Here is a 72,089-nt window from a genome sequence, read left to right as displayed (position 1 = left end):
AAATAAATAAGAATGTGTTGCTTTTCCTCTCAGCCATCATCGACTGCACCCTGACCCAACACCAGCCCTGAAAACACAAATGATTCCAATTTGCAGGGCCAGCCTGGAGCAATGTTGTCTGTTTTGCAAGCTAACCGAGGCCACACCGCTGCGTCTAATTATGAGCCCGTTTTGACAAGAGAAGACTTTAGTTTATGACGTTGTCACCTCATCCAGGGAGCCTGCGACCACAAGACATTTAAATTGTTATGGTGCTGCCGTATTTATTTATTAAATTATTTATTTTCAGATATGATTATAAAGTATGCCTGTGATTCTGCTGAGATTAGCCATCTGGCTGTGGGATGCAGGGAGGGAATCTCTGCTTGTTAGTGACTGGCTTTCACAGCTCTCCCTCTGCTGAGTGACACCGCTGCCCACTCACACAGACAAAAATACCCCGCTAACGGGATGGCACATGCGAGACGCTCACCACAGGGTACAGCTCTGTGTGTTTCTCTGTGTGTCCAACAGCAATACATTCTGTGGGTGAAGGCAAGACAGAGACGGGAGAAAGGAAAAACCAGGCAGGACGGCGGTGTAATTCTTTTTTTTCCTTCTCTTTCCGTGCTCAGATGCATTGTCAGTTGGGGTGCAGAGGGAGAATTAACTTACATGTGCAGGAAAGTTGGCTGATGCTTTGAGAGATAAATTTAACCCACATATAAAAGAGCAGAACACCTTCCCCTCTGAGGTTTGTGTGGGAAAGTTTGAACGTGTGTGTAAACACGGCGCTGAAAGCCATCAGCTCATGTGGGAAAGGTGGGATGAAATATGTCGCAGAAATTGGACTTTGTCAGTTTTGTCCATTAAACTGCACAGATGCTCTAACTGAGCTTGACGTGGTTTTACTGCTGGGGCTTCCCATACTCATGTTATAGTCATTGCTTTGTTTCATTGTCCTGCTGCGCTGATAAAGAAAGCAAACACTTAATAAGGCTTTCATTGTGAGTGATGCAGTGGTACTTCTATGATCAAACATAAATGGTCTTTGAGCTGGAAAGTGAGAAGAGATGCTGGAAGGTGTGAAATCTCCACAAATACACTGAAAGGCAACTCAATGCCGCAGTTGGAATCCGTTTTGGTCCCAGGTTGCCTCTTGTTTAGAAACTATCCCCGCCACTCAGAAATGATAACTCAGGGACCATGGTATTATCACATTAGCCCGGCTGATTCACATGTGACCTGCCCTGGGATTATTCTCTCTAACTGCTCACTGTGGGTAGGAAACTATTGGCCCGTTTCCAGCAGCACCCAGCAGCGCAGCTCGACTCTCTGCAGTTGGGATGGTTTTCATCAGAAGGTGTTTGACCCCCGAGTCTGAAAAGTAGGGTGATGTGATCTGTATGTCACTTAAACGCATCACAACAGTGGAGACATGGAGGCTATGTTGAACTTTCTGCTCAGTCTGTGACTTTTTGTGAGTAGCTGCACATTTAGACCTTTCAGAGCTATTGTCTTTCATTACTTTTCGGGTTTGAGTTAAAAGGCCATTTTCAAGCCTTTCCCCACTTTGATTGTCTCTTCATCTTGTTTTATGTTCTTGCATTTTTAAGCAATTCCTACTTAGTTTCAGGGTTTTGTTGTCTCGGCTCTGTGGGCTTGGATCTCTAATAAGGACAAAATGGAGCAATGGCAAAATGGTTCCATGTTGGAGGCTTGTTCCATTACCAAGCTTAATTAATCTGACTATCTGTCAAAAATCACATTGATCTTCATAAGAGTGGCACTTCAAAACTGTCAGCACCTAACCGTCTACAAGTAGCTGAATCAGAGGAAAAGTTCCCACCAGCTAACTGTCAATGTGCAGCTCTGCTACTTTATGCCAGAGAAAACCTCAGGCTCTCTGCAACTTCCAAAGACTTTAAACCACCAGAACTTTCTGATGAAACAGTTTTTGGTTCTGAAATGGTGAAAACTAAATCAGCAGACCAATATGAATAACAACCACCCCGAAAACCTTTATACCCATCAATAAAAGATAGTGTCACATAAATCACAATCTCAGCACTGCATCAAAAAGGAAGCAACCTATCAACAGGGGGCGCCATGCTGTAAATCCTACTTTACAGGACAGGAAAGCAAGAAGATGCTTTCCAAAGCAGCTCTGTATTTATGCTCTTGGAGACACACTCAGAACAGCTCAACCCCCACCACACACACACACACACACACACACACACATACCCAGACAGCACACTCAGTGCCTGCTAAGAGTTAAAAACAAGTCACCTCTCTGACATTTGCGCAGGGCTGCTGCCTCTTTTCAAGCGCGCTGTGGGATATGACAATACCCGCGGCAGGAGAGACATTGAAAAGAGTTGTGGGGAGACAGGAAACCTCCAGTAGCAGGCTGCACCTGGACTGCCTGGACAAAAAAACACCCACTTGATTGAGTGAATGTTGCAGGACAATGAGCACAATAAAATAAATGGAGTGGTGAAACAACGCCAGCTGATGTCACCTGGCAGTGAACTGGACCCCCGCCAGCCGTGGCTTGGTTGGGTTTCTCTCCTGTCTGCTGTACGTCACTTCAAACACACCTCAATTATGCTTCAATTTCCTCGACTTTGGATCAACGTTTGCCAATTCTGGTTCCCGCCTCACACCCTCCTCCTGCTGAAGAGATACAGTGAGTGAATATTCGCTCATTCTCGCTGCTTGGATGGCTTACCTATGCAATTTTTCAAAACACACTTCACATATACTACTGGTGCCATCAAAGACCCCCAGAGGAACATTAGCATACAGGAGTGTTTATGCTCTGCATTGATAGTCCATTTACTCTGGCAAACATCAAAGAGCAGAATAGCAGCTTTGTTGAATGTCATTTACTTTGGCATGAGATGTTTTGATGAAACAAAGTGAATGAGGTTATCTACAGGCCTGGTCTGCACTAAGAGGTAGCTGTGGAGAAATTAGAAAGGTTTGGAGCCACAAATCAATTTCACCAAATAAGTCTAAAGGAGGCAGTGCATCTTTTTTTGTTTTTTCTTTTTTTTGTCATGTTTCAGATCATCAAACAATGTTAAAATCAAACGAAAATGATCCAAGTAGACACAGAAAGCAGTTCTCAATTATTGAGGGCAAAATAGCAGTCGACAAATCACAAGAAGCAAAACATTATGTCCTGATTCAGAGGGTGAGCCCCTCTGAATCAGGGCTGGGTGAACCTGTGGGCGTCGTATTTGCCCAGAAGCCTTAAGTGGCGATGGTGGATCAGTGGGTGTAGGTTCAACATCCACATGTTGATGTGTGTGTGTTTTTGCATGAGTGAATGTGACTCTAGTGTAAAGAGCTTTAAGTGGTCAATATGACTGAAAATGTGCTGTAGAAATTCAGTTAATTTACCATTTATGATCCCAGAGACTTTTAGGAAAATATTTTCCAATATGACTGGAGTGAAACTTAACGGAAAGTGCATGTTTCACTACATCTGGCTAAAAACAGGACATCCTCTCAACAGTCAAACACGGTAGTGGTAGTGTGATGATCTGGGACTGATTTGCAAAATGATGTCTGACCATCAGTTTGTGACCTTTTGGATTCGGCATGGCCTAGTTAAAGTTAAAACATAAAGACCAAAGTCCTTCAGTGATGTCGTAAATAGGCAGTTATCTTCTTCAGGTGTTAAATTAAATTATTAAATGAAATCCTTATTTGTTAATTGATTGTTTTGTATGTACTCTGGTTATATTTGTCTGATTTTGACATTTATTTGATGATCTAAAACAAGCAGAAGAAATCAGTGAGGGATTTCTACAGCACTGGAGAGGTTCTAACCTCAGAGCTCAGGATGTTTTCCTCTCAAATAAAAGCCAGATTGCGAAGCTGACCAACAACATCCTCGCACCGCCAACATGCGCTCGTATATGCCAGTCGCATACTGGTAAACCTTATGCAGCTGCTAATCACTGCAGCCACATTCTCAGCACTTTGCTGTGCTACGCCCAGGTTGGCTGATTTGATGAGCACCAGATAGACTGGGGCCGGGCTTCCTGTGTTGCCTCTCCATTTGGTTCCCATTTAACCTGTCTCACAGCCAATAAAAGACCTAGTCAATTACGACAAACGTGGAACTTCATATGCAGGAAATAGGCCAATTACATTAAACCCAGCGAGCTCTTGCAGCCAGAGAGCGAGGGGTTAAAGGGGAAAGAGGAAAAAAAAAACATATGTAAAGAGGCAAGCAGGAATGGCAGCAGTTTTGGGTTTCAATCTGCCAGTTAATCTTCAAACAGCAAGCTGGCAGTGTGCTGGTCACTGATAAAGGCCTGGTCTGTCATCACATAGCCTCACCTCCAGTCACTCAGCCCTCCTGTCAGGATGTCATCTGGAATCTGCAAAACGGCTGAGGGCAAGGAGAGAAATGCTGCAGAGACAGCGGGCGGGCAGGGAAGATGTTTGCTTTTGGGTTCATCTGTCTCCTCAGCTCTCCAGTCTGTGAGCCTGAACATAAAAACACCTTGTATTTGTAAGAACATAGACAATCACACAACCCCTGCTGCTCTCCTTTCTCTTGTCTATACCCCTGCATGCATGCAACTCTCATATACATACACACAGCTCCAGTCTTAAAAGCAAACGTTGATTGTGTGATCAGGGTAATTGTGTGAAGAGAGGCCATAAAATGGAAAAAGAGGCTGTATTAGTGTTTTGTGGTTGTGTTTTATGGGAAGGTGCGCTTTTCCGTCTGGGGATGTCTGTGCTGAAAGGTGAGGAGGGGCGGTATCAAAGAGCTGACTTTGTTGTTTAAAGACAGTCCCCCCGAGGTAGACTGCTGCTGAAAGACAATGTTTACTGCCTGCTGATTGACACTGTAAAGGCACCCATATGGCACTGAAGAACTAATTGGTTACGGAAGAAAGAGTCACTCGTCTTCATGTCTGAAAAACTTTATCATTATTTTTGACACAAAATAATTCAAGTTTTCCATTTCCTGTTTTTAGAACCTCATTTATTTAGTAAGGTTGGTTTAACCTGAACAGCTGATGTTTTTAGGAGAGAAATACATTCATACAGGCCAAGTTTTCTAAAGTAATGCTGCAAAAAAATATTTTCACCCTCAAAGATTTCTACTGCTTTTACTTCTTGTCACTTTCAGATCATTGAACAAATGTTATCAGACGAACACACCCAGAGAAAATACAGACTGGCATGATGGGGAAAAAATAAATGCTCCCCGAAGCTAATGACAACAAGAGTCCATGATAATTTACAGCTCTAAACACCACTGTTAAGAACTTTTAATAATTTGTCAGTATTTATTTAATTCTGACAAATTAGTCAGAATTAACGTGTTAAATTTATTGAGATCTCACAGAGCACTAGCAAATCCCTGCGATCTCCTACTGTCCAAACAAGACAGACCCAGGGTCTATTTTCGTCAGAATTACACATGTAATGTCACGAGAGAGGAGAGGATGGACCAACTGAAGACCGACCAAGATGTGAACATCCACCCAACGTGACAGGCTGGGAAAGCAGAGGAAAAACAAACATGGAAGATACAAAACTGGGGACAGAGAAACTACGTAAAGATGATGGGAAGATATGTGGAGTTAAACAGGTCAGATATGGAAGAAAACATGTTGGAGGCTGCAGAAGACTTGAGACTGAGGTGAGGTTCACCTTCCAGTAGAACAACCCTAAGCATACAATGGAAAGGTTTAAATCAGAGCAGAGCATGGCCTAGACAAAGTAAGGATCTAAATCTAACTAAGAATCTGTAGGACTTGAAAATTGAATTTCACATTTCTATCCAATCCTTTTTTTTGTCCATTATTGCTAAGAAGAAACATTTCTGAAAGTAACGTCTCTGAAAGACAAAACTCAACAGACCTGCAGCTTCTATTGTTATCCAGGTTTTTGGGCTTCAGACTGTAAAAAAATAATAATTGAAACCAATTATCCTTTCCCTTCCACTTCAGAATTATTCATGACTTTGTGTTTATTTATAACATCGTACTTCATAATAACTTCAAACACTGCATCTAGTGACACGTCTACATCGTTGAACCTTGAGGTAAACAAATCTCCGGTGCTCTTCAGTCCAGTTCTCTTCATGGTCCTGCATCCACACAGTGCTGTTAAAAGTGTCATTTCCATTATATGACTACCAGATCATATCCAAGACTTAAATCCACTGGTATTTTGTGCAGCATGTGCACACATTGGCATACCAAGGTGAGCCAGTCAATCTTTCATTAGGCTCAGGGTTAGCTGGGTCAGACGCCACTCCTTCACAGCTTAAGACAAGCAGCCCATCTGCCACAGGGTTGATGCTTGGAATGATAATGCCACATTCTCCTCCGATTCCTGCCCTTCTTCCCTTCCTCGTCTTCCATCCTCCTTTCTTTTCTCTCTGTCTGTCACAATCTTTCTATCTCCCCCTCTCATCAGGAGGCTTCTGCAGAACAGGGCAGCAGCATTGTGTTAGAGGTGATTATGTGAGATCTGCCGACTCAGGCTTGACCTTTTCCACGTTATCCCCTACACTGAAACCAACACTGCGTTACTCATGTCCTCCTATGTTTTCCGCTCTGGTCAAATTACATTTTTCTCGTTGAATTACAAATGCACAGATCCTGGAACTGAGGGAACCCATGCTGTAAAACTCTACGGCAGAATGCTTAGCTTAAAAATCTACAGCTCTTATTACAAGTTTCAGTTTTGACTATACGCTCAATAACTAATTGCAATTTGCAAACTTATGTAATTGGAATCCAGATGGACTTAACATCTGGATAAGTGTTGCTTTATGAATGTAGGTTTATGTAAAAAGTTAACTCTGCACTGTTGAAATTAAATGAAGCAGCTGGTTTATGTTTATGGCTTATGTTTTATTATTTACAAGGCAAAGTCATTCAGATCTTGAGTTGTTAGTATAATGAGGCAGTCCGTTCAGTTTAACTGCATTTTAAGTGCATTGTTCTTTGTTCAGAACCAACATTCAAACCAAATGAGACCAAGTCGTGTGCAATTTACTCTGTTGTCATGTAGAAACGGGGAGCACACCTCTCTCCCTCTCTCTATGAGCTTTGCTGTCGCAGCAGTTGCTGTCAGTTTGAGCGCTGCCTGCCCCCAAATATAATAGGGTTTTCTTGACTGCCTCCCCAGGGATTGACTGGCAGTGAAGAATTCACCATGCCTCATTTGGAGCAGCGCAGAGACTGGCCTCATAAAACTAGCTTCTCCATGTCTCCAGGCAGGTTTGTGGCATTCCAAAGAAGGTGTTAGTTTCACTGATAATAGTCTCATGGAAAGACAGCACATAGCTTTTACTGTGTCGTCTGTTGTCTCAGACTCTGTTCGCGGCGCATGTCACAAGGCCCAGGAAGGAAACAAGAGGTGCGCCGAGGTGCTTCTGCAATGAATGTACCTCAGACATGCAGGTTACTCCTGGTTCCATTAAATAGTTTCCACTTTTTAGGACTTATTATGAATCTCATCTCATCAGAGAGAAACAGGAATTATTTCAACTGTAGACTTTTTCTAAACGTAAAACTTAAACACAGCTGTCATGCTAAATGTACGCTGAAAAAGCTAATGATGGGTGTAATATTCTTCTGGTTCTTAGTGACCATAAAAAAGGTTTATGATTGAAATAATGGATTCAGGAGTAATGCTGGATCACTTAATCTGTTTTGAATGTTTTTGGCAGGAAAATGTATCATGGATGCAACAATTTGGTTTGTGTGATTTTTCAATGTTACTAATTAGCATAAACAACAATCAGTGTTTAACCGACGTATTATTATATATGTGTAAGATTTTTCAAATTGTACAGAAGACTAAACTTTCAGGCTCCGTCACGCTGCTGTTGGCCAACCAATGGGGGAGAGTAAAGGATTAGCATTAGCTTACCTTCATCATCGCTAAGCAGGAGCGTAGCATTAAGTTCTTTAACTTTGCAGTTTTGTTGAAGGTAAGCAGAATTAAAGAATGTAGCATTACATTTTCTTTCAATTTGTATTAATGAACCTAAATTTAATTTCATTCTTTGCATCTCTGTTGTGATCATTACCAGTTTGGGTCTTCATTTTTAAAGATTCAACCAGACATTTCCCTGATAATAGAATGATGTTACATTCATATAGTTTTCTTTATTCACAAGTATCTGTTGTTAAAAAGTGAAACAAGTCAGCACTTTCATAAATTTCAGATTGTGGCCTTCGAAGGGAACCAAAAAGGCACATAGCAAACGGGAACATCTTGCTGTGCTGTTTTAGTTGTTTTTTTTCTTACTACTTCTGTCTAAAGGATTAGCTTTGCACATGAGGGAATAGATTTCTAAGGTTATGAATTTCAATGAAAACAAGAAATATTGATACTTAAATTTTGGGTTGGATTCAGAACTTATAAAGTGCCAAAGCACGTTTCAGCAGAGCATGTGGAGCTCCAGAGATCCAGAAGGTGATACTTTCAAACAGGATTGAGAGGCTTAAGAAAAGCACAGTGGGCTACAAGAAGCCATGGTTCTCGACTGGAAAAAGGTGGACTCCTCCCACTGGGTTGGACGTCAGTATTTGCCTCATGTGGAGGACTTTAAGTATCTCAGTGTCTTGTTCACAAGAGATAGCCGGATGGAACAGGATATGGACAAATGGATTGGAGATTTGTCTTCACTATTGTGAATGTGGTAAAGAGAGCGGAGTCAAAACTCAAAGCTCTTGATTTACTGACCATCTACGTTGCAAGCCTCTCTGCATCAAAAGGAGTCAGCTCAACTGGTTCGGGCAGCTGACCAGGATGTCCCCTGGCTGCTTCAATTTGGAGGTTTTCTGGGCATGTCCCTCTAGGAAGAGACCCCAAGGAAGACCCAGAACTTCCTTCCTATATATCCCATCCGACCTGGGAAAGCCTTGGGATGCCCCAGAATGAGCTGGAGGATGCCGCTGGAGAGAGGGTTACCCCGCGCCTCGATCTCAGATAAGGGGAAGACAATGGCTGCATTTAATTTGATGTCCTTCCAAAGTCCATCTATCACTTCAGACATGATAATTTACAGTATTTCTAAAGTTTTATTCAAGAATTTGCTTCTGAGCTTTTGAAATTTGACTTGACTCACCTGTTATGATAGTCACTGTTCAACCTTCACAAATTTAAACCCACATGTTTAGTCACACAGAATGAACCACATGCACTTTCATACTCACCCTTCTTAACCACAGGGCTGTGGTATGAGGGGGTTCTTGTTGCTAGACAGCTGCATGCCTCAGTCTCTTTGCAGCAGTCGAATGAACTCCAAGGAGCTTGACAAAGAGGCTTAAAGTCCTCCCTAAGTATCTCGCCCCTAGGTTGTCTGCATACCCTGAGCCCAGCTTGGAAAAAGGCCTGAATGCAAGTTTAGCAGCTATGGTTACACCCCGGTAGGTCCTTGCTACTCCGTTCACTTGCATTACCATTTTTTTCCCTGGGCTTCTTTGGTCTTATAGCCCAGCAACAGGTTCCTCTGGTGTTCTTGTCTTGTTTTATTACACATTGAAAGGACTGACAGACACAGTGCTGCTACTGAAGAAGAAGCACAAGTGCAGCAGATCTGTGTTCAGTTCACCGTCTCAGATGGGCTCCTTTCAGACTGTGGTACAGTCGTGCTTTGACAGATTTGGCTTCACATTGTCTGCTGTTTGCGTTTTCTTTTGTACTGCAGAGGGTTTTCTCTGGCTTGATTGAAGAACCACACATTGCAACATGATTTGATTCCACAGAGCCTCTGTGATGAAGCAGCTGTTATGGATCTAAACAATTATCAGCTAAAGGAAAACAAAGGGCAGAAAGTGGACTATGTAGATAAGGCTGCATGTTTAGGCCAAACAAGCAAAAATATAGAAGATTTTAAAACAAATGACTGCAGGCATTTTAAATGATTGTCCACTTAATTAAGAACACTTTGCAAGTACCAAGTTTGACTTTGTCCAGAGATCTTAGCCCATGGATTCATGTCCATGAAGAGAATCTCCTGTTCCACCTCATCCCAAAGGTGCTCTGTTGGTTTGAGATTTAATGACTCCTGGCCACTGGAGTACAGTGAAGCCATAAGGTGAGATGATTTGAGCTTTGTGACATGGTGCATCATCCTGCTGGAACTAGCCATCAGAAGTTGGACACACTGTAGATGATACCAAGTGTACCAAGAACCCTCCTACCAGCCTAAACTCTTGACATTTTGCTTTCAGGATATTTATGGCAACTTCTTGCCTGGCTATTTGTCCCCACATGTTGTTGCTGAGAGCAAGACTCATTGAACCAGGCAATGTTTTTACAACCTATTGTTAAGTGTTGATCAGTTTGTATGAAATCTAATGTCTGTTTTTTGTTCAAGGCGGAATTCTTTATGGCACACGGCAAGATTTATATGCCAGTTTTTGCAAAGATTTTCCCATTCCAACAATCTTAAGGGTGTCCAGATTATTGGGATGACCATTAGTTATTCCTGCCATGTGCGAACGGACGTTGGGATGGCTCCAACTTAAAATCAGGAATATTCAACATGTTAGATTGTCCTGGGTTGGTTCCACAGTGTGGGGAGGACAAACGAAAACATAGCCTGTTGAACGTGACGAGGTCAGGAAAACTGAGGAGAATCGAAAATACACACAAGACAAAACAACTGCCATGACGCACCAGATAATCCGGTGCAGATAATCCAGATAATCCGATATTGTTTGTTCTCTGTTACATTTAGTCTACAAATTATCGGCGTTGGTTCTTCCCAGTCAGTCGTGTTTGCTTACTCTGAACTCACGTTTGGAAACTTCCTGTCTGACACCTGAATGTTGGTGAGTGAAATCGGTTTGTGTTTGGTGTATTTCTCCTGCTGTTTACTCGACACCACACACTGTAGGACCAAACCTTTTATACTGAGGACGTTTTTAGTCATATGGAGTCTCTCAAATGACAATCAGCCAACAATTTTAAAAGCTTACGGTGTGAACCAGGCATTAGCAGAGACGGTTCTCTGCTTCTTTGGCCTATCTGCTTCAAGGTTCTGCTTCTCTTGCTTCAGAGATTGTATTCGCCTTACTTCGGTTGTAACTGGTAGTTAATTGAGCCTCACCCTGCCCATTCTCCTGTGACCTCTGGCACAAGTAATGCTTATTCATTCACACACTGGATATTGTACCTTTTTCATTCAAAATGACCTAAATCCCTTTCTTTCCCCATTCTGATGCTCAGTTTGAATTTGCTACCATGCTATTCCAGCATTTGAACAGGTGTGTCTAATAAAATGGCTGGTAAGAGTGTATATATATATATATATATATATATATATATATATATATATAGATGCATGTTTACAGAGGGCAGCCATACCACCTTTTTGTAAATCTCATTTCAGACTGTGCATGTGGGACGGGAGTTTGTATTTTGTGTCAGCAGCTGGAAGTACTCAAGCTGCTGCGGTGAGAGGGGAACGAGGGAATGAAAAGAGGGGAGATGTCTGCACAAGAACGACAGGCGGAGAGAGGTACCAGCACGGGCTCCCTTCTAACAGGGGCTGAGCTCTTGCAGAGTGAAAGCCCCTATAGAAGGAAAGCAGGGTCATCTCAGGCGCAGCAGCCTTGCACACACAAACGCACACAAACGCTGGAGCAGAACAACACCAGGGCCAGCGTGGGTGCAGCGAGTGCACAGCAGTCCTCCTCAGGAAGTGGGTCTTGTTTAGACTTACAGCTATGTGAAAAGAATAATAAGAACCAGGACAATGTTGGTACAGACATGCACATGGCCTTTTATGTCTGCATGAATCTCCTGCTTCACTCGGACAGGCTCTCCCATTGTGTGATATTGTAGATGAAAGAGGATTAGGCATACCTGTGTTATGGTCAGTGCTGAAGCTCCCACCTGGCAATGCCAAAACAGTCAGATGAAAGATCTAGTGGTTTTTGAAAGTCACTGCAGGTATTTTGCCATATTTCTTTGGAACTTCTCATGCTTTCTTCTTTCCTTTCAAGCTTTGCTGTCTTTCCTCCTTTTCCCCTTTTCATTGTTTTTCCTTCATGAGGTAATGAAGGGGAACTGAGTTGCTCGGCTTTAGAGTACCAAGGCTGTGATTTCCACTCTGATGTGTTAAAAGTTACAGAGCACAGCTGAACTTGTATATTCATGCATCTGGCAGCATTACAGAGCCTCGTTAAGCCACATGTTTTAAAGATTCAAACAGCAAAATGAACAGGTGTTTAAAACAAGGTTTCTCTTATGTGCTCATGCATGTGGCGACCTCCTCTTCCCTCTGTCGCATTAAAACAGGTCATTCGAGATCAGAGTGTCCCTTTTTTTTCCCGTTTTTACACAGATCCCAGCTGTAATGGACACCCCCAGATATGTGGGTGAAATACAGTCCAGTACTTTGTGCTTCACTGACAGAAAACATCAGTGAATCAACCCAGCGATTTCAGGGGGTCATTCCAGAAGATTCTGTTACCTTTCAGCAAGCAGAGCGGCCCTCCAGGCAAAGGCCGGGAAAATGAAGGGAGAAAAGGCTTTGGGAGGCACAGAAACCAAAGATGAAAGTGGGGTTTTAAAAAAAATAAAGAAAGAAATAAGGTGGCAGTTTAAGCTCAATAATCAGTTATTAGAGGAGAGGAGAGGAGAGATCACTAGCCAGAGTGTGATGGTATGAGAGTACTCAACTCAGTGGAAATCCTGCAGTTCATACCGTGTTCCAATCAAAGACCATTGACCCGCCAGCCCTGTGACAAATTATCCCAGCAGCTCTACATATGACTCAATCAGCATGGCGGATAGCTTTCTGATGAGCAATAGGTCTACTCGTATATCAACCAAATCACCCTCTAATGACTGCATCAAGACGCAGCCTACACTTCACTAAGTGGAGGCCGAGGTGGAATCTTGAAATCAGCTCTTACAGAGGTACCTGTTGTCCAGAGAGCCTTCAGTCGATGCTGCACTTCATTTTCTTTTCTGTTATTCCACTCAGGACTACAGAATATGACCGTGAAGTCATACACGGGATGCATATTCAGCTCATATATCGAAAAATGTAATAGAAAGAACAGCGTGGAAAGCACATCAGCGATACACTTTGAAAAAAGATTTACTGGAGTGGTGGGAAAGGCCACCAATCCACAAGTGTATGAACACTTGTTTTTAGAGTTGATGTTAGTCCAAAAAATACTCAAGTTTTGTTTTCACTCGACAACTGGAAAATATGAAGTTTGTTGAAATTTAATGAGAGCTCCTATAAACCTGAGAAAAGGAAAACCTTGGGCCTCGAGGACAAACACTGGGATGGATTTCCTACTGAAACAAGTAAAAATGTGTGCACACATGGATCTAAGAACACTTCCTCTGCACATCCTAAACGATGTGGAATTGAGCACAAAAACACAAAAATGCAAACCTCCATGAAAACCTGAGGCTCATCAAGCAGCAAAGGGTTGATGTATTGCTCCCGGTTAGTCCCAGGATGGTGGTTTCAGAGTAAAATGTGTGCTGCAAATTGGACTTTCATGTTGGTATGGGAAGCACGTGGCCCGGCCCAGGGTCAGCTGGTACCGCCCCGGTTGGTCTGCCAGGTCCTCTGAAATGCCCCGGTGTGGTCAGCAGGAGTCTGGACATGGGCAGCTAACTTCTCCTCACTGAGTCACATTCGACCAGCTAAAAGCTGCGAGAACCGTTCAGGACTGTGTTAGGACACCAAAAGTGGCTTTTGGTCATACATTTTTACCAGTAATAATGTCTGCAAACATTTTGATAATGAAATAATAAAACATGCACAGGGCATAGGAAAGTATTTTGACTTCACATGTCACCATCATTGTCTTTATATGATAGATATTTCAAAAATGTGTCTAACTTGTTATGTAAGTATTTCTAAAGCATTTTCTGATTAGAATTTAAGCAAAAGGTAAAAGTAATTTCTATGAAATACTTCTGCCTATTCACGATTCAGTATTTGTAGATTTTTCTGTAGTAAATTCCTGTATTTGCAGAATTCTTGGAAAGCTTGTGCAAAATGCAGCTCGGGGAAAATAAAACAACTAGGCGTAATTCTACCTGACACCGTATTGGCTGGCGCCAGGTATTTTCTTTGGCGCTGATTGGCTGCTTCCCCAAATATAGGAAATAAGGAAGACTGTAGATATTAGCTTGTGCGGTTGTGCCAAGACAGTTTCCACTGTGTTTGAACTATTAAAATGGGCAGTTATAGGCGTTTTGAGATATTTGGACGGTTAGCATAGTCAAATCTTTAGTTGTAAAATAAATGTTTATTTTCCCTATGACCATAAAAACAGGATCTTGTTGTTTTTACTAAAATTTAAAATAATGACTTTAAACAGTAACAACTTTAAAAGTGCAAACTTTTACCTGTGGTTTTTTTAAGTCGAGCCAATATAGTGTTTTTTCTTCTTTTTCTTTAAAGTGTTATGTTACCTGTCAGGAGCCATAATCAGACTTTTCTCCTTTTGGGTTTTAGTTCAAACCGCAACTAGCCGTCCGTTACATAATCTGTAGATTGAAGCAGCATTGGATGCCACCACATCAAGCAGAGCCCCATCTGTTGCTGCAGGGAAGGTGCTCACTAATCACACATAAGAGACAAGCTGGAGGACACCTGATACGGCGCTGAAGGCAAGTGGATGGATTTACTCTCCAGAAGTCAAGAGACCCAGCAGATCTCTGAGAAGTGAACATCTAAAGGCCCACCCTGTTCTTGTAATTGAATGTGCAGTCACTAGCAAAGCAGCAAGAATGTGTGTATATATATCTTGCTTGAGAGATTCTCCCAGGAGTGTGACTGTAGGGTATTTCATTTTAAGTTGCTACCTGTCACTTGGGCAAACGAATCGGAGAGACAGATGAAAGGTGGGGGCCACAGGAGGGGTCAGTTACTCAGTGATGGTTTCCTGTGATGGCTGGATGACCTTTCACCTCTGACTGAGGATCCAGAGGAAGGGATAAGCCATCTGCCGAGATGAAACTGAGAACACCAGCAGCCCAGTTATAAACAAACCTGCAAACATACTTCCACTTGTTGGACTTGACATTTTTCTGATGGATTTTTTTTAATACAGTTGCAACTTAAATGAGAAAAGGTTTTGTTATATTAGGAGTTCAGTGCGTTTCTTCCTGTTTGTAGAGATACCGAGTTGCAGCTGATGAAAACCTGAACTTTATCAGAAAATTAGAATATCATATCAGAATGATAATGACTTTTATAGCAGATATGTGATGGTATGGCCTACACCACCATGTAGAGGGCTGCTTGCTTCACAGTTGTCCAACAGACAAACACCGACATCCTCAACGACTAGGTAAGCCGCAGAAGGTCACCGATCAGGAAGCTGGCTGTTCACAGGGTGAGGTGTCCCAGAAAATTCATGGGAAGTTGAATGAAAGGAAAGAAATGTGCTCAAGCAACAAAGCAAAAGCCATTTGTGAGTTTGGCAGAGTTTTTCAAGCCATCGCCTGTAGTTTGACTCTTTAAAAGCCACCACACACAGATGAATCCAGGATGTGGTCTACAACTGTCCCAGATACTTTACTTTTGTTAGGCCACTTCAGAACCGTACAGACAACCTGAGCAGCTTTTATCTGAGCTGTGGAGGAAAAGAGCTGCACTGTTCCTCAGGAGTTCAATGTCCTCTTTTGAGATCCAAGTAAACTTTGTGTTTTCTTTAGAAATCAAAGTCTGGAGGAAGAGTGGAGAGGCACAGCATCCATGTTACCTGAGAAAATATTAAGACATTTCCAAAGGCAGTGATACTGTGAGGAGCGACGTCATGTGCTGGTTTTGGGCCACGGTGTTTTATCAAGTCCAAATCCAGAGCAGCTCACTACCAAGAAACATTTATGAGAACTTCATGCTACTCTGCTGACAAGCTTCATAGAGATGCTGGTTTCATTTTCCAGCAGGATTGACGCCTTCCTGCCAAAAGTACCAAAACCTGCTCTTGCTGGGCAAACCAGCCTGACAAAAACCCAGAGAAAGATTTGGATCAGGGGGTTTTATCAAGAGGAAGCAAACAAACAATCCAGGTGAGCTGAAGGTCATGATTAGGCTCTAGTGGCCTTTATTTGATGGTGGGTGGACAGGACAGTTGGTTGTGAGAGAGAGGGAAGACATTCGAAAGGTCAACAGGTCAGGACTCGAACCTGTAACGACGAGTTCATTGGTCGCTCGCTTTGCCCCTGCACCACCGTCACACCCTGAAGGTGACTGTTAAAGCAACCAGGGAACCCCAACCAAGAAAACAGACATGCAGGGGCAGGAAACAGAGGAACTGGGGCAAAAGCAACACTAGTGATCTAAAAAACTGAATAAAATGAAGCACAATAAGAGAGAATATAAGCTAAATAAACCAAAATTAAAGTTTAACAAATGATTACATAATTGAGCATTAAAATGTTTTTTTTTCTTATTTTGATGTATTCAGAATTATCTGAATTGATGAAAATAAAGGATGAAAATATATCCATCTGCTTATAATGAGTCTACATCATATGAGTTTTAGCTTTGAATTAAGTTACTGACATAAATAAACTTTTCAACGCTGGTTTAGTTTATTGAGCTGCACCTGCATGTTTAACCTTTAATACACAGAGTGAACCAGGAAAGTACAAACAGTAGCTAAATTACTCAGACTTGCTCAGAGTCACAAATTCTCCATCTGCCTTTAAAGGAGATCCACTCATCCATTTATACAGTTATAATTAGGCCTGTTACACAAACCAGATTCCTGCGCTCAATGGATCCTTTCATGACACACTGATCAGATCAGGCGCCACCAGACAACAGCTATATTTACTCGCATCATGTCAGAGCAAGCCTCTCTCGAAACAAGCTACTGCTCCGTTTCTGATTGGGAGTCTCCGCGCAGCAACAAACAGCCAGAGCAGCAGGCGCCGAGTCACAGAGTTCAGCATCGTGATCACTTTTCCGTCACTGCAACATCTCCGCTCTGCTGGTCAAATGAAGCGTCTTATTTATACAGCTACAGCTCTGCAGAGAGAAACTGTAAAAACTTGAAAGAAAATCTGCCCCCCCACTGGACCGAGGGCAGATTTTCACCGCTTTCCTCTCTGCATGGAAGCGGCATGAACTTAATACTCAGCGGAAAGGATATTAAGCTGTTTACAGTTAATTGTTTCTGAGGGAGTGGCACGCTAAGCGTGGCCTGCTGTTAACTACCACATAAAACCTCCACATGTTTGCAACATCTGCGAGCTTCCAAGTAAACAATACAGTGATATGTTCTTCCAAAAGTCAACTTTTTTCCCCGTTTGGCTCAAGCAGAAGTCACGTCTGCCTCAGCAGCTGCTTGGCCTTTTTTAGCTCTGTTAGTCATGTCAGCACATGTCCACTGTCGGGGAGCAGAGCCAGAAACGACCACTGTGTTCAATTATACTGTAGTAATTCTGTATAATTCACATTAATCAAATATGATAATCGGTTTTAAACAGCATATGGTTAGCAGGGCTGCACTGTAAAGTGGACAATATTGCCAAAATACTTCAGTTAGCAAGTAAGTATATTAAACCTAAGAATACATTGAATTAAAAGATCATAATCAGGTTTATAATTAACATAAATGAGATTTCAGTGCCAGCTGAGGCTCACAGATGCGTGGACAGAACAGCACCGAGCTGAATGAGGTGTGCATTAAACACGGAGGCTGAATTAAATTCTGATGTCATTAAAGTCTGGCAGAGCATCACATTATTTACATGATGTAACCTTCCCCTGCCAGGACGGGCCAGTCAGGTCTCCATCTGCTGTGTGCCACACAGAACTCACACCGACCTCGGCGTGTCGGTGTGAGTGTGCGGACACCGGGGGCCTCTCATCCACGACCTGCAAGATGGCCCAAAGCTGTCAGCTCCTTCCTGTGGGAGGAACAGGACGACCAAACAGCTGATTATCTGTTCCAGTCACCCACAAATACACTGCTGACAGAGCAGCACGGCTCAGCGGTGGCAAAGGGAACATGTGGACGGGTCCGGTCTCCTCAGACGCTCTGGTAGAAAACCGAGGCGTTGCAAAAGTGTTCATACGTATTCACCTTCAAAACGTCAAATTAGTGCTAGAAGTAGCACATACAAGTCAGAAAAGTGTGGCTTGAATTTGTATTGATAGTTCCCAAAAGATCAGACCGCAAGTCGGTTACCGTGGTAACGCGCCATCTTGGTAGGCAACCGGTAAACAGTCACATAGGAGCAGCAGTACTGATGCTTCAATTCATTTGTTAAGGCTTTTTCTGCTCTTTCCTTCTGAAAACTAAGATAATTCACATAAACACATAACGCTGTTCCCACATGTGCAGCTGCGCTCAGGAATCTCATGTATAAATGTATGTGTAGATTATCCGTGTCATGCAATAATGTAATAGCAATTTTAGTTAACCCTGTTTTTAGTACAGTGAGATTTTTCTCAAGATTGTGTAAACATTGGCGTCATCATTTATTTGTGGCTCAGTGACTATGTCATGTTTCTTTTTGTTTTCTTTTTCTTTTGTTTTACTATGGACCTCTTTTGTGTCTGAAATAAAGATTGATTGATTGATTGATTGAATTTCAACATTTTTAATAATATCTGAATAATATTGCCATGCTGACCCACACTCCTCACAGTTACCAGTGGTATTGCACATCAAATAGCTATTTGCCAACCGCCAACTAACTCAAGAAGAAGAAGACGACTAGTATTTACGCGACACTGAGCTGATGCAGCGCGTTACCATGGCCACTCTCCACCAAACGGACAAGGTGTGCAACGGGTGCTGGGGGCAAAGAAATGGTACGGGTTGATCAAGTAGATCACTGAACTTATCCAGTGCCCTCCTTCACCCCATTGGCAGAGAGTTTGTGAAATGCAGGAAGTGGTACTCATCTCAAACACACCCAGACGGTGACAGAGTCTTCCTCAGCATGGTGTGAACCCGCTGGCCACAACATAAACAAGACAATTCTGTCAGGAAACACCAGAAGCTGTAAAGGCTTGAGGTTCACCTTCCAACAGGACAGCCACTCTAAACTTACAACCAGAGCTACAATGGACGGCTTAGATCAGAATACATTCATTAGTTGAAATAGCCCAGAACTAAATGTAACTGAGAATCTTTGGTGATGTGAAAACTGATGGTTAAAGACAGTCTTCATTTGATCGGACTGAGCTTGGGCTCTTTTAAGAAAATGTCTCAACTTAAATCCCCAAAGCTGGTGGAGACTCACTTCATATGACAGCTGTAGCTGCAATGAAGGTGGTTTTATAAAACACTGCCCTCAGGGGCCTGAACACAAATGCAAAGCACTCCTCAGATTTTATTTGTACAGAAAAATTGGGATACCATGTGTCCTTTCTCCTTCGAGTTCACAATTATCTGCTACTTTGTGTTGGTCTCACACATGAAAGACACTTCATGAATTCAGACTCCATGTGTCAGAGCTTTGATGTTTTACTCATTTCTTTTCCCCTTTTATTCCAATTTTTACTCTCATGGAGATTTAAATCACTGCGGTTCCTCACTGAAAACACCTGCTCAGTTAAAATAAGCAGAGCTGTATATTATTTTGACTCGCTCACGTCTATCTTTGGGCCGATTCTATTCCAATAAAATCAAACAGGAAGGCACACATTTCCTGTCTTCGGCCCACATGGACTGAAAAGCAACATTCAGAGACTCTGGCGCTGAGTCGTTTAGTTTGACTCTTACTCCCCAGCGTCTCTGTGAAGTTTGTGTACTCACTTTCACGCTGAACAGTAACACAGTTTTCTCGTGCGTTTGAGCTTTCTCTTGATCTGGATACGAAGCTTTGAGGTTCATGTTAGTTCACGTTTGGCTTCCAGCTCAGCTTAAGGAGCTAATTGTGTTCGGCAACATCACAGGGTGACACAATGACTGACTAATGCATTAGCCATCGCCGTGTTTGATGGAGGCAGAAACGCACACACACAGAGTTTCCCCGGCGCCGCTCAGAACACACCTCGGCCCGACTGATGCAGCTACGGGAGGCTTATCGTAGGTGTTCTCTTGTTTTGTTGGCGGTCTGTGTCACAGTTGTTTTGATCCCTGCTGTCAGGGCCCAGTGAGCTCACACTGACACAGCTGGCTTGGGTGGAGCTGTTCGGGTGCACAGGGAGTTGAAGGACATGGATCTGTGCCAACACATTTCATACATAGCACATATCTTACAAGTGCAGCTGAGAATTGGAGATAGCAGACCCTCAGCCCTGTGCTGCCCACCCCTCCATCTGCCCGCCTGGGGCTGCAGGGGGCTCTGTGGCTTAGCCTCCATATTAGTAGGCATGACAGTCCTGCCCTCAATCAACCTCACACACACACACCAACACACACACACACACCTCTGCTTCTCTTTTCTTCTCTTCCCTTTCTACTGATAGAAGTATGTCAGAGTGAATCATGTCTGTCTTTAATGTCAGTTGAAGTGAGAGATTAGAGGTTTTTAACCACAGCAAAGAGGAAGGACAATGTCTCTCTTTCTCTCTAATTTGGTGCTTATTTAGGAGGCGCTAAAAGGCCAGTAAAGGCTGCAGCTGCAATCAGAAGTATACAATCCAACACCTCAAAGACTTTGTAGTCACGTCAAGGAAGGGTAATGACAATAAATTACAAAGAAATTCATGAAACGCCATAAAATATTTCTTATGCAAACAATCACAAACCAGTTCAAAGCTTCTTGACACAAAGAGCAAATTAACTTTCCACAATCACCTGAAATGCAGCAGCTGCATTTAGACCTGTAGACGCAGGGAAACCGTCTGGCTGACGCTCAGCATCAGAATCTCTTCATGTGCAAAAGCATTTAGCTCAGAGTTGCTTCATAGCTTCTGGCTGCTGCTACCTTCTTTAAAGACTTTGTTAGATTCAGATCTGATGACCGAGAAGGCCACTCCAGATGTGTAACAATATTTTTCTCAACCACTGCCTGGACGTACCATTACTGGAGAGTCCAGTATTCACCCAGGTTTAACTAGTGAGCAAAAGTCATTATGTAAAATTAATTACAGCATGTAGAAGATCAAGACTGCCAGTTGCTGTTGCAGTAAAACATCCAGTTGATCATAAGGAAAATACTCTTCTGGTCATAAACATGCCTTTTTGTACACTATAAATACCAATGGGCTGTGTATCCAAACAGTTTCAGTTTGTTTATTTATCAGTTCATGTAAATGTCTCCTAAAACTTATTAGTCTCATGTAAACTCCCTCTGGCATTTCTAGATGACTTTTAATGTTCCTTTTGGTCAAAAGTCTTTGTCTTTAGGCAAAACATTTCATTGACTTTGCCTGCCGATGGCGGTCAGAGGGCTCAGTGGCGCCCCAGGGCAGCTGTGGCTACAATGTAGCTACCAGTCTGTGAACGGGTGAATGACTGATTAGTGTAAAACACTTTGGAGTATTCAGACTTAATAAAACATTATACAAGTGCAGGACATCTACTGTCTTAAGGTTTATTTGTAGAATTATTTGTTTTTATCTTATAGTCAAGGGCCTGATGAAATAACCAACTCTTAAGCCCATAAAAACTGACAAAAACAGCATTATACCAAGGTTAAATAACTGAGGCATGGTTGCCTTAAAAACATATTTTGCTACATCATGTCAGTTTTACTGCATCATTAAAATTTAAAGAAGTCATCTAAAGCTGCATTTTACACTTTGAAGAAATCTTGATCAATATCTTCCTGAACTCTTTGTGGGAGTGGATATTCCAAGCTGAAGCTACAGGTTGCGTCCATCTGCGTGTGTGTGCTGGTGAATTAGTCGGTGGGTGGCTGAGTGTCTCAGAACAAGAAGTTGCAGGCTTCAGAGTTGATATAATTAGAAACTTCCGTGCAGCTTCAGGAAAAAGAGTTAGCTTCCCCTCGTTTGTTTTCTTTGCACCATTTATCTCTCTCCTCTGGTGACACAATCAGGGAGTTAACCACCAAGTCCATCCTTGTGTCTGAACTTGCTCCCGTTCGTCTCTGCTGGTGTAAATCTCACATCCTGTTCTCCATCAGCCAAACAAAACAGCAGGACTCAGTAAAACACAGGGAGGGGAATCCCACGACTCAGCATGCTCCACGATCCACAGAGCACAAATCCTCTCTTGTGAACAAAGACTGGTCAGAGGACTGAAATGTTTAGATGACTTACTCAAGATTGAACATGTTTATTTGTAAAGTTATTTATTTAACTGAACCCACGTATGTTAGGATTTTATGTCAAACAAGTACAAGTTCTAGTATCTTCCGTGCGGATCAACACTCCCATACCCCCCTAAAAAGTCGGATTGTTGTTATGATATGAGATCCAATAAATGCCCAATAAAAAATAAAAGTCTGTGCTGAAATCATGTGGGAGGTGAGTTACTGTAAGCCAGCCCAGAAAGAGTAGACTTAACACATTCAGAGCATCAAATGGATGCAAGCCACAAAAAGCAAACTGTGGTTGGCGTTTGTTCGAAGAATCAAGTTCAGTTTCTCCAAAGAACAGCTACCCTCAAACTGTGTCTGTTTACGCAATGACACAGCAGTAGGTGCATCTGTCCGATGGCCGACGGGCCAAGCTCACCACGTCACACCAGCTGGACGTCTGCCCAGCTCCCTGTCTGCAGCACTGACATGTCGATGCCAGATGTTAGCTTACTTTGTTGGTCAGTGTAGTGAACCGGGCGGACAAGAATAGATCTCATATCATCATTTATTCATTTCAGTTGATGTATGTGGAAGCAGTTCAGAACAAATTACATCCAATTCATAGTCACTTCATACAGAATCCAAATTTAAATCAATCCAATTTAGTTCAAGTTATAAACAGGTTAGTTTCTTTCCAATTAGCATAATACACTCAAATTTGGTTTATAATACTATTTGGTAGCACATAATTCAAAGAAGCCCAGCTGGTTTCAGAGTCGTTGACTTTGCAGCAACACATCATTTGGTGACAGTGGGAAGGAAAGACTCACCTTTAACCTCCAGCAGAACCAAGCTCAGTATCACTGGACATCTGCCAGGGACTTTGTGGGGTTGAGAGACACAAAAAACACAGAAGCATTGGTCCATGAGTACCGTTAATGAGAGAACATACTGAAAGTTCCATCGACAGCTACGTTCAGGAAAAACAACTAAAAGAAGAGACAGTAGGACAGCAATGGGCTCTTTGCACCTCAGCTTCCGCGTTCGGGGTAAAGCGGCTCGATTGTTTCCGATCCAATACAAATATCATTTACATTAGGTGCTTGCAGTGCTTGGCCAAGGTTTGTACATCGATCCGAAGCCCCAACAAGTCAGCTGGAGAAAGGTTTTAAGATGTTCGCCTCGTTATACATTCACTGACACGAAGGTGAGTTTTACTTAAACTTTGTGGCTAACATTAACGTTAGCTTATGCTAGTAGGCAATATTCTCGGACATTGTTCTTGTAAAATGTGCTATTTAAGTATCTAAACATTCTAACGGACAATGTATTTATCTTATTTTCAAGTATATTATGTGTGTTTATTGTCGTTAGTGTCACAGACTAACGGGGTTCGGTTACGGTTCGGACTTTTTACTTCCGAAGCCTGACGGAGCTCAACAAGCCTCATAGCTTGACAGTAGCGCAGCTCTGGTGTCAGAGATCTGGTTCAGCTGTTCAGGTTCAAAGTTGCTGCTTTTAGAAAAATATGACCGTGTTGCTTCATGTCTCCGTGTTATTTCGTTTTATTACCTTTGCATGTTTCTTGTGAAGAGCTCAGATAGGACGGTGTTTACAGCAGTGTGTACAGGCGGATCAGTTGCTCGGCTGTCTGGCTCTGGTCTGCTCTCTCGTTCCCATATACTCGCTTTTTCAGGCTGAATATAGAAGTGATTCCATGGAAATAACTCAGGGAGGCTCCAAAATTTACCATCCGTATCCCCGGTAGTTTTAGGCTGATCCGGAGTGAAGTGAAGGCTGCAAACTTTGCTGTGCGGCGTTAGCTGGTAGCGACAGATATTTACAAGCCATCTTCTTAATTCAGGATCGCTTGGAAATTAACGAAAACTTAAAAGCCCATTATATTAGGAAGACAACAATGTTAATAGTATTGTTTTTTTTGCATCTGAAATGCGACTTGGTCTTTTCTACCAGTCATGGTAACTCAAAGCGGAAAAAAGTGAGCCGCATTAGCTCCTGGAGATGTGACGTCAACGCCTTAGGTGCAAAGAGCCCATACCTTCCACTGGAAAGAAAAAATAAATACCGTATTTCCCGGATTAAAAGGCGCACTCGCAATTATGGCGTCCATTTCTGTATTTAGCCCATACACAAGGTGCACCGGATTATGAAACGCATGTTAAAACATACCGTCAACAACAACAAAAAAAAAAAAGTAACGGAAACAAAACAGTAAGTTTAGATTAACTTTATTGGACTATGTAACAATACACTCACGTTATTTTTTATTCTTCTTCCACAAATCCATCAAAGTCCTCCTCTTCTGTGTCTGAATTGAGCAGCTGGGCAATTTCGCCATCAAACATGCCAGGTTCCCTCTCATCATTGTCGGAGTCAGTCTCGTTGCCAGGTGGCTGTTCAGCAATGATGTCGGCTTTCGCGAAAGCTCAACAGTTAAGGCCGATGCATTCGCCCAGGCATCCACCATCCATTCACACATGGCGGCGTAACTCGCCGGCGCTGCCTCCCCGTCTCGGTAAACTGTGTTCAGTCTGTCGGCCATCGCTCCCACGCCGCTCGCAACTTCTTTTTGAACGGCCGGTTTTTGTTAATTCTCCCGGAATGACGGCAAACTCCGAATTAGTTTGTTTCACTTCCTTTTTCACAGTAGCAGTGAGATGGGAGCGCATGGAGTCGCAGATGAACAGGGACGGTGATGCGTGGAAAAACCTGTCCGGTTTTTACCGAGGCCATGCTGCAGAACTCGGACAACAATCCTCTGATTGGTTTATTGCTGCTGGCGTACGAACTTTACGTATTACGCAATGGCACTGCTGATTTTTGAGAAAATTTAAGGCTTTTATGTGCGCCTTATAGTCCGGAAAATACGGTAGTTGTTTTTTGGGATTTCTTATTGGTCCTCTGATGTTCGTGGCTGTTACGGACCACAGAATACTTCAGACCTTCTAGAAACACTTATCACTGCCTATTTTAATAGTTTAATCACCCAATATACCTGAATATTCATTAATAAACAGTGAAAATAATCTCAACACTATCACTGAAACTAGCAGTCTTTCTTATCTCCACTCAATCAGCACCAGTGAAAATAAAAGAAGTTCCTGGATTGGCCGCTTTACAATCCCAGTATTGTCCCTAAGCTGCATTTTCTTTTGGATATTTAAAAAAAATGCTCCATGAAAAAAATCCATGCTACAGCACACTCCACAGAAATATCAGCAAATACTCAACTGCTGATTTGAAATGAAATGGTGACTAAATTTGAACATGTTTTTTAGAAGGCCCTATATAGACCTATATGTAGACTGCATTACTCCATCACATTGGAGGCATTGACTGCTCAGTCCTACAAACAATTACCCATCTTTAAATAATTATACATAAAAGCCAGAGAAACCAGGAGCTGGTTTTAAATTCAATAGTTTCCCTGTCAATTCATCAGTCTGAAGTGAAGGAATAATTTGAGAGCAGCCTGCTTTAAGACTAATGCAATCTTTGAAGCCACTCCCTCTAACATAAAAGCTCCTATACATTAAGAAATGACAATTATTAGTGGAAAGCTGGAGGCAGATCACAAAGAGAAAACTCTGCTTTGCCCTTTTTCCTCCTACAAGCTGCTATAAATAATGACAGGTCACTAAAGATAGGCTTGGTGACTCACACACCTTCTCCTTGCCTGCTGTCAGAGAGGTCTGAGTACTTACACACACCTTCCCCCATGCAAACATGCTTGTATAGGTTTGCAGTCATATAATATAAAAAGTGAGTTGGAGGAAAAAGCTGTTGCAGATTCAGAGCAACAGCTGCCAGGACACCGGTTGATATCACAGATTCCCCTTCCTTATCTTCATATCTGACTTTATAATTGCTAATTAGGCAGTTTAATCAAGGATAGCACCGTATTGATCTGTGTGCATCCTAAGAGTCAGATTGTGTTAAATATGCCACAGTAATTATTCCTGCTCCAACAGAGCTGTCACTCACCCTCCAAATGGTCCTGTCACGTCTGCTTCACACCACTTTTATGACAGAAGACCAGTAAGACAACTATTTTAAGTCAGACCCAAATTACAATTAATCATTTGTCTAATTCTACTGACATGTCTACTCTTTGATTATATAATTACCTAAGAGCCATAATCTCCCATGATTGAGTCATAATCCTAAATAAGCTGTGTGGTCACCTCCTTCTCTGCAATTAGCTCATTGCTTGCATGAATGCAAGTACAACGGTCTGCACCCCATGCATCGGGAAAAATCATCATTGAACATGTCGATGGTTTTGTCCAGTAACATCCTTCTAATGAATCTGTTGACATAAAATTCCCACAGACAGCTGGGCTGTCACCAGCTGTTGGTGACAACCCAAATAATCCACACGGAAAAAGTCATCAAAACAAATACATTAATAAATCAAGTTATGTGTAAGAACGTGGAAAGGCACACGGGTACTGAAGGTGTGATGAAGAGAAAAAAACAAGCACAAAAGGCATTAGAAGAGCAGAAACCATCTGAAACATGTTAGCATAAAAAAAAATCCTACTTTCTTAATCTGGTCCCAATTAACATTGGCTGCTTTAGTCCTAATTGATGAGTATAAAAAGGTTTCTCATTAACAAGGTAACACACAGGAACAATTTCATGATGGGTTAAGCAAAGAACTAGACATTTACAACCTTATTGTTGGGATATATACTGATGGCATTGGTTAAACTTCTGGATGCTCCAGTGAGCATTGTTTCACTTCTGAGTCATACAGAAGTGGAAAGAACACCATTTCACCATGAACCAGACACAACCAGGTGCTCAAACCAAGGTTTCTGACAGACGACTCAACAGTAAGAGCCAAGAACCATAAATGCCACGGCTTCTAAGCACAGCTGCTCAGTCATGCAGTTGGTAGCTCTGTTGCCTAACTGCAAAACGTCCAGGGTCAAATCGAGGTCTGGGCATATGACGGTTCTCTCTGGGTACCTCTGCTTCCTCTCTCAGTCCAATGTGTAAGAACGTTTGTCCTATGTACTTGAAGCCTGTTTCCTTTTTAAATATGCACATTTTTTTTCATATTCTGCTAATGTTGAAAAACACTTGAAATCATGGTGATTCCATTAAATAAGAAATAGAAAAAATACATGATACACGTGATATATTCATATTTCTGCCACAGCACTAGTGCTCACCATCAGAGGAGACATGTTTCTATTGATAAACTTAACTTTTGATGAGCTGTGTGATGCTGGTGGAGTCAGCTGTGCATCGTCCAAAGAGACCAGAGTCCACAAATAAAAGCATTGCTGCTGTGTGCAAACTGGCATGAAGCAAAATAATGGTTTCCTTTGCAGTTCTGCAAAATACAGAAATTGATACAGCTGAAAAACCATCTCATCCTAGCACAAAACCTTTCTATCGAACAATGCGATTTTTTTTTTCAAAATTGGTGTGTTTTAATTAAGCAAATACATATGCATGAATGAATGGCCTCTATGTAGAAATCACCACACAAAACTCCACTTCTGAAGAAAAATATTGTATTGTTTAGACAAAGCCATCCGATCAGCTAGGAGGTCAGAGCATGGTGATGTGGCCTGTTTCTCAGCATGAGGTTCTGGCAGACTTCAGAAAGCTGAAGCAATAATGAACCAGGAACCTTCCTGAGATATTCTAGAGGGTTTCAGGAAGGAAACAACCCCAAGCACACAGGAAAGGAAAATCTCAGATGGCTTGAGAGAAAGAAAATAAAGCTGCTCGGATGACCCAACAAAAATCAATTGAAAAGAAATGAACTTCAGATCAGAGTACAAACTAAGGAACCAGAACTTTCGAGATTTGAAGACAATTTGTGTGAAATTAAGACTAGTTCCTCCATGTAGGCTCCCACAAATGCCTCTCTGTTGTTTGGATTACTTGGTTTGTTGCCAACATCTGGTGTGAGATTCATAAAAGCCCCATTGGAAAACTAATTACTGAGAGAAACATTGATGTGTCCAATACTTATTTTCCCCATCATAATTTAGACTGCTTCAAGCTCGACATATTTTTCAAATGTTGTTTACATAACCTGAAAATGAGAACCTATTTAACTCCATTTGCAGTCAGACCCTGCATGTGCAAGAAAGACACATGCAAATACATACGCCAGTGTATGCAAATGCATCCTCATGCATGTATGCTCATTCTGACAAGGTGCAGTCTCTCAAATTCACACGGGTGCCACACACACACAAACACACACTTCCTCTCACATGCACGTGCATGTCAACCTTCCTGCCCACACAACACTTCCCACATCTCACCCAGAAACAGCCTGGCATCTGTCACAGCAGGAGGGAGTAACACACACACACAGCCACTCAGAAGCACAAACACAGCTCTGTTGTCTCCAGCGAGTGTACCCTTTTGACCCCTTGACAGGTACACAGAGGATCTCAAAGAGAGAGGAGAAGCCTCGGAGCAGGTCTACAAGTCAGAGTTGTGCCCTCTCCATAGGTAGCTGTCGAACTGCTGGGGGCTCCGGGGACGGCCGCGCCTCTCCCAGGAAGCCATAACTCTCCTCTCAGGAAGTGAGGTGTGTCTGGAGCGTTATCTACATCTCTCTGGGTGAGAAGCAGGAGGACAAGAGGTCAGACAAGTAGGGGACCACTTATATCATGTTTTATGTATGACATGTGGCATGTGTTTGAATATTTACATGTGTCTGAAGGTGATGCAAATAGAGAGGAAAACAAGGAGAAGAAGTTCAGAGAACTCTGCTTCCTTTGTCAACAAAGTCTCTGGGTAAACAGCGTGATGCAATGTCGTAGCTCAACCTGCAAGTCTGGCAACTTTCCAATCTATTGATCCGCCTTAAGCAGCCACATATTAACATTCTGGAGACTATTAGCCACTTCATTATAACCTACTGATTTCTTTTTTTCAGATATGATGAGCACATTTTGTTTTTCTGGTTAGTTGAAGTTTATCATCTTATCACATGATTTAACAGCAGCAATGACCTTCAAATGTTAACATGGATTTAAACAGTTTCCTTCTCTTCTTGAACTGGTTGGTTTCGTTCCCACCGGACCGGAGCATGCTGAAAGACCCCTGAAATAACGCGCTGAAAGAATATAGATGATCAGCCCCCACAAAGTGAAGTTAAAAGCTTTCCAAGTGATCCTGGTGAACTCTTCCAACACTCCCAGGCATATAATTAAAAGGTAGCGTCTAATTTCTATGAGAAGTAAATTAGTAGCTGGGCTTCATTGTTGAATCGTGGCTGGTGGCGTGTGGCCTGGGGAGATGGATTGAATGGATCAGAGAGGGTCGGACAGTCACAGGATAATTTTGACAATAGAGTTCGGGGGGGTGTCATCCATCACTCAACAGCTTACATGAAAGTTTTGACAGGTAGAGGTCACAGCAATGTGGCAGGAGCCAGGAGAGATGGATGCCTTTAATTTGGGTAATGAAGAGTTAACCATCTTGGGAGAGCAAGAGGAGCGTTAAATGGCAGAGCCGTTCACCATTAAAAGAAAAGCCTTATTTAATTCCTTCAGCCCTAATGAAAGACATCGAAACACAATCCTTGATTGACAATGAGGCCCTGGCTGTAATTCCCCACAGACAGTTCACTTAAGTTCCCTCCCTTGTTAATCTCAAATATAATGAATTGCAAAACTAAGGTTAAACGTGGCAGCGTGAATTCATTATCACTAATACATTAGCCCATAAGATGATTTACAGTGCGGTCTCTCTCTTATTTTCATTAACAGTGAACGGCTTTGATTTAGTTTGGAGCTGCTCGGCTTCGCCATCAATCTCACTCTCTTGGTCATTGTCCTCTCATATCTGACCTCTTCAATCAAAAACCCAGCAAAGTATTAAAATGTGGAAGAATGGACAAGCTGGTGAAAAAAAATATTATTCTGCTTTTTAGTGCGAGTACAAGACCCTTTTATCAGTTCGCCGGAAAATATATTCATCCAGAGCTGTCATTCAACTTCATCCTTGACCCTGGTCTTATTGTTGCAGGCTTAATGGTAGAGCTTCTGCTGAGATAACAGTTAATGCTTCACTGTCTTGAAGCAGAAGACTATGTTAGAATAAAACACCAGGGACATTATTTGCATGCAACACTGACATACATATGTATCTCTATATGTTCTTCTGTCATTAATCAGCCAAAAGAAAAGCAACGAATATACATGCATCACTTTAATTTGTCAGGATTTATAGAAATCAAACATTTATGTATTCCTTGTGTATTTTCAGTCAAACTTGGAGGAACATCAAACATAAATCAGCATGTCATGTTTATATGCCCTCAAGCAGTATAGTCTGTGGGTCTAATTTACCTCACTTAAAATACCACATCTGCATTGATCGACTTCATTTTGCTATGAAAAAGTTTTTCCCCCTACAGATTTCTTCTGTTTTTGCTTTGTTGTCAGTTCTCTACATGTGCATGCAGTTCTATCATGACTGTGAGCCAGAAGGTGTTTTCCTGCCATGTGCTCACGTCCACATTGCTGTTGTGAAAACCTGAACGGGGCGCTAAGCAGAGGCAGCCGCTCTGCTGAGTGACAGGAAGGTTATGTTTTCCTAATGACGGTTTTTAAAGCTATAGCTGTTGCTAATTGGGGTGATGTGTACAGTCCCATGTCCCCTTAAGACACGTCTAGCTAACAGGGATTAGACATGATTAAGATCCTGCTCTTCCTGGTGCTTCAGCAGCTCAGAGTATTTATTCACAACGGTCAGATTACTGAGTGATCGACCGATAAAGATCGCAGGGGTTGCAATATTTCTAGGCAGCCAGTCTGATGAAAGTTTTTAAAGCTGCATCAGTAGAAATAACTGGGGTGCAACAAACTGCAGACGGAGAACAAATGTAGTATTTAGGCAGTTGGGGTAATACTTTGGGTTATATTTTACATTTTATTTAAAGAAAACAGTCTTTTCTAATGAAAGTAATCATTTTACGCTGGCAAACAGTTTATTTTATAATCGCATTGAACACACTTTAATGGTTCTCACACTTTAATGGTTCTCAGTAATTAACAAGACAATAATTATCTGCTATTTCTTCTACGGCTTTATCTGGAGGACAATGTTTATTATTATTTATGTTTTTTTTTTTTCCAATACTCTCATGCGAAACTTGCAAAACTACCCTGATATAATTTTTGTATGTTAATTATAATAGTTCCATGAATAAGAAGGCAGAGAAAATCTTAATCTGCAGCTCATCTTAAAATAAAAGTCTGAAAAGTAAGAATTAGTGGTTTTTCATTTGCCTAACTACCCAGGGCGGCTCAGCTTTGTGGGCAGTTTGATTATTCACTTAAAGATTTTGTGGCACTATTGGCCTTTTATTTGACAGTAACCTGACAGGAAATGGAAAAAAAACTTTTTTTAATACTTTTATTTTTCCGTCCTCCTGAGCACTAACCCATGTAATGGCTGCAGTGAACTTATTTTCAAGTCAAGCTCCTTTATTTTAACGATTTTTGTTGGATTTGACTCGAGCTAATCAGAAACTCTGAACTTTCCTCTTTTTTTGCTTGTTAGTCGGAGCCAGCTCTGAGGAGCCCCCTCATGTGTTTTCATTTGTGCAGAAACTCTTTGAATTTAAAGAGGGCAGGAAATTCTACCTTGTTAAAATGAATTGTCATGTATGCTTGACAGACGCTTATAATGAGATTAGTGTAGCTACGTATCAAAGAGGAAATGTTGGAAATAAGAGAAGCGCTAATCCGCTCACAGCTTTATGGCTACATTTCTTCTCTACATGGTTTTTGCAAAACTTTGCCTTCCTACTGATTATCTGAATTGTTTCACAGCTCTCATTTTGTAATCCTGAACTCAAAACCAAGCAAAAAAAGGACTGGAATTAATAACAATCAGATTTTGTGTTGATATCAGACTTGTAATAATAATTTACACAAAGGGATAAAGCCCTCTGCTTCAGCAGATTAACATAATCAGTAAAGAAAATCACACAAACCTATTAGCATAATCAGAATCTAATCATGGAGCTGCAGGGTGAGAGGCTGTGACTACTGACATTCTGACACTTAACTTCACATGTGACTGTTATTGACGAGAGTTTCTAAAAGTCACATCGTTAACTTGTTCACCTCATAAAGGTGCCAGGAGACCAAAGTGTGATCAAGCTTTGCTCTACCTGACTGGATCTGGGGCTGCGATTTGACACATTCATTACCAAACCTTCTGTTATTGATTTTTAGATAGATAGATAAATGGATTTTAGTGGGAGTGAGGCTCCCATGCACACAGCTTAGCCTTTCCACATCCCTAAGTCTCCTCCAGTGACCTTTACTGTTAAGATAAAGAAAGCTCTCAAAGCACACTGAGGGATGTGGAGGATTTGTAAAAGAGGACATTTATGAAAATCTATCCTGAAGCCTCTCTTAGAAATCCTTAGGAGACATGAAGGAAAGGACAGGGAGTCGGTATGTGGAAGGAACATACCGAGAATCTAATATGTATGAAATGCTGGGAAAAATACCAGTCTATATGTGCATACGTAATGCAAAGTAAAAAGGAAGTCACAGGAGTCTATAAAAAAGAAAGAAAAACCTTTCTGTGGCTCTATGGGTCTCAAGACGTCCACTGAGAATATAAATACACAGCTGAGAACATTAACTTGATTCAGTTAGTTTATAAAAGCTGAAACTGAACAGGAAAGAGTTCTCATAGTCTAAGGTGAGGTTAAATTTTAGAAGCAGTTAATATCCTATCTGCTGTAGATAAACTCTTTGTGTTTTCCCCAGATGCTAACGCTAACGTCTGGCCCGTTACGAACTTTCAAACCTTCACTGAGCAGCTGAGGTCTGTGTTCACAGGTAGGAGGTGCAACACAAAGTTAGAGGGAAAAATGTAAAGAGTTTAGACAAAGAAACTGATAAAATGGTGATGACTCACTACTCTGCATATTTTAAAAAGCAAATATTTTTCTCCTTTGCACCAAACAGCTACAAACCATCAGTATTAGATGATTTTCAGAAAGGGATTCTAGAGTGAAAACATTTAAAATATTTGTTTAATGTGTAAACACTGGGATAAGAGAGCTTCAGTCTGGCTCTCTGCGCTAGAAACCACAACCTTAGTGACAATTTTAATAGTGTTTCCACATCTGTCCATTTGAAATCTTCTAATGGAAAAAGGAAGTTAATGACAGAGAGGAAGGGGTAAATTATCTGCAGCATTAGACAAGCGACACCCTGGACAGGTCGCCAGTCTATCACAGGTTAAAAAAAAATGGACAAATTACCACATATGCAGACACACTCACTCCTAAAGGGGATTTAGACAAATCAATTAATCCAACATGCATGTCTGGACGTTGGGAGGAAGTCAGAGTTCCCAGAGACAACCTGAGCATGCACAGGCAGAAAGTGCAAACTCCATGCAGAAAGAGCCCAGACTCAGATTTGGACCACAGCATTAAAATGCATGAGCAAAGCTGGCCTCTATTTCATTACATTTAATAATTTTACTGTAATTACACCACATATTTTCACCACAGAGTTTAAACACATTCAGTTTTGTGTATATAAGTAATAAGTGTAAACAGGAACAGAAATCTAAATGAATATCCTGCGTTAGTCTGGACTTTTCTGTCAGAAGTGAATTTCTGTCACATAAAAAATTATATATATATATTTTTTTGTTTTACTTGTGCCACTCTATATTATGATCTCAAAGTTTTTATTTGTCCTGTTTTATTATTCAGGAATGACAAGACTTCACTTGCATTGTTTCTCAGTTTGCTGGTTTCTAGCAGAGTAAAACTGTTGGGGGTTCAACTAATTTTGCTTCAGTTTTAGGAGGTTATTTGTCACAGTATGTGATTGGAGGGATTGATTTTCTCCCTCCCACTGCATTGATGAAACCTCTCCTGGGGGAAGCACTAGCAGGGATCCATCTCATGCTGATAACTTTGAGCTATCTTATCTGGTTTCTGTTCAAACAAGAGTGAATGCTCGGCTTTGCTTCAGGTGTTTGTCTCTCTGTGTGTCCGTTTCTTCCTGTTTTTTGTTTTCAAGGTCAAAACCTGATTGATTGGGGAAGGCTATTTTTCTACTATTGTTGGAGTATGTGGCAAACCATAAAATAATATTTAAAACAATCTCTTGATTCACATATTGTAAAAATAATACACATGAAGCAAAAAGTATTAGTATTACAACTGCTAGGAGAAAGTATTTAGATGAGAATCTAAATACTTTAATCTAAGCTATCTAAGCTCAATGCGGTAACTTTCTGACTGGCTCAGGTGTCATTAATCATCTCTTGTGCGTTAGCAAAGTTGTTTTATTTTTTTTTTTTTACAAACAAATAAATACTTTGAAACAGTCCTTAATCATTTAGAAAAATATTAAGAAACTATTAACGTTGTCATATAGGGAGAAGTCTCCGAATAATTATTGTATCACATTAGAAATATTTGAAATGATGAAGTTAAATGATAAAAAAGATAAATAAATAAAATCATGTGCAACTTACAACTGGTGACTTTGATTCTGGGTTGTCCAACCAGTTTTTCAGGACCTAAGATGTGTCTTATGTTTGCGCCTGAGATGTGTCCACAGGGCATGGATTCTCAATTTGTCATGCTGCTTTGAACCGTCACCATTCAAATGGTAGCGCCAACACCATAAACCAGTAAAACCTCAGAGCACAGGATACAGATGAGGGTGACTATATGCAGCGGCGGCCCCACACGAGTCTCTGCACACACTGGCTAGCAGTCAACAATCTTATCTTAACGGGAGGCAAGTCTGGGCTGGCTGGGGTGGCTTCAGTGGGAACAGCTCTGCACTTCTTAGAAATCAAGTCCTTGACTGCAACTTTATCAGGAGTTTTTTTTTCTGAAGCTGCTTGTTTGAACCCAGCAGCTCAACTGATTCATTAATTTACCTTTGTAGCACCGAGCAGAAAACAACCATAAACATGGTTTCTATTCATTATTGTGCCAGAAAAAATGTGGTTTTCATCTCGTTTGCTTTAACAAGGTAAAAAAATTATTTCATCTTGGCACGTGAAGCATTGCATTTCCAAAGTATGCAAAGTTTTCCTTGGTTTCTCTGTTATTTCCAGCAGTGTGTGAGAGAGCAAGACCTGACCTGCAGCCATACAATCCATCAGCATTAGTCCTACACAGTCCCCAGACTAAACACACTCTCATTACAGTGGCTGCGATTGCCCAGAGGGCTCTTCTTCTGCACAAGTTTATTAACACAAGACATAAAATACAATACGAAACCTGGGTACGCTGGACTTTTACAGTAAACATCACTTCAGTGCTTCTGGTATATAATTAAAGGATTTAAATGGCCGGAGCTTATTGGGAATGACATGGCAATATGATTACTGTGGAACATGCTGTACCGTGTATAGAAGAGTTGCTCCAGCATGATGTCATCTTCTGCAGGCCGCTGTGGATCCACGTCTGTGGTGTGGAGAGTGAAAGGCAGCAGCAATGAATCAAGAAACAGCATCCTCTCCAATTATTGGCAAGCCTTATAAAGACGAGTAAAAGAGCAGAAATTAAATTCATTTTTTCATAATCTGACATGATGTTAAAAATGTAGAAAAATATACCCTTTAATTTCAGCACATTTTTTTAGTTGGAAAACACTTCATGGTAGGAAATAATAAATATTAATGACACAATCACAGAAAATTGATTGGATATTCCACAACATTCTGTGTTTAAATAACCCCAACATTTATTCCCATTAAAAATGACTGAAATCATATGATGAAGACATAATTACTCTGCAATTTTCAAGCTTTATCTAATTTAAAACTTTGTTCTGCTACTAACTGCTGGAGTGAACGCCACAGTGTGGTCCTTCAGAAAGGACAACTTAACAGCATCTTTAAAGCAGGAGCGTCAAACTCATTTTTATTTTTGGCCACATTAATATCATGGATGAAAACCTCAGTCTCAGATTTTTTGTTGCCTCCAACTTTCTTTCTTCCAGGTTTTCCTCATTTTACTGTCCATCCATCTCCTCATCTATGCTGACCAGATTCTCTGCTCCTGCTGACAAAAACATTTTTGTTAAACAATTGCAAATTATTATTTTCTTTTTAAGAATCAGAATTATGCACTACTTTGTGTCCATTTGTCATATGGAATCCCAATAAAATACATTAAGTTTGTGATTATAATGTGTCAAAATGGAAAAAAAAGTGTAATAGTTATACAAGGGACATTATTTCCCATGTACAACCTTTATAATTTATTCAAATACTTCAGTTCATTTCCAACAAGGTGCATCCTTTTTGCAAAATTAAATATTCATCTATTGCATTGGTCTCAAATTCAAGTTTGCTCTTTTCAAACGAGATTTGCCTGTGCAGACATAAACTTTGGCCTCTGGTTCCATTTGTTTGTATCCTTGAGATAAACAGTTCCAGCAGCACCGTTCCTTAAACATCAGCTGTTTACATTCACGACAAGATCCTCCGCTCTCAAGTATCTGCTAAGCACTGGACCTTGAGAGACAGAGGCCACATCAAGGAGGTCAACAAAGAACCCGACACCCCGGAGAAACATTTGCATTGAGTTGAGAATGTAAAGCAACAGCAGGGCATAAAAGTGCCTTTGAGGCAGCAAACACCTAAGTGGTAAAACAACAGCCTCCAAACGGCCGTAAAATCTTCCTTATTGTCAAAGTTCTTCTTATCTGTGGAGGGAGAGGCAGGACAGGCTGATCTTTGAGGAATGACAGCGTAGCTACGGGCAGCCTGCGAGACAAATGCTGGACCAGCTGACAGGCCTCGTTTTGGTATCATCTCACAAGTTAAGATAACAAAAAGGGTTTCAGTAACCGGCATACATGTGCAAACTATAAATCCTGAGAGTCGGAGCTGATATAAGATTTCACCTTCAGAAAAAGCCTGGACAAAGATTGCTCTGGGAAGCAGACATGGGTGGATTTGTCTTAAATTACCTGCTGCTGGAACTTGTTACATAAATCCTATGTATTGCTCCAGATTACATTGAGTGACTCCTCTATATGGGCCAGAGGACTCCAATTTACAGAATGGCAGTAAACATTGCAACCTGAGTATAGAGGATAGTTGAGGATGTGTCTGCCAAGTGAAAAGTTAATTTGCGTTTTCATGTGCCACCAAAACACCCCCGTTTCCTCACCCTTAGCCCCCCGCCTCCTCTTGGCCCGCCCCATTGTGAAGCCATCAGATAGTGGCTTCCAGAGGTCCACACCTGTCTCAGGGCTATGCAGAGGAGATGGATGCATGCATTTTGAGCATCAGATAGCCGCTAGCAAGGGTTAGTATTGATCTAACGCTTCACTGGGCCTTTGTGAGAGCAGCAGCTGCTTTCGGGGGCTTTTAGATAAGCAATGCAAAGGGAATTGTTTCTCCTAAAACCTCTTTTTTTTCAGCCTGAACACATGAAAACCATCACTTAATTCAACACTCCATCGCTCTAGAACAAAATGTCCTTTCCCCTGACATTAAAATCAGCAAATAAGCATTAAAACATCTGCCTTCAGGGAACTGGAACGAGTATTGGAAATCACACAACGATATGCAGCTCTTTGGATTTTCTTGTTTAATCATCTGTAGTCTCCAGAGTGGAAATAAAAAGGAAAACTCTACATGTTGCAGTGTTGCTCAGCTATCCTCTATTGGTTGCTACGCCTACACTTCCAGCCACTGAATGAAGCTGGGGGTGAGATGAAACGCAGTGGGGTGGGACGGGGGGTCAGCGTGAGACCCTCCCTGGATGACTCACCAGCCGCAGCAGCGCCTCATTCCCAGCCAATAATGAGGCATGCTAATGAGCGGGACGCCCACCCCAGCGCTCATCATTAAACGGCGTTGTGATTCATGTCAGGACAGGTGGCACCAAGCTCATCCCTTACTGGACCCATCCACACACAGCGTGACTCTGTTGGTGTGGACCACTCTCTACTCAGAGCCTTACTTTGGGACGATTAATCGTGATTAATCGATTGTTGAAATAATTGTCAACTAACTTACCAATCAATAAGTTGATTGGTAACTTAACTTGATTACCAATCAAGTTAAGTTAACAATTGCAGTTAACAATTGCATACTCCAATTGTTAACTGGAGTATGCAGACTCAGAAAAAGGAAATTTGCTGAAGAATGCACTGAGTGGTACATCAAAACTGTACAAATAATGTATACATTTTTTATCTGAGATTTAAAATCTTTTGTCAGTAAATAAGTTCAAGTGGCAGTTTTAGCCTCATCTTGTTGAAAGTCTGCAAAAAATATTACTCTTTTTTACCTTTTGCTATCCAGTTATTCATCGGTTAATTCAAAAACTAATCAACAGATCAGATCTGTACTTTATTGATGAATTAATCAGAAATATCTGAGCTTTGCACATGTTGATGTTAGAAGTATTTTAGCTGCAGATGCTTCCTTTGCTACAAATGATCAGGCGTTAACCATCAGGATGATGTTATTGCATTTCAGGCAATAAAATGTTTTCTTTCTTATTTAAGAAGGAGTTGAATTACTTGTTAATTTGCATATTTTATGTATTTCTAATAGTATTTACAAAAGGCTTAAAAGGATAAGTGAAACATTTCCTAAATGTGCCAATTTTGTATGTGATTAATCAATTAATCATCAGAATGATCTGTAGAATAGTTGATAACTCAGTCTGGGTTTTGCTGCAGGGCTCCATATTCATCCCTTTACAGGGAAACTAAATAACCTACAGATGAAACAACGTCTCTGTTTTTCAGTGTCTCATCGGCGCTCAGAGGAGAATTGTTGCAGGTCCTTGTTAGACTGTACAACCTTCACTGCCCCAAACAAACTCAACAAATCTTTATGAATCTGCTGTTATTTACACTCTTTCTCATGTCAGATAACATTCCTGCTGCTGTTTTCACATCCATGTCTGCAGTTTTTTCACTTGTAAACAGTGAGATGTTTCTTCTCCATATTACATATTGTATATTTTTGTTTCTTTAAAGATCCTCATCAGTTGCACATTTCTTCTAACATGAGGTTGCTACTTTCAATAACAGTACAGTTTCATTCTTTCCTATGTTGTAAATTTCCTTCTTCTGTACAGTCTCTTCTTAATGTGTACCTTTGTATGAATAAGCATGATCACAGTTACCTTGTGACACCTGAATTTCCCCACAGTTGAATAATAAAGGATATTTCTACTGTGTTCTAAAATGCTGTGTTTTCCCCCAGACTGCATCCAGTCCAAACAGGATCATTCGTTCATCTGGAAGAGGAACGGGACGGCTGCTCTGATGAATCCATCAGGACAGAAAATACTGACTCGCATTTGCATGAAGGAACCTCCTGAGAGCGAACATCTGATAAAGTTTAATCAGCACAGGGTGGCCATGATAAAGCATTTCAGCTCCGTCTCTGTCTGGGTGGGTGAGTCAGAGGTTTGTCTCTGTATGTTCCAGGGATGTAGAGGAATAAGTCCCTGTTTATATCCCAAAATGTCTCTCTCTCTTAATCTGAACCACTTTCCTGAGCCATGCCTCCTTTAGCCCTGTGTTTCTTTTCTTTTTTTCTTCCTCTCTCTCTCCCTGCTATCCTGTCTCTGCTTTCTGGGCTCGGTCTGTATCAGTTGAGGCACTTCTTAAGCCCCAGCTGGGGGAGAATACGGCGGCTTGGTGGGGGGAGGGTTTCAAAAGGGTAAGTGATTGCCCTCTAGGGGACGAAGCAGAGAGAAAAAAGCAGGACGCCTTATCGCCCAAGCCTCCAATAGCACTGCTGGCTCCCACCCAGAGCCACAGGGGAGGCGTGTGGAGGGGATGGAGGAGACGCCAGCTCGATGCTACACTGCTTCTTGACACAGCAGACTCAGCGGGGTTCCTTCCATCTCCTCCTGCCAGTACAGGCTCAGATAGCGGCTGCACAGGCAAACGTTGCCATCTGAATGAGCGCCTCTGCTCTGCGTTCCACACGAGGAAACGTTCAGATTGTAAAGAAAATAAATAAAAAAAATAACAGCTTGTTTATCTTGTAATTTTGGTATTCATCCATTGCCTCAATTAGTTCACACAAATCAGCCATTTGGTTGAGGTGATCTGTTTTATGAGACGTGTTGTTCCAGGAGATGCTGCAGGTGTTTGCTCACTGTAAACAGGAAGTGAGCAGAATGCGCTACTGACCTACTTTCTTCATTCAAATGAAGGCATGGAAACAAACGGGAGGAAAGCCACAGGAACCCGCTGAAAACAGAAATGAATGGATGTGCCTCCACCTGGCCTCATGGTCAGCGCACGTTTGGCTGATTTAATGTTGGCACCCTTATTTATAAATAAATAAATAAATAAATAAATAAATAAATAAATAAATAAATAAATAAATAAATAGGATTTTGTTTTCAATTGTTAAATATTAAATTGAAATAAAAAAAGTAGAAATTTACATTTATGTTGACTATATTAGCATTTGAAACATTAAAACTTAGAATCACCTCCAAAGATGCAAAAAATAAAAAAATAAAAATCTGACCCTTTTTCATGCTCCTTAATAAACAACTAACTCTGCAACCATGGTGACTGCAGGAGGTTATGTTTGAAATAAAGACTTTAAAAATGTTATATTACCTCAAAAGACCCAAAATTCTGCTTCTTCCTCCATTTTGTCATGTTCCACCTTTGTAGTTTTGCTCATTTCTGTCCAAACTTATTAAAAGTAAAGCAGCTGACTAAATCTGGACATTTCACATCACCTTTAACAACTGACAACTAATGTAATTTTCCATATTTTAATCATATCCTGCTTTCAGGAAATGATGCTTTGTGACTCCAGTAAATGACACAGCAGCAGGATTCTGCTCCGTTATCCTGGTTTCATCAGGGTCATGTCTTATTTTATATCTCAATAATTGATGAAAACACTGAACCACAGTAAAAATAAGATGGTTTAAGTGCTTGGGGAAGAAATACTTTCTTTAAAGGGGTAAAATGTTGGCAGAAAATGATCAAATAGGAAAGTGAAGGCACAAATGATCAAATTGACCAGAAATAAAAAAAAGACTGAGTTTCTGACTCTACTGTAAATATGTGAAGCCTTATCACTACAGTGGACATTAAATTGTGGGTGGTGTCAGAATATGAGAAAAATATAGATTTTTATTTTGATTTGCCATTTTGATTTTATGTTTCTTTTACCATAAAAACCTGATTTAAAGTCCAACTCATTCATTTTCCCTTCCACTGTGGCCACATGCTGTAAAATCAATGACTTGATACATTCAGCAACTAAACTAAAACCAAATAGTTTCATTTAAATCTGTCGTTATGACTGAAATGATTAGATTACATGTTTCTGGATATGAATGGGTTGTTTTTCAAACAGCCTGTAAGCCAACCAGATGGTTTTTATGTTAATAAGTAAAATAAAATAACTATGTTTTTATTTTATTATTATTTTGCTTCTCACTGTATTTTGATGACAGCATCCAAGTGTGAAAATATGCACATAACGCAGTGACGTCACAGGAGCCTGCTGGTGGAGGGGGTCAGAGGTCAGTGATTTAAAGTTTTTAATATTTTGAATAAGAAAATACTTTTACATGTTGTATTTTAAAATGAACCTAAAAAGAAAACACTCATTTTTTGTTTTTTATATCAGATTCTGTGAAGGTTCAGAATGCGCAGCTCCTCATTAATACATGAGTAAAATGCATGAGGCGGTAATGACACCGCAGCGCTGATATGAAGCTGTTTCCAGCTGTAAAAATATAACACTGGTTAGCAGACAAGCAGACGCACCGACGCAGCAGGCGCCTGGAACAGTGTCCAAGCGCCACCTTCAGTTTTCAACCTGAGGGAGGAGGGGAAAGGACAATAAGTCAATATTTTCCCACAATTCACGTGGAAAACATGGTTTGTCATCATAAAAATAACCTCCTGATATTATATGAGGAAAATTATTAGAAAACTGAAGTCAGGCTTGTGTGCGCTCCGGTGCGTAAAGCCGCTGAGCGGAGCGCGGCGCTGACTGGGTGTTTAATATGCTTGTCTCGCCCGGCGTGTTGCCCCAGACACTATGTAGCACAAATCCCCACCTCCACTCAGAGCCTCCTGCCTCCACAGAGCAGAGGAGGCAGGAACCAAAAGGGTTAACCGGAGTCCTGGAGTCTTCTGAGTCTGCTGGGCGGAGTGGAAGGAGCGGGATTGGATGACTGGGCTGTGACGCAGGGGACATGAAAAAGCTGATAACTAGTTAAGAAGGCAGTTTGTAACTCTGGAAAAAGAGTGCAGAGCTTGAGACACGTTAAGCAGAGGACGTGGATGAACCAGAGAAAGCTGAGCCGTCCTGGCGGTGAGGAGCTGTTAGAGACTGCAAAGTGACTCCGAACTGCGGACAATGGTGCAGCACACGGACCACGGCGAGACGGATGGCAGCATGTCCAGGGAGGCCACCGACTCGGAGGAGAGCGAGTTTATGGCATGCAGCCCCGTGGCAATCAACCCGGACTGGTGCAAGACGGCCACCGGGCACATCAAGAGACCCATGAACGCCTTCATGGTCTGGTCCAAGATCGAGCGGAGGAAGATCATGGAGCAGTCCCCAGACATGCACAACGCGGAGATCTCCAAGCGCCTGGGCAAGCGGTGGAAGATGCTGAAGGACAGCGAGAAGATCCCGTTCATCAGAGAGGCCGAGCGGCTGCGGCTCAAACACATGGCCGACTACCCCGACTACAAGTACAGACCCAAGAAGAAACCAAAGCTGGACGGCTCCAAACCCTCGGCGCCGTCACCGGAGAAGTGCGGCAAGATCGCCAAGACTCCCAGCAAGAAGTGCTCCAAGATCAAGACCAAGAGCGGCTCCAAGACCGCTCACGGCTACGCGGAGGACTGCGTGTTTCCCAGCATAAAAGTTGCAAAGACTGTGAAAAGTGAGCTCACCGATGAGGACGACGATGACGAGTATGAAGAGGACTACCGGATGGGCTTTAAGGCGGGAGAGGAGGAGCGCCTGAGGCCGTACGGCGTCGCCAAAGTTCCGGCGAGCCCGACTCTCAGCTCCTCGGCGGAGTCGGAGGGGGCGAGCATGTACGAAGAGGTGAGGAGCCACAATAGACTGTTTTACAACATCAAGAGCATTTCCAAGCAGGGCGCGCTGCACGCTGCCTCCGTCTCACCAGCATCCTCCAGGTCGGTGTCCACCTCCTCCTCCTCCTCCTCCTCCAGCAGCAGCAGCAGCAGCGGCTCCTCGTCCGGGGAGGACGCGGACGACCTGCTGTTTGACTTTAGTTTGAATTTCGCTCCGAGCGCCGCGGGCTCCGAGCTGGGCAACCCCAATTCAGGAAACCTGTCCCTGTCTCTGGTGGATAAAGACCTGGACTCGTTCAGTGAGGGCAGCCTGGGCTCCCACTTTGAATTCCCAGACTACTGCACGCCAGAACTGAGCGAGATGATCGCAGGGGACTGGCTGGAGGCGAACTTTTCCGACTTAGTCTTCACATACTGAAGAAAAAACACAGAAACTGTTCCTCTAGTAATAACAGAGAAGGAAGATATGAAATTATATGTCCTGGTCAGATTGTCCCCAGCCCTGCCTCTTGTGGGTTTTCTAGCAGAGGGAGGAGGAGGAGGAGGAGGAGGAAGAGGAGGACCGTGATCCGAGGTGAGGTTTGAGGAATGAGATGCTTCTGAAGCTGGTAACAGAAAAAAAGAGAGGAGAAAAAAAAACGGCAAGGTCTGCAGACTTTTTTTTATCTGACAGCATGACAGGGTTTTCTGGATTTTTTTCCCTCATAGGTCTGCATTTACTGCTCAGCTTAACCAGACCACAAAGGGAAGAACTTCTATGCATCTTATCCTCTTCAAGACAAACAAAAACAAACTGCAGGGAGCTGAACTCGGACTGTGGACTGTCTCAAAGCAAATCTGTGAACTGAAGATTGTTCAGGATGCTACTTTTCAACGGTTTGTGTAATTTCTAAATGCCGCAAAAATGGTTTTGTTTTTATTTTTTGATTTTTTGGTTCGGTTTTTCCTTTTTGTAACTGATTCCTTTTACCTCCTGGTTTGGAAAAATCAAGCAGCCTAAAACCTCTGCAGAGTATGCAGGTGCGGAGGAAACATTTTGATACATAACAGACCTCATCTTTTTAAAAGAAAAAGATATTTTCAGGCATATTTTTGTACAGTTGAAAAGGGAATGTTCTTACTGTGCTTTCAGTGAGTTTCAGGCACTTCTTCCCTTTATCCTTTGTTTTTACGCATGCAAGGTGAGTCCTGGTTTTAAGGATTAAGTTAAACAGAAGACTTGCATCAAAAATGCCTTGTGATTTTAAACTAGGTTTTGTACAGTTGTAGAGCAGATTTGTTGAGTATTTGTAGACGATACAATGGCATCATGGGGAACACATACCTCAGAGCTGGAACTAGTTTCAAGATTGTATATGTACTGTAATATAGTAAAGTTAGGAGTTTATGTATATCATACTCGTGATATGTGGATGGGTCCCGATCGCAGGTGTGAAACTGGATTTCTTTTTGGTATTTTTTATGGCACATACTGTTTTTTCCCCCCCTTTCTCATTTTTTTGTGCAATATATACTCTTGAGATACAGACCATCAACAATTGTAGCAAGTGATGGAAAAACAGACTCGTGCACTGTCGACATCATCTCGGGTTATGATGCTGAAGCCTCTCTGGGCAGGGAAATAAACAGAATCAGCTGGAACTGATACAAAACAACTGTAATGTGGCCTGGTGGTGTGATGCATGCTAAGAAAACACATATATCAATTTGAATGTTATTCGGATCTCATAATGGGGCAGAACTGACCGCAAAAACTCACACTTGATTGCAAATTAGGGAAAATAAGAGTTCCACAGAAAAAAAGGGGCAACGTCTGATTCAGTGGTGGCCTGGCTTTATTTTACCAAGCAAGCAAAAAAAGAACATTCCATAGTCCTGTTTCATGAAATGAAACTTTATTTTAAAAACTGAAGACTGCCTTCTTTTTTTAAAGACATGAACCACAAACCTGTATTTTTTATTTCTTGCACTTAAAAAAAGCAGATATTGTTTATTTTTTATGTGGGTCTTACATATGAAGTTTGTTTGATTACGAGTTTTTTGGAATATGGCTTAATTATATGCCGAGACGTTTTGTTGGAAGTTCTGGGCAGTAGTTACTTCACATTCCAAGTGTGAATCTGTCTTTGACTCATCTTTTTAATAAATAAGTACCTACCACCATCCACTGTCCTTTCAGTTTGTGAATATATGTACACAGATGTGTTATTTGTTGCGGTTTTGAAAAGGATGTGACGACAGAATTATGCCTGTTTTTGTATGTAGGCGGAAATCTTAAATGGATGGGCTCAAACTAACATGTGAATTCACATTTAATAAAAAGGAGAAAAAAGCAAAAAAAAAACTGTTTTGAACTGAAGTGTTGAGGTGTTCTCTGCTCTTTTCTTTCTTTCACTTCGCCTAAAACAGACGAGGCTTCTTTAAGAACTTGAATTGCCCGCTTGTAAGTGGTTAGAGCTGTGATTGGTTGCCGTGGTGGTCCCCTTGGAAACAGAGCTGGAAACGGGAGCTGCTGCTCTCAGCGTGAGGGAGCTCTCAGTCTGCCTGGCTTTCATTCAGAAAACCAGCCCTCCACTCTTAAAGCACTCAGCACACAGCAGCTTCGCACATCAGACCAGGAAACGTCTGAATGCAGCTCAGGGGGAAGGGGAGCCGGTTACTGACGGCTAAAATGTAAAATAATGGATGTTTAGTTGTTGCTTAAAACATTAAAAGAGATCTAAATCCCTCATTCTTTATTTTGACTCAATGACGCTCACTTCTTAGACAAGGTTTTGCAATCTGCTGCTTTACAGTCCTCCCACTGTAACTGTTTTCTAAATAATTCTGGATAAAAATAGCAAAACTTCTGCTTTGCTTTTAAATATAAGTTCATGAAAAAGTCTAGATTTAGCTGTTTGTTATCATGAAATATCTTTAAAGAATAGAATAAAAGATGTGAGGAATCGTTTTTTTTCCTTCAGTCTTTTATGATTATTAGCATAAAACTATTAGCTTTTCCCTTCATTTTCCAAGAAAATATGTTCATTTCTCTCTTTGATATAAAACATAAAATTAGTTTCTTTTATAATCATAAAAATTTTAACTTTCTGTAATAGTATTTATAAAATTGGATAAAGTATATATTTTTTCAAAGATCCATGTGGGTTTTCTGACTATTGATACATTTCATTTAGTAGAGTTGAGTTCAGAAATGGCTCTTTGTTTTCAGTCAATTTAAATAGCAACAAATTGCTCAAAGTCTAAATTAATTTTAAGTCATTTTCTTTTTATTCCTGACCAAATCAATCCCTGATTAATAAATAAAGTTTTCGTTCTGAGGATACTAAAAACAGTAAAGCTGCAAATTTAACTCAAAACATCATCAAATTAGATTCATATTGTTTATATCATAAGTGAAGAGATTTTGCTGATCTGATATGCCTGTGATTTCTCTCAGCAACATCAATAAGACATCCCCGTCGTTTATGATGTCATGCAGAATATAATTAGCAGCAGAGCCAATGGTTTCCATCGGTTACGTCTTCAGGGTGTCATGAGGCCAGCAGGAGCGGATCCGCCTCACACAGAGCAGACACACACTCCAATGATACATGCTGGCCATGCGCGGCTGCACAGGTAGTAGCCACCACATCAAGTCAGTTTGCAAATCTGTAATAAAACATTTATCTAGCCATTACTTTACCTGACCTATTGGTCAAAGTTGCTAATGGGTTCCAGGACTATTCCCAGCTGGATCTGTGCATTGATTTTGTGCTCCTCTGAAATATTGGCTGGGGGCTAATGTCACCGGTACACATTGAAATGAAATTAGTGACCCGTTGAAATTTGCCTCCGTTTCCTCCTGAAATAAATAAATGCAAATGCAGATCAGTCTGAGGTCTGAGAGTGAGTCACCAAGCCGTGCGACTCAGCAGCTGGGGGTTACTGCAGAGGAAAACAGTCGTTTCCAATCTCTTGAACGCTTAAATCATTCATACAAGCTTGGATGTTGCAGTCAAACGTTGGACGTGACATCTATACAAAGAACCGCTCTGCATGGCTGTGGAGGCCCCCTCTCACCCCCCACTGTGACCGGCCTCATCTCAGACTAGATGTTAAATCCAGTAATAATAAGGCCTGTTATGATTTCCTGTGCTCTCTGCCTCTCATCCAGGCAGCGTGGATGCATTACATCACCGCTCAGCTCATGCCGCTGCGCAGTAAGATGCCGTGTTGTGTCATCGTTGATCCACATGTGTTCCTCCTGTCCCAGTGGGAGACAGCCTAATACTGCTGTGGGAATACTGGCATATATTCTCCATGCTTGTGGTTTCATAACAACAACAACGAAGCAGCTTGCATAAATTTAAACCCGTTTACAGATTGTTAATTGATGAGAGAACAACATTTATGTAATCAGTTATGACTCTCAGAAGCTTGCTGTGCATCTCAATAAACTATACCATTAAAAGTTGTTTGTTTTCAACAGTTTAATTAAAATAAGACATAATTTAATCTCCAAATGATATTTTAAGCCTTTATTTCTGTTTTTCCACCTGATAGTCCGGTAGACTCGGTTCAGTCGGGGATCAAATTTGCAACATTTGTTACATTTCAGTTCTTTCACAAACTATCCAAACCATTTGTTAACCTGTTCCCCTCCTCTCCTGTGGGGGCGCTGCACCAAGAAACACTGAAGTGAAACTGAGTGCAACTTCCTTCTTTATGAAATGGAAACAGAAATGGAAAGGCGTCAGATTTTAGCAGTTGTAGGATTTCTCTTTTTGTCTTTGGTAAAAAAAATTACAAGCCACATCTAGCGCAAGACTAGCATGCTAGTTTTTGTTGGATTTACCCAGAATGCCCTGTGCTGTAGTCCACTTCCTGCCTTTGGAGCGGTCTCTGGTCTGCTTGGCGTTCACATGCATTTGAACAGAACCAGAGCTCACTTTAAGCGAACGCTGGAGTCAACACACACAGAACCATCCAGGACATCGACTAATTAAAGGAACGTTTCCTAATTAAAGGAAACGTTCCTTTAATTAGGCCACTCCTGAACTGGAGATAACGTCACACAAAAGAAAAAAGAACTGGACTACTACTCAGCGGTCCAAAATCCTCTTCAGAAAACTAACTTTTCATCTGGAAATGAGACGTCCTCAGTGCTTCTTCAGGTCCAGTGTGACGTTTCCACAGTCGATTTGAGGAGCCACATCATGCCGGTTCTGGTCCATCGGGTTTTATCACAACCAAAGGCAGAGCAGCCCTCCACCAGGACATTTCAGAGCACTCCATGCTTGGACAAGCTTTATGAAGACGCTGGTTTCTTTTTCAAGCTGAAATTGGTACTGGCTCACCTGTGTCAGTCGCCATGGGAACACCAGCCTGACCTGAACGTCATAAAGCAGTGGCGTGAAACTCGCTTTCACTCCGGGCCACATCATGAATGTCTCCAAAGGTACCAACAAGAAAATATTATAGCTTTCTAAAAGTGAAATAATATTTGCAATATACCAATAAAAACTGCTTTGATTTGACAGAAATAGTTATATTTAAGCACACAACGGTTATTTTGAAGTTCTATTTGCACTCTAGAGGACCACAGAAATACCTAAGGTGGGCCAGATTGGCCCGCGGGCCTCGAGTTTGGCTGATGTACCACAGAGACTGTTGTCATGAGGAAGATGAGACTCCAGAACCAACGATGAAGACGAGCTGAAGGCAGAAACACAGGCTGACCTCCAGGAGCCCAGATACTACAGAACATACAAACCTTCCTCCATCACAGTTTTTTTTTGTCAGACATAATATGAAGGTTTTTTGAAAATAATCTGAAAAATGTATTTTGTAAAATATGACAGGTGGTTTTAGTTCCAGTATGAAACCAGCATTTGTACGCAGACCATCATTGTTATTTATTGTCTTGTAAATCTACATCAGAAAAGTCTCCGTTTATAACCGGCATGCCTGTGTATGAAGTCTGTGGTAGAATGACCTTATGGGCGCTGCTTCCTAATGGGGTGCGGCTCCCTTGCTGATGGGGAGAATTTGTCTCTAAAATTGTCTGGCGGAGCAGCAGTCCGGTCCCCGTGTCCTCTGCTCCCCCGTCTTGGCCTGGGGCGACTCCTGCTGCTGTTGATGGCTCTCCATTTGCTCTGCCCTCTCCTCCAGCGGAGGGGGGAGCATCAGCCCCATCTGCTGCCTGATATTTACTATCCCTTCACATTTATGAGAGGTGGGGGTGGCAAAAGCCCTAATTCCCTCATGGTGTTTTAGCACCATGGCAGACACGCACACAAGCATGAACGTAATGACTGAGAGCAAATGAAGAGGGGAGAAAAGCGCAATAAACACAATGAGAAGCACCCCGCGTGCAAAACCGAGTTCTGTTCTGTAAAAGACGGGCGGTAATGGATGAGAAGCCTGTAGCTGTGATGCATGGTTTGCTGTTTCCAGATCTTTCTTCCATTTCTTCACAGACAGCAACAGGGAGCTGAGAAGAGTTTGGAGGAGCTGAAAGAACACCCAGCAGGTCGCCGGGCGCTGCTGAAGCAGGCAGCGCCATTGTCCCGTCGACACGGAAACAAACAGTTCAATCACTCCCAGCAGAATCCCTTCTGACACGTGGGAAGATCTCATCGGGAGAAGGTCACTTATTTTTTTGTGAGGAGCTGCTGGAGGTCGCACATCACTCATGCACTTTATCTGGCGCTGAAGTCAAAACCTCAGTTGCTTCTCTTTCTGAACCAAACTGCATGTTTGAGTTGCTTCAGGCTGAGTGGGGTTTGGACGTTGTGCTGATTGGGCCTTCGGTGTCTCTGCGAGCCGCGGCTGGCTCCGCTCCGGGAGTGGGAGGAAATAAAAGGGGCCTTTTCCCTTTTCAGTGTAATTTAAGCCAACTTGTCAGGACATCAAGCTCTGTTTAGAGTGGAATCACATAAGCCGGTTTGCCTGATTGCAGGCAGTTTAGGATTTACATTACCTTGTTTGGATTTAATTGGGACTCTGAACTCCATATTTAACTTAAAGCTTTACAGCAGCAGGAACTTATAAGTGAAGGATCAAAAACTGCTTACATCCCAATTAAATCACAATGTGTACACTGTTCTAAAATAAAAAACACATGAAGCTTCCAGTGTGTTAATAAAGTATCGCAAGGTTATAAAATTACATTATAGAGCAAAAAAGTCAGAATAACTGAACATTTTCACATTTATTCAGTTTAGAACCATAAATTTCAAAGCATTTTAAAGCATCTTCAACAAACAAACAGAAGAAAAGTATAGTGTGATTTAAACTTGCAGTCAGCCTCTTTAAATTGATGTCCTTAAACAAAGACCAGTGCAACCAGTTAGCATGCAGAGGCTGACTGTGTGTAATTTAAGCTCAGAGTAAATGCAGCTGTTCTGTTTCTGGACNCAGCTGGGCAATTTCGCCATCAAACATGCCAGGTTCCCTCTCATCATTGTCGGAGTCAGTCTCGTTGCCAGGTGGCTGTTCAGCAATGATGTCGGCTTTCGCGAAAGCTCAACAGTTAAGGCCGATGCATTCGCCCAGGCATCCACCATCCATTCACACATGGCGGCGTAACTCGCCGGCGCTGCCTCCCCGTCTCGGTAAACTGTGTTCAGTCTGTCGGCCATCGCTCCCACGCCGCTCGCAACTTCTTTTTGAACGGCCGGTTTTTGTTAATTCTCCCGGAATGACGGCAAACTCCGAATTAGTTTGTTTCACTTCCTTTTTCACAGTAGCAGTGAGATGGGAGCGCATGGAGTCGCAGATGAACAGGGACGGTGATGCGTGGAAAAACCTGTCCGGTTTTTACCGAGGCCATGCTGCAGAACTCGGACAACAATCCTCTGATTGGTTTATTGCTGCTGGCGTACGAACTTTACGTATTACGCAATGGCACTGCTGATTTTTGAGAAAATTTAAGGCTTTTATGTGCGCCTTATAGTCCGGAAAATACGGTAGTTGTTTTTTGGGATTTCTTATTGGTCCTCTGATGTTCGTGGCTGTTACGGACCACAGAATACTTCAGACCTTCTAGAAACACTTATCACTGCCTATTTTAATAGTTTAATCACCCAATATACCTGAATATTCATTAATAAACAGTGAAAATAATCTCAACACTATCACTGAAACTAGCAGTCTTTCTTATCTCCACTCAATCAGCACCAGTGAAAATAAAAGAAGTTCCTGGATTGGCCGCTTTACAATCCCAGTATTGTCCCTAAGCTGCATTTTCTTTTGGATATTTAAAAAAAATGCTCCATGAAAAAAATCCATGCTACAGCACACTCCACAGAAATATCAGCAAATACTCAACTGCTGATTTGAAATGAAATGGTGACTAAATTTGAACATGTTTTTTAGAAGGCCCTATATAGACCTATATGTAGACTGCATTACTCCATCACATTGGAGGCATTGACTGCTCAGTCCTACAAACAATTACCCATCTTTAAATAATTATACATAAAAGCCAGAGAAACCAGGAGCTGGTTTTAAATTCAATAGTTTCCCTGTCAATTCATCAGTCTGAAGTGAAGGAATAATTTGAGAGCAGCCTGCTTTAAGACTAATGCAATCTTTGAAGCCACTCCCTCTAACATAAAAGCTCCTATACATTAAGAAATGACAATTATTAGTGGAAAGCTGGAGGCAGATCACAAAGAGAAAACTCTGCTTTGCCCTTTTTCCTCCTACAAGCTGCTATAAATAATGACAGGTCACTAAAGATAGGCTTGGTGACTCACACACCTTCTCCTTGCCTGCTGTCAGAGAGGTCTGAGTACTTACACACACCTTCCCCCATGCAAACATGCTTGTATAGGTTTGCAGTCATATAATATAAAAAGTGAGTTGGAGGAAAAAGCTGTTGCAGATTCAGAGCAACAGCTGCCAGGACACCGGTTGATATAACAGATTCCCCTTCCTTATCTTCATATCTGACTTTATAATTGCTAATTAGGCAGTTTAATCAAGGATAGCACCGTATTGATCTGTGTGCATCCTAAGAGTCAGATTGTGTTAAATATGCCACAGTAATTATTCCTGCTCCAACAGAGCTGTCACTCACCCTCCAAATGGTCCTGTCACGTCTGCTTCACACCACTTTTATGACAGAAGACCAGTAAGACAACTATTTTAAGTCAGACCCAAATTACAATTAATCATTTGTCTAATTCTACTGACATGTCTACTCTTTGATTATATAATTACCTAAGAGCCATAATCTCCCATGATTGAGTCATAATCCTAAATAAGCTGTGTGGTCACCTCCTTCTCTGCAATTAGCTCATTGCTTGCATGAATGCAAGTACAACGGTCTGCACCCCATGCATCGGGAAAAATCATCATTGAACATGTCGATGGTTTTGTCCAGTAACATCCTTCTAATGAATCTGTTGACATAAAATTCCCACAGACAGCTGGGCTGTCACCAGCTGTTGGTGACAACCCAAATAATCCACACGGAAAAAGTCATCAAAACAAATACATTAATAAATCAAGTTATGTGTAAGAACGTGGAAAGGCACACGGGTACTGAAGGTGTGATGAAGAGAAAAAAACAAGCACAAAAGGCATTAGAAGAGCAGAAACCATCTGAAACATGTTAGCATAAAAAAAAATCCTACTTTCTTAATCTGGTCCCAATTAACATTGGCTGCTTTAGTCCTAATTGATGGAGTATAGAAAGCTTTCTCATTAACAAGGTAACACACAGGAACAATTTCATGATGGGTTAAGCAAAGAACTAGACATTTACAACCTTATTGTTGGGATATATACTGATGGCATTGGTTAAACTTCTGGATGCTCCAGTGAGCATTGTTTCACTTCTGAGTCATACAGAAGTGGAAAGAACACCATTTCACCATGAACCAGACACAACCAGGTGCTCAAACCAAGGTTTCTGACAGACGACTCAACAGTAAGAGCCAAGAACCATAAATGCCACGGCTTCTAAGCACAGCTGCTCAGTCATGCAGTTGGTAGCTCTGTTGCCTAACTGCAAAACGTCCAGGGTCAAATCGAGGTCTGGGCATATGACGGTTCTCTCTGGGTACCTCTGCTTCCTCTCTCAGTCCAATGTGTAAGAACGTTTGTCCTATGTACTTGAAGCCTGTTTCCTTTTTAAATATGCACATTTTTTTTCATATTCTGCTAATGTTGAAAAACACTTGAAATCATGGTGATTCCATTAAATAAGAAATAGAAAAAATACATGATACACGTGATATATTCATATTTCTGCCACAGCACTAGTGCTCACCATCAGAGGAGACATGTTTCTATTGATAAACTTAACTTTTGATGAGCTGTGTGATGCTGGTGGAGTCAGCTGTGCATCGTCCAAAGAGACCAGAGTCCACAAATAAAAGCATTGCTGCTGTGTGCAAACTGGCATGAAGCAAAATAATGGTTTCCTTTGCAGTTCTGCAAAATACAGAAACTGATACAGCTGAAAAACCATCTCATCCTAGCACAAAACCTATCAAACAATGCATTTTTTTTTTCAAAATTGGTGTGTTTTAATTAATTAAACAAATAAATATGCATGAATGAATGGCCTCTATGCAGAAATCACCACACAAAACTCCACTTCTGAAGAAAAATATTGTATTGTTTAGACAAAGCCATCCGATCAGCTAGGAGGTCAGAGCATGGTGATGTGGCCTGTTTCTCAGCATGAGGTTCTGGCAGACTTCAGAAAGCTGAAGCAATAATGAACCAGGAACCTTCCTGAGATATTCTAGAGGGTTTCAGGAAGGAAACAACCCCAAGCACACAGGAAAGGAAAATCTCAGATGGCTTGAGAGAAAGAAAATAAAGCTGCTCGGATGACCCAACAAAAATCAATTGAAAAGAAATGAACTTCAGATCAGAGTACAAACTAAGGAACCAGAACTTTCGAGATTTGAAGACAATTTGTGTGAAATTAAGACTAGTTCCTCCATGTAGGCTCCCACAAATGCCTCTCTGTTGTTTGGATTACTTGGTTTGTTGCCAACATCTGGTGTGAGATTCATAAAAGCCCCATTGGAAAACTAATTACTGAGAGAAACATTGATGTGTCCAATACTTATTTTCCCCATCATAATTTAGACTGCTTCAAGCTCGACATATTTTTCAAATGTTGTTTACATAACCTGAAAATGAGAACCTATTTAACTCCATTTGCAGTCAGACCCTGCATGTGCAAGAAAGACACATGCAAATACATACGCCAGTGTATGCAAATGCATCCTCATGCATGTATGCTCATTCTGACAAGGTGCAGTCTCTCAAATTCACACGGGTGCCACACACACACAAACACACACTTCCTCTCACATGCACGTGCATGTCAACCTTCCTGCCCACACAACACTTCCCACATCTCACCCAGAAACAGCCTGGCATCTGTCACAGCAGGAGGGAGTAACACACACACACAGCCACTCAGAAGCACAAACACAGCTCTGTTGTCTCCAGCGAGTGTACCCTTTTGACCCCTTGACAGGTACACAGAGGATCTCAAAGAGAGAGGAGAAGCCTCGGAGCAGGTCTACAAGTCAGAGTTGTGCCCTCTCCATAGGTAGCTGTCGAACTGCTGGGGGCTCCGGGGACGGCCGCGCCTCTCCCAGGAAGCCATAACTCTCCTCTCAGGAAGTGAGGTGTGTCTGGAGCGTTATCTACATCTCTCTGGGTGAGAAGCAGGAGGACAAGAGGTCAGACAAGTAGGGGACCACTTATATCATGTTTTATGTATGACATGTGGCATGTGTTTGAATATTTACATGTGTCTGAAGGTGATGCAAATAGAGAGGAAAACAAGGAGAAGAAGTTCAGAGAACTCTGCTTCCTTTGTCAACAAAGTCTCTGGGTAAACAGCGTGATGCAATGTCGTAGCTCAACCTGCAAGTCTGGCAACTTTCCAATCTATTGATCCGCCTTAAGCAGCCACATATTAACATTCTGGAGACTATTAGCCACTTCATTATAACCTACTGATTTCTTTTTTTCAGATATGATGAGCACATTTTGTTTTTCTGGTTAGTTGAAGTTTATCATCTTATCACATGATTTAACAGCAGCAATGACCTTCAAATGTTAACATGGATTTAAACAGTTTCCTTCTCTTCTTGAACTGGTTGGTTTCGTTCCCACCGGACCGGAGCATGCTGAAAGACCCCTGAAATAACGCGCTGAAAGAATATAGATGATCAGCCCCCACAAAGTGAAGTTAAAAGCTTTCCAAGTGATCCTGGTGAACTCTTCCAACACTCCCAGGCATATAATTAAAAGGTAGCGTCTAATTTCTATGAGAAGTAAATTAGTAGCTGGGCTTCATTGTTGAATCGTGGCTGGTGGCGTGTGGCCTGGGGAGATGGATTGAATGGATCAGAGAGGGTCGGACAGTCACAGGATAATTTTGACAATAGAGTTCGGGGGGGTGTCATCCATCACTCAACAGCTTACATGAAAGTTTTGACAGGTAGAGGTCACAGCAATGTGGCAGGAGCCAGGAGAGATGGATGCCTTTAATTTGGGTAATGAAGAGTTAACCATCTTGGGAGAGCAAGAGGAGCGTTAAATGGCAGAGCCGTTCACCATTAAAAGAAAAGCCTTATTTAATTCCTTCAGCCCTAATGAAAGACATCGAAACACAATCCTTGATTGACAATGAGGCCCTGGCTGTAATTCCCCACAGACAGTTCACTTAAGTTCCCTCCCTTGTTAATCTCAAATATAATGAATTGCAAAACTAAGGTTAAACGTGGCAGCGTGAATTCATTATCACTAATACATTAGCCCATAAGATGATTTACAGTGCGGTCTCTCTCTTATTTTCATTAACAGTGAACGGCTTTGATTTAGTTTGGAGCTGCTCGGCTTCGCCATCAATCTCACTCTCTTGGTCATTGTCCTCTCATATCTGACCTCTTCAATCAAAAACCCAGCAAAGTATTAAAATGTGGAAGAATGGACAAGCTGGTGAAAAAAAATATTATTCTGCTTTTTAGTGCGAGTACAAGACCCTTTTATCAGTTCGCCGGAAAATATATTCATCCAGAGCTGTCATTCAACTTCATCCTTGACCCTGGTCTTATTGTTGCAGGCTTAATGGTAGAGCTTCTGCTGAGATAACAGTTAATGCTTCACTGTCTTGAAGCAGAAGACTATGTTAGAATAAAACACCAGGGACATTATTTGCATGCAACACTGACATACATATGTATCTCTATATGTTCTTCTGTCATTAATCAGCCAAAAGAAAAGCAACGAATATACATGCATCACTTTAATTTGTCAGGATTTATAGAAATCAAACATTTATGTATTCCTTGTGTATTTTCAGTCAAACTTGGAGGAACATCAAACATAAATCAGCATGTCATGTTTATATGCCCTCAAGCAGTATAGTCTGTGGGTCTAATTTACCTCACTTAAAATACCACATCTGCATTGATCGACTTCATTTTGCTATGAAAAAGTTTTTCCCCCTACAGATTTCTTCTGTTTTTGCTTTGTTGTCAGTTCTCTACATGTGCATGCAGTTCTATCATGACTGTGAGCCAGAAGGTGTTTTCCTGCCATGTGCTCACGTCCACATTGCTGTTGTGAAAACCTGAACGGGGCGCTAAGCAGAGGCAGCCGCTCTGCTGAGTGACAGGAAGGTTATGTTTTCCTAATGACGGTTTTTAAAGCTATAGCTGTTGCTAATTGGGGTGATGTGTACAGTCCCATGTCCCCTTAAGACACGTCTAGCTAACAGGGATTAGACATGATTAAGATCCTGCTCTTCCTGGTGCTTCAGCAGCTCAGAGTATTTATTCACAACGGTCAGATTACTGAGTGATCGACCGATAAAGATCGCAGGGGTTGCAATATTTCTAGGCAGCCAGTCTGATGAAAGTTTTTAAAGCTGCATCAGTAGAAATAACTGGGGTGCAACAAACTGCAGACGGAGAACAAATGTAGTATTTAGGCAGTTGGGGTAATACTTTGGGTTATATTTTACATTTTATTTAAAGAAAACAGTCTTTTCTAATGAAAGTAATCATTTTACGCTGGCAAACAGTTTATTTTATAATCGCATTGAACACACTTTAATGGTTCTCACACTTTAATGGTTCTCAGTAATTAACAAGACAATAATTATCTGCTATTTCTTCTACGGCTTTATCTGGAGGACAATGTTTATTATTATTTATGTTTTTTTTTTTTCCAATACTCTCATGCGAAACTTGCAAAACTACCCTGATATAATTTTTGTATGTTAATTATAATAGTTCCATGAATAAGAAGGCAGAGAAAATCTTAATCTGCAGCTCATCTTAAAATAAAAGTCTGAAAAGTAAGAATTAGTGGTTTTTCATTTGCCTAACTACCCAGGGCGGCTCAGCTTTGTGGGCAGTTTGATTATTCACTTAAAGATTTTGTGGCACTATTGGCCTTTTATTTGACAGTAACCTGACAGGAAATGGAAAAAAAACTTTTTTTAATACTTTTATTTTTCCGTCCTCCTGAGCACTAACCCATGTAATGGCTGCAGTGAACTTATTTTCAAGTCAAGCTCCTTTATTTTAACGATTTTTGTTGGATTTGACTCGAGCTAATCAGAAACTCTGAACTTTCCTCTTTTTTTGCTTGTTAGTCGGAGCCAGCTCTGAGGAGCCCCCTCATGTGTTTTCATTTGTGCAGAAACTCTTTGAATTTAAAGAGGGCAGGAAATTCTACCTTGTTAAAATGAATTGTCATGTATGCTTGACAGACGCTTATAATGAGATTAGTGTAGCTACGTATCAAAGAGGAAATGTTGGAAATAAGAGAAGCGCTAATCCGCTCACAGCTTTATGGCTACATTTCTTCTCTACATGGTTTTTGCAAAACTTTGCCTTCCTACTGATTATCTGAATTGTTTCACAGCTCTCATTTTGTAATCCTGAACTCAAAACCAAGCAAAAAAAGGACTGGAATTAATAACAATCAGATTTTGTGTTGATATCAGACTTGTAATAATAATTTACACAAAGGGATAAAGCCCTCTGCTTCAGCAGATTAACATAATCAGTAAAGAAAATCACACAAACCTATTAGCATAATCAGAATCTAATCATGGAGCTGCAGGGTGAGAGGCTGTGACTACTGACATTCTGACACTTAACTTCACATGTGACTGTTATTGACGAGAGTTTCTAAAAGTCACATCGTTAACTTGTTCACCTCATAAAGGTGCCAGGAGACCAAAGTGTGATCAAGCTTTGCTCTACCTGACTGGATCTGGGGCTGCGATTTGACACATTCATTACCAAACCTTCTGTTATTGATTTTTAGATAGATAGATAAATGGATTTTAGTGGGAGTGAGGCTCCCATGCACACAGCTTAGCCTTTCCACATCCCTAAGTCTCCTCCAGTGACCTTTACTGTTAAGATAAAGAAAGCTCTCAAAGCACACTGAGGGATGTGGAGGATTTGTAAAAGAGGACATTTATGAAAATCTATCCTGAAGCCTCTCTTAGAAATCCTTAGGAGACATGAAGGAAAGGACAGGGAGTCGGTATGTGGAAGGAACATACCGAGAATCTAATATGTATGAAATGCTGGGAAAAATACCAGTCTATATGTGCATACGTAATGCAAAGTAAAAAGGAAGTCACAGGAGTCTATAAAAAAGAAAGAAAAACCTTTCTGTGGCTCTATGGGTCTCAAGACGTCCACTGAGAATATAAATACACAGCTGAGAACATTAACTTGATTCAGTTAGTTTATAAAAGCTGAAACTGAACAGGAAAGAGTTCTCATAGTCTAAGGTGAGGTTAAATTTTAGAAGCAGTTAATATCCTATCTGCTGTAGATAAACTCTTTGTGTTTTCCCCAGATGCTAACGCTAACGTCTGGCCCGTTACGAACTTTCAAACCTTCACTGAGCAGCTGAGGTCTGTGTTCACAGGTAGGAGGTGCAACACAAAGTTAGAGGGAAAAATGTAAAGAGTTTAGACAAAGAAACTGATAAAATGGTGATGACTCACTACTCTGCATATTTTAAAAAGCAAATATTTTTCTCCTTTGCACCAAACAGCTACAAACCATCAGTATTAGATGATTTTCAGAAAGGGATTCTAGAGTGAAAACATTTAAAATATTTGTTTAATGTGTAAACACTGGGATAAGAGAGCTTCAGTCTGGCTCTCTGCGCTAGAAACCACAACCTTAGTGACAATTTTAATAGTGTTTCCACATCTGTCCATTTGAAATCTTCTAATGGAAAAAGGAAGTTAATGACAGAGAGGAAGGGGTAAATTATCTGCAGCATTAGACAAGCGACACCCTGGACAGGTCGCCAGTCTATCACAGGTTAAAAAAAAATGGACAAATTACCACATATGCAGACACACTCACTCCTAAAGGGGATTTAGACAAATCAATTAATCCAACATGCATGTCTGGACGTTGGGAGGAAGTCAGAGTTCCCAGAGACAACCTGAGCATGCACAGGCAGAAAGTGCAAACTCCATGCAGAAAGAGCCCAGACTCAGATTTGGACCACAGCATTAAAATGCATGAGCAAAGCTGGCCTCTATTTCATTACATTTAATAATTTTACTGTAATTACACCACATATTTTCACCACAGAGTTTAAACACATTCAGTTTTGTGTATATAAGTAATAAGTGTAAACAGGAACAGAAATCTAAATGAATATCCTGCGTTAGTCTGGACTTTTCTGTCAGAAGTGAATTTCTGTCACATAAAAAATTATATATATATATTTTTTTGTTTTACTTGTGCCACTCTATATTATGATCTCAAAGTTTTTATTTGTCCTGTTTTATTATTCAGGAATGACAAGACTTCACTTGCATTGTTTCTCAGTTTGCTGGTTTCTAGCAGAGTAAAACTGTTGGGGGTTCAACTAATTTTGCTTCAGTTTTAGGAGGTTATTTGTCACAGTATGTGATTGGAGGGATTGATTTTCTCCCTCCCACTGCATTGATGAAACCTCTCCTGGGGGAAGCACTAGCAGGGATCCATCTCATGCTGATAACTTTGAGCTATCTTATCTGGTTTCTGTTCAAACAAGAGTGAATGCTCGGCTTTGCTTCAGGTGTTTGTCTCTCTGTGTGTCCGTTTCTTCCTGTTTTTTGTTTTCAAGGTCAAAACCTGATTGATTGGGGAAGGCTATTTTTCTACTATTGTTGGAGTATGTGGCAAACCATAAAATAATATTTAAAACAATCTCTTGATTCACATATTGTAAAAATAATACACATGAAGCAAAAAGTATTAGTATTACAACTGCTAGGAGAAAGTATTTAGATGAGAATCTAAATACTTTAATCTAAGCTATCTAAGCTCAATGCGGTAACTTTCTGACTGGCTCAGGTGTCATTAATCATCTCTTGTGCGTTAGCAAAGTTGTTTTATTTTTTTTTTTTTACAAACAAATAAATACTTTGAAACAGTCCTTAATCATTTAGAAAAATATTAAGAAACTATTAACGTTGTCATATAGGGAGAAGTCTCCGAATAATTATTGTATCACATTAGAAATATTTGAAATGATGAAGTTAAATGATAAAAAAGATAAATAAATAAAATCATGTGCAACTTACAACTGGTGACTTTGATTCTGGGTTGTCCAACCAGTTTTTCAGGACCTAAGATGTGTCTTATGTTTGCGCCTGAGATGTGTCCACAGGGCATGGATTCTCAATTTGTCATGCTGCTTTGAACCGTCACCATTCAAATGGTAGCGCCAACACCATAAACCAGTAAAACCTCAGAGCACAGGATACAGATGAGGGTGACTATATGCAGCGGCGGCCCCACACGAGTCTCTGCACACACTGGCTAGCAGTCAACAATCTTATCTTAACGGGAGGCAAGTCTGGGCTGGCTGGGGTGGCTTCAGTGGGAACAGCTCTGCACTTCTTAGAAATCAAGTCCTTGACTGCAACTTTATCAGGAGTTTTTTTTTCTGAAGCTGCTTGTTTGAACCCAGCAGCTCAACTGATTCATTAATTTACCTTTGTAGCACCGAGCAGAAAACAACCATAAACATGGTTTCTATTCATTATTGTGCCAGAAAAAATGTGGTTTTCATCTCGTTTGCTTTAACAAGGTAAAAAAATTATTTCATCTTGGCACGTGAAGCATTGCATTTCCAAAGTATGCAAAGTTTTCCTTGGTTTCTCTGTTATTTCCAGCAGTGTGTGAGAGAGCAAGACCTGACCTGCAGCCATACAATCCATCAGCATTAGTCCTACACAGTCCCCAGACTAAACACACTCTCATTACAGTGGCTGCGATTGCCCAGAGGGCTCTTCTTCTGCACAAGTTTATTAACACAAGACATAAAATACAATACGAAACCTGGGTACGCTGGACTTTTACAGTAAACATCACTTCAGTGCTTCTGGTATATAATTAAAGGATTTAAATGGCCGGAGCTTATTGGGAATGACATGGCAATATGATTACTGTGGAACATGCTGTACCGTGTATAGAAGAGTTGCTCCAGCATGATGTCATCTTCTGCAGGCCGCTGTGGATCCACGTCTGTGGTGTGGAGAGTGAAAGGCAGCAGCAATGAATCAAGAAACAGCATCCTCTCCAATTATTGGCAAGCCTTATAAAGACGAGTAAAAGAGCAGAAATTAAATTCATTTTTTCATAATCTGACATGATGTTAAAAATGTAGAAAAATATACCCTTTAATTTCAGCACATTTTTTTAGTTGGAAAACACTTCATGGTAGGAAATAATAAATATTAATGACACAATCACAGAAAATTGATTGGATATTCCACAACATTCTGTGTTTAAATAACCCCAACATTTATTCCCATTAAAAATGACTGAAATCATATGATGAAGACATAATTACTCTGCAATTTTCAAGCTTTATCTAATTTAAAACTTTGTTCTGCTACTAACTGCTGGAGTGAACGCCACAGTGTGGTCCTTCAGAAAGGACAACTTAACAGCATCTTTAAAGCAGGAGCGTCAAACTCATTTTTATTTTTGGCCACATTAATATCATGGATGAAAACCTCAGTCTCAGATTTTTTGTTGCCTCCAACTTTCTTTCTTCCAGGTTTTCCTCATTTTACTGTCCATCCATCTCCTCATCTATGCTGACCAGATTCTCTGCTCCTGCTGACAAAAACATTTTTGTTAAACAATTGCAAATTATTATTTTCTTTTTAAGAATCAGAATTATGCACTACTTTGTGTCCATTTGTCATATGGAATCCCAATAAAATACATTAAGTTTGTGATTATAATGTGTCAAAATGGAAAAAAAAGTGTAATAGTTATACAAGGGACATTATTTCCCATGTACAACCTTTATAATTTATTCAAATACTTCAGTTCATTTCCAACAAGGTGCATCCTTTTTGCAAAATTAAATATTCATCTATTGCATTGGTCTCAAATTCAAGTTTGCTCTTTTCAAACGAGATTTGCCTGTGCAGACATAAACTTTGGCCTCTGGTTCCATTTGTTTGTATCCTTGAGATAAACAGTTCCAGCAGCACCGTTCCTTAAACATCAGCTGTTTACATTCACGACAAGATCCTCCGCTCTCAAGTATCTGCTAAGCACTGGACCTTGAGAGACAGAGGCCACATCAAGGAGGTCAACAAAGAACCCGACACCCCGGAGAAACATTTGCATTGAGTTGAGAATGTAAAGCAACAGCAGGGCATAAAAGTGCCTTTGAGGCAGCAAACACCTAAGTGGTAAAACAACAGCCTCCAAACGGCCGTAAAATCTTCCTTATTGTCAAAGTTCTTCTTATCTGTGGAGGGAGAGGCAGGACAGGCTGATCTTTGAGGAATGACAGCGTAGCTACGGGCAGCCTGCGAGACAAATGCTGGACCAGCTGACAGGCCTCGTTTTGGTATCATCTCACAAGTTAAGATAACAAAAAGGGTTTCAGTAACCGGCATACATGTGCAAACTATAAATCCTGAGAGTCGGAGCTGATATAAGATTTCACCTTCAGAAAAAGCCTGGACAAAGATTGCTCTGGGAAGCAGACATGGGTGGATTTGTCTTAAATTACCTGCTGCTGGAACTTGTTACATAAATCCTATGTATTGCTCCAGATTACATTGAGTGACTCCTCTATATGGGCCAGAGGACTCCAATTTACAGAATGGCAGTAAACATTGCAACCTGAGTATAGAGGATAGTTGAGGATGTGTCTGCCAAGTGAAAAGTTAATTTGCGTTTTCATGTGCCACCAAAACACCCCCGTTTCCTCACCCTTAGCCCCCCGCCTCCTCTTGGCCCGCCCCATTGTGAAGCCATCAGATAGTGGCTTCCAGAGGTCCACACCTGTCTCAGGGCTATGCAGAGGAGATGGATGCATGCATTTTGAGCATCAGATAGCCGCTAGCAAGGGTTAGTATTGATCTAACGCTTCACTGGGCCTTTGTGAGAGCAGCAGCTGCTTTCGGGGGCTTTTAGATAAGCAATGCAAAGGGAATTGTTTCTCCTAAAACCTCTTTTTTTTCAGCCTGAACACATGAAAACCATCACTTAATTCAACACTCCATCGCTCTAGAACAAAATGTCCTTTCCCCTGACATTAAAATCAGCAAATAAGCATTAAAACATCTGCCTTCAGGGAACTGGAACGAGTATTGGAAATCACACAACGATATGCAGCTCTTTGGATTTTCTTGTTTAATCATCTGTAGTCTCCAGAGTGGAAATAAAAAGGAAAACTCTACATGTTGCAGTGTTGCTCAGCTATCCTCTATTGGTTGCTACGCCTACACTTCCAGCCACTGAATGAAGCTGGGGGTGAGATGAAACGCAGTGGGGTGGGACGGGGGGTCAGCGTGAGACCCTCCCTGGATGACTCACCAGCCGCAGCAGCGCCTCATTCCCAGCCAATAATGAGGCATGCTAATGAGCGGGACGCCCACCCCAGCGCTCATCATTAAACGGCGTTGTGATTCATGTCAGGACAGGTGGCACCAAGCTCATCCCTTACTGGACCCATCCACACACAGCGTGACTCTGTTGGTGTGGACCACTCTCTACTCAGAGCCTTACTTTGGGACGATTAATCGTGATTAATCGATTGTTGAAATAATTGTCAACTAACTTACCAATCAATAAGTTGATTGGTAACTTAACTTGATTACCAATCAAGTTAAGTTAACAATTGCAGTTAACAATTGCATACTCCAATTGTTAACTGGAGTATGCAGACTCAGAAAAAGGAAATTTGCTGAAGAATGCACTGAGTGGTACATCAAAACTGTACAAATAATGTATACATTTTTTATCTGAGATTTAAAATCTTTTGTCAGTAAATAAGTTCAAGTGGCAGTTTTAGCCTCATCTTGTTGAAAGTCTGCAAAAAATATTACTCTTTTTTACCTTTTGCTATCCAGTTATTCATCGGTTAATTCAAAAACTAATCAACAGATCAGATCTGTACTTTATTGATGAATTAATCAGAAATATCTGAGCTTTGCACATGTTGATGTTAGAAGTATTTTAGCTGCAGATGCTTCCTTTGCTACAAATGATCAGGCGTTAACCATCAGGATGATGTTATTGCATTTCAGGCAATAAAATGTTTTCTTTCTTATTTAAGAAGGAGTTGAATTACTTGTTAATTTGCATATTTTATGTATTTCTAATAGTATTTACAAAAGGCTTAAAAGGATAAGTGAAACATTTCCTAAATGTGCCAATTTTGTATGTGATTAATCAATTAATCATCAGAATGATCTGTAGAATAGTTGATAACTCAGTCTGGGTTTTGCTGCAGGGCTCCATATTCATCCCTTTACAGGGAAACTAAATAACCTACAGATGAAACAACGTCTCTGTTTTTCAGTGTCTCATCGGCGCTCAGAGGAGAATTGTTGCAGGTCCTTGTTAGACTGTACAACCTTCACTGCCCCAAACAAACTCAACAAATCTTTATGAATCTGCTGTTATTTACACTCTTTCTCATGTCAGATAACATTCCTGCTGCTGTTTTCACATCCATGTCTGCAGTTTTTTCACTTGTAAACAGTGAGATGTTTCTTCTCCATATTACATATTGTATATTTTTGTTTCTTTAAAGATCCTCATCAGTTGCACATTTCTTCTAACATGAGGTTGCTACTTTCAATAACAGTACAGTTTCATTCTTTCCTATGTTGTAAATTTCCTTCTTCTGTACAGTCTCTTCTTAATGTGTACCTTTGTATGAATAAGCATGATCACAGTTACCTTGTGACACCTGAATTTCCCCACAGTTGAATAATAAAGGATATTTCTACTGTGTTCTAAAATGCTGTGTTTTCCCCCAGACTGCATCCAGTCCAAACAGGATCATTCGTTCATCTGGAAGAGGAACGGGACGGCTGCTCTGATGAATCCATCAGGACAGAAAATACTGACTCGCATTTGCATGAAGGAACCTCCTGAGAGCGAACATCTGATAAAGTTTAATCAGCACAGGGTGGCCATGATAAAGCATTTCAGCTCCGTCTCTGTCTGGGTGGGTGAGTCAGAGGTTTGTCTCTGTATGTTCCAGGGATGTAGAGGAATAAGTCCCTGTTTATATCCCAAAATGTCTCTCTCTCTTAATCTGAACCACTTTCCTGAGCCATGCCTCCTTTAGCCCTGTGTTTCTTTTCTTTTTTTCTTCCTCTCTCTCTCCCTGCTATCCTGTCTCTGCTTTCTGGGCTCGGTCTGTATCAGTTGAGGCACTTCTTAAGCCCCAGCTGGGGGAGAATACGGCGGCTTGGTGGGGGGAGGGTTTCAAAAGGGTAAGTGATTGCCCTCTAGGGGACGAAGCAGAGAGAAAAAAGCAGGACGCCTTATCGCCCAAGCCTCCAATAGCACTGCTGGCTCCCACCCAGAGCCACAGGGGAGGCGTGTGGAGGGGATGGAGGAGACGCCAGCTCGATGCTACACTGCTTCTTGACACAGCAGACTCAGCGGGGTTCCTTCCATCTCCTCCTGCCAGTACAGGCTCAGATAGCGGCTGCACAGGCAAACGTTGCCATCTGAATGAGCGCCTCTGCTCTGCGTTCCACACGAGGAAACGTTCAGATTGTAAAGAAAATAAATAAAAAAAATAACAGCTTGTTTATCTTGTAATTTTGGTATTCATCCATTGCCTCAATTAGTTCACACAAATCAGCCATTTGGTTGAGGTGATCTGTTTTATGAGACGTGTTGTTCCAGGAGATGCTGCAGGTGTTTGCTCACTGTAAACAGGAAGTGAGCAGAATGCGCTACTGACCTACTTTCTTCATTCAAATGAAGGCATGGAAACAAACGGGAGGAAAGCCACAGGAACCCGCTGAAAACAGAAATGAATGGATGTGCCTCCACCTGGCCTCATGGTCAGCGCACGTTTGGCTGATTTAATGTTGGCACCCTTATTTATAAATAAATAAATAAATAAATAAATAAATAAATAAATAAATAAATAAATAAATAAATAGGATTTTGTTTTCAATTGTTAAATATTAAATTGAAATAAAAAAAGTAGAAATTTACATTTATGTTGACTATATTAGCATTTGAAACATTAAAACTTAGAATCACCTCCAAAGATGCAAAAAATAAAAAAATAAAAATCTGACCCTTTTTCATGCTCCTTAATAAACAACTAACTCTGCAACCATGGTGACTGCAGGAGGTTATGTTTGAAATAAAGACTTTAAAAATGTTATATTACCTCAAAAGACCCAAAATTCTGCTTCTTCCTCCATTTTGTCATGTTCCACCTTTGTAGTTTTGCTCATTTCTGTCCAAACTTATTAAAAGTAAAGCAGCTGACTAAATCTGGACATTTCACATCACCTTTAACAACTGACAACTAATGTAATTTTCCATATTTTAATCATATCCTGCTTTCAGGAAATGATGCTTTGTGACTCCAGTAAATGACACAGCAGCAGGATTCTGCTCCGTTATCCTGGTTTCATCAGGGTCATGTCTTATTTTATATCTCAATAATTGATGAAAACACTGAACCACAGTAAAAATAAGATGGTTTAAGTGCTTGGGGAAGAAATACTTTCTTTAAAGGGGTAAAATGTTGGCAGAAAATGATCAAATAGGAAAGTGAAGGCACAAATGATCAAATTGACCAGAAATAAAAAAAAGACTGAGTTTCTGACTCTACTGTAAATATGTGAAGCCTTATCACTACAGTGGACATTAAATTGTGGGTGGTGTCAGAATATGAGAAAAATATAGATTTTTATTTTGATTTGCCATTTTGATTTTATGTTTCTTTTACCATAAAAACCTGATTTAAAGTCCAACTCATTCATTTTCCCTTCCACTGTGGCCACATGCTGTAAAATCAATGACTTGATACATTCAGCAACTAAACTAAAACCAAATAGTTTCATTTAAATCTGTCGTTATGACTGAAATGATTAGATTACATGTTTCTGGATATGAATGGGTTGTTTTTCAAACAGCCTGTAAGCCAACCAGATGGTTTTTATGTTAATAAGTAAAATAAAATAACTATGTTTTTATTTTATTATTATTTTGCTTCTCACTGTATTTTGATGACAGCATCCAAGTGTGAAAATATGCACATAACGCAGTGACGTCACAGGAGCCTGCTGGTGGAGGGGGTCAGAGGTCAGTGATTTAAAGTTTTTAATATTTTGAATAAGAAAATACTTTTACATGTTGTATTTTAAAATGAACCTAAAAAGAAAACACTCATTTTTTGTTTTTTATATCAGATTCTGTGAAGGTTCAGAATGCGCAGCTCCTCATTAATACATGAGTAAAATGCATGAGGCGGTAATGACACCGCAGCGCTGATATGAAGCTGTTTCCAGCTGTAAAAATATAACACTGGTTAGCAGACAAGCAGACGCACCGACGCAGCAGGCGCCTGGAACAGTGTCCAAGCGCCACCTTCAGTTTTCAACCTGAGGGAGGAGGGGAAAGGACAATAAGTCAATATTTTCCCACAATTCACGTGGAAAACATGGTTTGTCATCATAAAAATAACCTCCTGATATTATATGAGGAAAATTATTAGAAAACTGAAGTCAGGCTTGTGTGCGCTCCGGTGCGTAAAGCCGCTGAGCGGAGCGCGGCGCTGACTGGGTGTTTAATATGCTTGTCTCGCCCGGCGTGTTGCCCCAGACACTATGTAGCACAAATCCCCACCTCCACTCAGAGCCTCCTGCCTCCACAGAGCAGAGGAGGCAGGAACCAAAAGGGTTAACCGGAGTCCTGGAGTCTTCTGAGTCTGCTGGGCGGAGTGGAAGGAGCGGGATTGGATGACTGGGCTGTGACGCAGGGGACATGAAAAAGCTGATAACTAGTTAAGAAGGCAGTTTGTAACTCTGGAAAAAGAGTGCAGAGCTTGAGACACGTTAAGCAGAGGACGTGGATGAACCAGAGAAAGCTGAGCCGTCCTGGCGGTGAGGAGCTGTTAGAGACTGCAAAGTGACTCCGAACTGCGGACAATGGTGCAGCACACGGACCACGGCGAGACGGATGGCAGCATGTCCAGGGAGGCCACCGACTCGGAGGAGAGCGAGTTTATGGCATGCAGCCCCGTGGCAATCAACCCGGACTGGTGCAAGACGGCCACCGGGCACATCAAGAGACCCATGAACGCCTTCATGGTCTGGTCCAAGATCGAGCGGAGGAAGATCATGGAGCAGTCCCCAGACATGCACAACGCGGAGATCTCCAAGCGCCTGGGCAAGCGGTGGAAGATGCTGAAGGACAGCGAGAAGATCCCGTTCATCAGAGAGGCCGAGCGGCTGCGGCTCAAACACATGGCCGACTACCCCGACTACAAGTACAGACCCAAGAAGAAACCAAAGCTGGACGGCTCCAAACCCTCGGCGCCGTCACCGGAGAAGTGCGGCAAGATCGCCAAGACTCCCAGCAAGAAGTGCTCCAAGATCAAGACCAAGAGCGGCTCCAAGACCGCTCACGGCTACGCGGAGGACTGCGTGTTTCCCAGCATAAAAGTTGCAAAGACTGTGAAAAGTGAGCTCACCGATGAGGACGACGATGACGAGTATGAAGAGGACTACCGGATGGGCTTTAAGGCGGGAGAGGAGGAGCGCCTGAGGCCGTACGGCGTCGCCAAAGTTCCGGCGAGCCCGACTCTCAGCTCCTCGGCGGAGTCGGAGGGGGCGAGCATGTACGAAGAGGTGAGGAGCCACAATAGACTGTTTTACAACATCAAGAGCATTTCCAAGCAGGGCGCGCTGCACGCTGCCTCCGTCTCACCAGCATCCTCCAGGTCGGTGTCCACCTCCTCCTCCTCCTCCTCCTCCAGCAGCAGCAGCAGCAGCGGCTCCTCGTCCGGGGAGGACGCGGACGACCTGCTGTTTGACTTTAGTTTGAATTTCGCTCCGAGCGCCGCGGGCTCCGAGCTGGGCAACCCCAATTCAGGAAACCTGTCCCTGTCTCTGGTGGATAAAGACCTGGACTCGTTCAGTGAGGGCAGCCTGGGCTCCCACTTTGAATTCCCAGACTACTGCACGCCAGAACTGAGCGAGATGATCGCAGGGGACTGGCTGGAGGCGAACTTTTCCGACTTAGTCTTCACATACTGAAGAAAAAACACAGAAACTGTTCCTCTAGTAATAACAGAGAAGGAAGATATGAAATTATATGTCCTGGTCAGATTGTCCCCAGCCCTGCCTCTTGTGGGTTTTCTAGCAGAGGGAGGAGGAGGAGGAGGAGGAGGAAGAGGAGGACCGTGATCCGAGGTGAGGTTTGAGGAATGAGATGCTTCTGAAGCTGGTAACAGAAAAAAAGAGAGGAGAAAAAAAAACGGCAAGGTCTGCAGACTTTTTTTTATCTGACAGCATGACAGGGTTTTCTGGATTTTTTTCCCTCATAGGTCTGCATTTACTGCTCAGCTTAACCAGACCACAAAGGGAAGAACTTCTATGCATCTTATCCTCTTCAAGACAAACAAAAACAAACTGCAGGGAGCTGAACTCGGACTGTGGACTGTCTCAAAGCAAATCTGTGAACTGAAGATTGTTCAGGATGCTACTTTTCAACGGTTTGTGTAATTTCTAAATGCCGCAAAAATGGTTTTGTTTTTATTTTTTGATTTTTTGGTTCGGTTTTTCCTTTTTGTAACTGATTCCTTTTACCTCCTGGTTTGGAAAAATCAAGCAGCCTAAAACCTCTGCAGAGTATGCAGGTGCGGAGGAAACATTTTGATACATAACAGACCTCATCTTTTTAAAAGAAAAAGATATTTTCAGGCATATTTTTGTACAGTTGAAAAGGGAATGTTCTTACTGTGCTTTCAGTGAGTTTCAGGCACTTCTTCCCTTTATCCTTTGTTTTTACGCATGCAAGGTGAGTCCTGGTTTTAAGGATTAAGTTAAACAGAAGACTTGCATCAAAAATGCCTTGTGATTTTAAACTAGGTTTTGTACAGTTGTAGAGCAGATTTGTTGAGTATTTGTAGACGATACAATGGCATCATGGGGAACACATACCTCAGAGCTGGAACTAGTTTCAAGATTGTATATGTACTGTAATATAGTAAAGTTAGGAGTTTATGTATATCATACTCGTGATATGTGGATGGGTCCCGATCGCAGGTGTGAAACTGGATTTCTTTTTGGTATTTTTTATGGCACATACTGTTTTTTCCCCCCCTTTCTCATTTTTTTGTGCAATATATACTCTTGAGATACAGACCATCAACAATTGTAGCAAGTGATGGAAAAACAGACTCGTGCACTGTCGACATCATCTCGGGTTATGATGCTGAAGCCTCTCTGGGCAGGGAAATAAACAGAATCAGCTGGAACTGATACAAAACAACTGTAATGTGGCCTGGTGGTGTGATGCATGCTAAGAAAACACATATATCAATTTGAATGTTATTCGGATCTCATAATGGGGCAGAACTGACCGCAAAAACTCACACTTGATTGCAAATTAGGGAAAATAAGAGTTCCACAGAAAAAAAGGGGCAACGTCTGATTCAGTGGTGGCCTGGCTTTATTTTACCAAGCAAGCAAAAAAAGAACATTCCATAGTCCTGTTTCATGAAATGAAACTTTATTTTAAAAACTGAAGACTGCCTTCTTTTTTTAAAGACATGAACCACAAACCTGTATTTTTTATTTCTTGCACTTAAAAAAAGCAGATATTGTTTATTTTTTATGTGGGTCTTACATATGAAGTTTGTTTGATTACGAGTTTTTTGGAATATGGCTTAATTATATGCCGAGACGTTTTGTTGGAAGTTCTGGGCAGTAGTTACTTCACATTCCAAGTGTGAATCTGTCTTTGACTCATCTTTTTAATAAATAAGTACCTACCACCATCCACTGTCCTTTCAGTTTGTGAATATATGTACACAGATGTGTTATTTGTTGCGGTTTTGAAAAGGATGTGACGACAGAATTATGCCTGTTTTTGTATGTAGGCGGAAATCTTAAATGGATGGGCTCAAACTAACATGTGAATTCACATTTAATAAAAAGGAGAAAAAAGCAAAAAAAAAACTGTTTTGAACTGAAGTGTTGAGGTGTTCTCTGCTCTTTTCTTTCTTTCACTTCGCCTAAAACAGACGAGGCTTCTTTAAGAACTTGAATTGCCCGCTTGTAAGTGGTTAGAGCTGTGATTGGTTGCCGTGGTGGTCCCCTTGGAAACAGAGCTGGAAACGGGAGCTGCTGCTCTCAGCGTGAGGGAGCTCTCAGTCTGCCTGGCTTTCATTCAGAAAACCAGCCCTCCACTCTTAAAGCACTCAGCACACAGCAGCTTCGCACATCAGACCAGGAAACGTCTGAATGCAGCTCAGGGGGAAGGGGAGCCGGTTACTGACGGCTAAAATGTAAAATAATGGATGTTTAGTTGT

At 41.4% G+C, this 72,089-nt stretch overlaps 2 protein-coding genes across 2 annotated transcripts; both read left to right on the top strand.

Moving 5' to 3' along the window:
• Nucleotides 1–42,258: 42,258 nt before the first annotated feature.
• LOC103147285 (transcription factor SOX-11-like) lies at nucleotides 42,259–45,597 on the top strand. Its single transcript, XM_007565537.2, has one exon. The coding sequence runs from the start codon at nucleotides 42,547–42,549 to the stop codon at nucleotides 43,654–43,656; it is 1,110 nt and encodes a 369-aa protein (XP_007565599.1). The 5' UTR covers nucleotides 42,259–42,546; the 3' UTR covers nucleotides 43,657–45,597.
• Nucleotides 45,598–68,412: 22,815 nt separating this feature from the next.
• LOC103147284 (transcription factor SOX-11-like) lies at nucleotides 68,413–71,751 on the top strand. The gene has a single exon (XM_007565536.2). It carries the CDS (start codon nucleotides 68,701–68,703, stop codon nucleotides 69,808–69,810), a length of 1,110 nt encoding a protein of 369 aa, XP_007565598.1. The 5' UTR covers nucleotides 68,413–68,700; the 3' UTR covers nucleotides 69,811–71,751.
• Nucleotides 71,752–72,089: the final 338 nt, after the last annotated feature.

Source organism: Poecilia formosa, unplaced genomic scaffold (assembly GCF_000485575.1).
Source record: "Poecilia formosa unplaced genomic scaffold, Poecilia_formosa-5.1.2 Scaffold178, whole genome shotgun sequence".
Lineage (NCBI taxonomy): Eukaryota > Metazoa > Chordata > Actinopteri > Cyprinodontiformes > Poeciliidae > Poecilia > Poecilia formosa.
The sequence above is the reverse complement of the archived record's forward strand: the minus strand, read 5'-3'. Positions and strand labels throughout refer to the sequence as shown.

Bases quoted from the DNA above. Each gene is read 5' to 3' on its own strand.
- LOC103147285 (XM_007565537.2), top strand. From the start codon at position 42,547: ATGGTGCAGCACACGGACCACGGCGAGACGGATGGCAGCATGTCCAGG.
- LOC103147284 (XM_007565536.2), top strand. From the start codon at position 68,701: ATGGTGCAGCACACGGACCACGGCGAGACGGATGGCAGCATGTCCAGG.